At 34.5% G+C, this 72,089-nt stretch overlaps 1 protein-coding gene across 1 annotated transcript; it reads right to left on the bottom strand.

Annotated features, from left to right (window-relative positions):
• Positions 1-12,758: 12,758 nt before the first annotated feature.
• LOC121428996 (collagen alpha-1(I) chain-like) lies at positions 12,759-67,413 on the bottom strand. The gene is made up of 63 exons (XM_041625893.1): positions 67,316-67,413; positions 66,183-66,274; positions 62,803-63,410; positions 61,154-61,207; positions 60,092-60,145; positions 59,411-59,464; positions 58,174-58,227; positions 56,230-56,283; positions 56,013-56,066; positions 55,407-55,451; positions 54,277-54,330; positions 53,742-53,786; positions 53,258-53,311; positions 53,039-53,083; positions 52,130-52,183; positions 51,595-51,639; positions 51,097-51,150; positions 50,261-50,305; positions 48,077-48,130; positions 46,625-46,678; positions 46,094-46,147; positions 45,400-45,453; positions 44,739-44,792; positions 43,995-44,039; positions 43,534-43,587; positions 42,908-42,952; positions 42,395-42,448; positions 41,617-41,670; positions 40,996-41,049; positions 40,147-40,200; positions 39,140-39,193; positions 38,715-38,759; positions 38,197-38,241; positions 37,728-37,781; positions 37,146-37,199; positions 36,600-36,653; positions 35,531-35,584; positions 34,698-34,751; positions 33,882-33,935; positions 33,118-33,225; positions 30,548-30,655; positions 30,135-30,188; positions 28,903-28,956; positions 28,610-28,663; positions 28,338-28,391; positions 27,763-27,816; positions 26,941-27,048; positions 26,424-26,477; positions 26,130-26,183; positions 25,656-25,709; positions 25,294-25,347; positions 24,913-25,020; positions 24,321-24,374; positions 23,396-23,458; positions 22,320-22,391; positions 21,564-21,599; positions 20,838-20,864; positions 19,904-19,924; positions 19,314-19,394; positions 18,707-18,839; positions 18,136-18,245; positions 16,215-16,424; positions 12,759-15,343 (listed from the first exon to the last, which is right to left on the bottom strand). The coding sequence occupies exons 1-63, from the start codon at positions 67,411-67,413 to the stop codon at positions 15,188-15,190; spliced, it is 4,542 nt and encodes a 1,513-aa protein (XP_041481827.1). The 3' UTR covers positions 12,759-15,187.
• Between the last annotated feature and the right edge of the window lie 4,676 nt (positions 67,414-72,089).

The following is a 72,089-nucleotide window of genomic DNA, read 5'->3' as shown; positions in this document are numbered from 1 at the left end:
ATGCAGAAATAGTTTTATTACACCAGAGTTACAGATCGGATAGACAGTACTGGGTGTTCTCTCATCTGTTTTTCACTAACATCACATATGCATGACAATTTGTTTTAAATGTCATATTGATTGAGAAAAGGAATAATCAAAGTTGGTTTCCCCTTTAATCTTCGTTTACTTTACCCTCTTCGTACAACTCAAAGTGTGATCATTATGAATGACGAACCTTCAACTGAAACTACTCCAGAGTTCCTGGTAAATGTCACACCAACATCTTTCCAAGGAAACGGCAATGGTCCTGACAGATTGGTCTATATTTCCATATCGATTGGTGTGTCATTTCTCTCTGTCGCTGTATCCGTTCTGACAAATAGTTTCACCATTTACACTTTGAGCACGATGGATAGCCTACACGAGACCGAGAGTTTCTTGTACAAAGCACTTGCTATTGGTGATATCATCAGTGTGGTATGCCATATGGCTGTTGTTATCACCTTATCCCTCCAGGTTGCATGTATGAAATCATTCTATACGAGTCTCTTTATCGTGTATGTATCGGTTATGATTATTGTTATGATCAACGTGAATCGCTTTATAATGATCATGCGACCTTTTCGGCATCAGATGCTGGTGACTCAACGGAGGCTCTACTGCATCTTGTTCATTTGCATGCTGAGTACGTCTGTGCCTCTCGTTGTTGTTGATACCCTGGGTAACCCATCACCACTAAGAGCCATCGTCTGCAACGATTTTACACCGCAAGAAAACATACTGTCTGATTCGGCTTCGACTCTGATTTTGATCTCACCTATCTTGATTGGGTTAAGTGTTATTTTGATGACCAGCAGTGGAATTTTCTACAAGTCTAGGCAACAGGCAACAAAGATCGCACAAATGCGTCGAATCATCTGCCAGCAGCGTGCAGAGCAACCCGGATCGAACAATCCTCCAGAGAACGGCCAGGCGAGAGCTGTAGTTGGACTGAAAGGCCTTAGGACTGTTGGTGTATTAACCATTTCGTACTGCATCATATGGGTGCCTTTCATGATTTATATATCGGGAATTGGTAGAATCTCGAATCAATTTCATTGGTTTCAAGAAGTAGTTTTGGTTCTCCTCTTATGTAATTCAATTTGGAATCCTTTCATTCTGTCTATAGCTAATAAACCTTTTCGTATCGCATCTAAAAATGTTTTCTTGAAGATGAAAGGATCGTGTCGTCGGAATAATTCTCTTTAACAAGTTTGCCGAATGTACCAATTATCGCATTGGGAAATCTGTAAGGTATTTTGATTTGCGAAGCACTTAATATTATTTGCTACCTCCTTACATAGGAACCAATATTAGGTTGATTTGAAGAAATAAGTGAAAAAAATAAAGGAACTATATAATACATAAATAATCAGAATCAGAATAATATAAGAATGAACATAAAATTAAAGTTGAACAAAATATGATTAGCACTGGTAAAAAGTATGCAGAACAATTAAACTCAATGAACAGATTGGACATTACTTTGTTCAGCTTTGAACTGCTCTGTAGATTCAACATCTTGGATATTATACTGGATTATGTTTGTTATGTAAAAATGTTTCTTCTTATAACTGAATCACTCAAGGAAGTCATTTGAATTAGAATGTCATTTAGGTGATTTTTTTCATATTGGATTTTCTGTTTCTGTTTGTGGTAACTCCCGTAGGAACTCGGCAGGACAGCATTTTTGCTGGTAAACGCCAAGCTGGTATTTAACCAATTACCTATGAAATATTTTACATGTAGGTTAATCAGTCATAGCGGCTGACGTTATAGACGACAGATATCACTCTCTCGGGCCTTTTTATCAAAGTGGAGACAGTGGCAGAGTTGGGATTCGAACTCACAACCTTGCGATTATGAGTCCAATGCTCTAACCACTGGACCACATGACCCACTTGATCTACTTCAGATTCAGTCCCATGTGTTCAAAACCATGATGTATCTCTCCTGGACTTCATAGATATCCACACATCTTTGCTATTCATTTATAACCTACCAGGCATTTAACTTTATACCAGACTCAGAGAAACGATGACAGCACCTGTAACCAAATAACGACTGTTACTTCTACCTCTATGGCAATCAGCAGGATCCATATGTCAGGATGTAGTGCCAAGGAATTAACTTGGGTGCTCATATGCAGCGTTATGGTTTGACCTCATGGGAACTAGGGTGCCTGTAACTAGAGCTAAATCTATGGAGCCCAACTAACATCTCAAAGTTGCTCAATGCAAATAGACTTTTGCTAGATATAGATAAAACATTTTGTTGTGTATTTTTCACAATAAGAATTACAGGTCAAACATCCCTGATGGAATATATCTAAGTGTTAATTCAATATCTATTTCAAAATCAAATATTAGTTTTGTCTTTTCTTTGAGTATTATTGGTTTGTAATCTTCAGTTGGATGTACATAAATATTTCATATTGATACAAAGATAGTCTTGCAATCTCTTATTATTATGTATAAATTAAAGTTTAATGTGATATTGCCTGTATCATTAACTGCAAACAAATCTCTCATAGGCCATAATATTTGATTAGTTGTCTGGGGAAATTCCTTTCACGGTAAACTTGAAATGTATTAAACTTGCAAGAGCAGGCTTTACGCATATGTATAGGTGGTGAATATTATTTTACTCTGCTCCTTTATTTTCCGCTTAGAAACCTTTAATATTTTTCTATTCAATTATCATATCACATGTGTGGTTTCCAATTATTTTTTAAAAAGATTTATTACGGAATTATAGTGTTCATACACACATTTCATTCTTCAGCAATCCTCCTCTTATTCTGTTATTTTATCATGTTATTCACTCATGGCCCAGGTTTAATAAAGACTGAGTACGAGTTCACTGTGTATTAGCGTCAGAATACACTTGCACTGAATAGATAATATTAATATTGTCAATTAATCATCAAATTCATTCCAATTAGACTCCGATCGTAACTTATTTAATTGAAAATGAAAAATGAAAATCCATATTTGGTTTACTACAAAGTAGAAATGCTTTCTGCCTCAATGGGGACTTCAAAATGTCAAATTTTCCAAGAAATAGACAAACTTCGGAAAAAGGATGGGGTGACTTTGGCACCCCCCCCCCCCCCCCCCCCCCAATGAACCCTATAAAAGAATTACAATTCAAAATAAATTATAAAAAACAATGAGTTTGAAGATAGAAAATGGAATATGGTGCGGTTCAGATTATATTCCCAGTGAAAAAGAAATGCTAATTGATTCATGCAGCGTTGGATCTAAAACTAACGGCACTACAAGATTGTGGAAAATAGCCCATGTATTGTTTTTAAAAATATTGCCCAAAATCTTCTTTTTGTTATAAATAATGCATATTTAGTCCTTTATATAGAGCACCTCATGCTTAACAACACAAAATCATTTTATCGTCTCAATTTTTTCATATCTACTTGAGATCGAAGTGGATATTGGCCATGAGTGTATTCCTATTTTGAAGGCTTGATATCTAAATGTCACTTTTAAATATTACTGTAACGTTAGAGCTGTAACCCAGCAACATTTTGATAATACATGAATGGCGTATTTATGGCATATGCAAGCGGAGATATAGCAACTTATTTTTCACCCCCGATTTTCACCTTACCTTTAAAAGTTTTTTTTTCTTCATTTTTGGGGCTAGTTTACATCGGTCTTTAAATTCGTATGTAGAAAGAAAGTAATACCACAATTTGAGACGACATGTACGACCTAGCTACCAATGATCTAGAGCAGGGGTTCTAAAACTACGACCCGCGGAGCTTCTCAATCCGGCCCTCGAGACTCTGATGCTTTTTTAAATCACTGATGGGGTTTTTTAAAGTCAAAATATGAAACATTGCTCAATATGATTACATTGTGTATCAACGAAGACCTAACCGTAATAAAAGTAATGGCCGCAGTCAAATTAATTTGACTTTTAGGCAAAGTTTAGTGGAGTCTTTTCTGTCTGTTCGATCTACTTTCTTATTCGAGGACTAGCGCTGTTCTCACCATGTTTGGATCTACATACAGGTGCGAAAGTGCGTTTTCCGCGATGAACATTTAAAAGAACTAACTCATACCGAAGTACTTTGACAGGGGGCTCGGAATGGTTTTCAAAGTGGGGGGGGGGGGGAGCTTGCCACGCAAAAAAAATCACAATCATATGGTCGTTTTTACGTTTTTGTACATGGTTTTGGAAAAAAGCTTCCGCAGCCCCTGCTTGACCAGTGAACATTTGGCAATAACATATTTTGTGCCAAGGTTCAAGCAGCTTGTTGCTGATAGACTGTCGCGTTTCCCATATTGAAAGGGACTAGGAGACTGACATCCCTGTTAGAGACTTCAACAGACATGCTCTATTATTCATTCTACATGTACATGTACTTTGACTACAAAATATATTGATACTTCACGACATTATCTGTCTCCTCAATACCATATGTATAGGTACAATCTAGATTCCTTTTAACAAGGAACGCATACAAAATCAGAAAAGATTTCAAAATACAGCGAAAGTCAATATTAATTTTCTAATTTTGCCTGCGTTTCATGTGAAACTGTTCTAAATTTGTTGGATTAAATGCTCCCAAAATATGAGCCAGATTGCACAAGAGCGCATCTGGGACCCCGACCGCAAGGGTCTTGGCGCTTCGCGCACATTTTGTTTCTAAGTATATCCAATTCTCCCTGGCCCTTTCAGGTTTACTTGGAGTCTCATCTGGCCCTTTAAGGAAAAAGTTTGAGAACCCCGGATCAAGAGGGTCCATACTATCCCCATATGGTGTCAAACCTTTTCTTTTTCAAGTTTAGCGTAAACTTGTAAATGTTATGATAATATAGAAAATAAGTCAATAAAATCCCGTCGAAACTATTCCCTAACCTTTACTTCATCATTATTTTAAGTGAACGTACTTCTTGAATTTCATAATCAGATAATGGATATAATAACCTGGAAGTAAACTGTCTATTTCTATTATAATTTCTTTATTGAATTGCGTAATGCAGGCGAGACTATCAGGGACGTTCCACTTGTTTTCACCTAATTCATTCAATTCATATCAAATCAATGCCATTTGAAAGTTCTATATAAAAAAATCACAGCCGCTTTCCTTTCATTTGTCAATTTTAAAAAATAAAACGCTTTCTCCTTGAAAAGAGCTCCGTATGCATGGTAGAGGCAACCAATGTCGTTTTGTTCGGCCGAATTAAATGGAAGCTTAAAAGGGTTTCTATACTCAAGAGCTCATCAGCCCACTTTGATGTTGACACGATCTTTAGGTGTCTGCCCAAGCTTATGTTTGTTACCAGTCCGCTTACGTTTTAGTTTCCATCCTCGTTTACGTCCTTTTTTTCCTCATTCCCCCAATATTTTTGGTATTGGCATTGGTATTTATTTTCCATTTCACAACATAAAAAAGACAATACAAGGTAAATGTATGTACATAAAAATGAAAGGTATAGTAAAATGGCTGGATAAGCCCACTCAGCTTTAACAACGCTATTCTTCCATGGGGTCCAGCTAGAGCATGTCTAACGAATGATACTGTACGTGACAAAAAAGAAAAGCATGATTACAAATCCAGGCAAGATATAAACAAAAATAATGAAAAACAATAATGGAAAAAGAAAACTTTAAGATACCCCCACCCAACCCTACCCGCCTACACTATTCTTTACAGATCTGGGAGCCGTTTCATAAAGCTGTTCGTAAGTTAAGAGCGACTTTAAGAACGACTGGTGATTCTTTCTTACGCGCTAAACCATCACCTATGGTGTATATACCATTTACCAAAAGAAAGGATCACCAGTCGTTCTTAAAGTCGCTCTTATCTTACGAACCGCTTTATGAAACACCCACCAGGGCAAGACTGACTATCCTGATAGGATATTTATTTTTGAAAAAGTATATAGGCTACTTGATCTTTTACCTCACTTTATTTTCTTAATTATCCCCTCCCCTACCGCCGCTGTTTCTTTACCATAACATAACATAATTTCTTTTCTGCCAGATATATTCCTGCTTAACTTAACTTCTCCATCCTTTTCCAACATCACTATCTTGGCGCCCCTTCATTTTTCTTCTTGTTTGCCTTCTTTTCATCGCCGACCATCGCTTAGCTTTATTAGTCTCAATATTTAAGTCACATAAAGTCATGTTTTTGGTGAAACCATCCATTAGTATCTATGGTGATCCTTATAGCTAATTTACGCTGTAAAACTTCCCTAAATGCCTATCGATTTTTCGCTGCGAGGGTGCGTGTGTATTTTAGTTTTGTCAGACGTGTATCAATCAGAGGGAGATTGTTGCAAGCTTTATAATGTAGACTAAAAATTTGCCATTGCATTTCTTGACATTGTCCTATTTCTTGTGATTGCTGACGATCGCTGACTTTCGTAATTGCGAACCCTGTTTAGCTAGAGCAAGCTCCATTGTACTTCCTTTATATATTTTTCGCCAGAAGGAGGAGAGTGAGTACTTTTTTTTAAATTATAGCTCTTAGTGAAAAAAGATATGGAAATAAAAGCTGGTACGTCGTCGTTTATAAGATCTCGGCAACACTTCTTACTGGCATATTTGCAGGTACACTTGTACATAGCTGGATATTTAAGGTCTCTTCTTTATAATTGGTTGGCTGTCTTAACCATAAACTGCCATGTCTATATTCTCAAGCATAAAGCAACAAAAAATAATCACGGTTTCGTAAATAAATACTAGTGCAAAAAATGATAAAAAGCACCATGGCGACCACCACAGCTTATAGCGACGGTAATGACACAAACCAAGAAGCAACATGGAATCAGGAACTTAATGAACCGGTAATTACTGTGTTGTACATCAGTCTGATTTTTCTCTGTGTCGTCTTGAATACAACTGTTCTGATGGTCATCAGACAGCAACGAGATTTACAAGAATACATGCGACTTCTTTATCAGATTTTAGCAGTATCCAACATGGTTCTGGGCTGCGATTGGAGCATGTGGCTTATCTTTTGGTTCGTGCATAAAGAGTCGTGTACTAGCATAACCTTGGTTTTTGCTTATGCATTTTATGTCTCTTTCATGTCCGTCATGTGTTGTCTTTGTGGAATCAGTTTCAATCTTTATCTTCTTGTTACCAGACCTCTTCGATATTACACCATAGTAACTCGAACACGTTTCTATACCACTCTCGGTGTAATTTTCATCTTGATTATGATACTGTGCGCACCGTATCTACCTATCCCTGGGTCACCGTTCATCAAAGTCATGGTAAACCGTTGCTTGGACTCCATCCTCAGGGTACAAGATCAGTGGGTCTCCATAGCGCATACGATATTCTCGGTCTCGCCTGTACTTGCGACGGCAGTTTTCACGACGATTGTATATATGAAATTGCTCATCATTGCAAGACGCATGAGAGCTACAGCACCAATTCCTGCGAACAAGACTTGCCAAACAGCCCGCCAAACAGTTGAAAGAGATCAACGTACTATTGGTGCACACGCTGAAGATCAGCCGACGTCAGATCTTTATACTGGTGTCTTAAGAGATCAGAATCTTTCTCGAAAACATGACAGTCGTTTCAAGGGTTTGCTCACGATAGTCCTTCTTACAGGCTCATTTTGCGCAGTATGGGTACCTTACGTTATGATTTTCATGATACGTATGCGTGCATCCGTCTTAGGTGTTCTGGACAAGATGTCTCTAAGCACCACTTGGGTACAGCCCATCATTTACCTGGTGACAAATTCAGAAGCGAGGAAATTGTCTCTTAAGGCGTGGCGACATTGTTTAAGGGACAACCTCTGTGGTCTTGGGACTAATAGACCTCGTTGACGATTTGAGCAGTTTCAGGAAAGGAATCGTCGGCAATCCGACAGAATGTATGTTTTATCAGATCGACAGTAATTACTTTAGGAACTGTCCTCAACTAATCAAGATCAAGGAAGGTTGTCAGAGCTCGGCCATTTTGCAGAAAGAGTTACGTTTAAACGCTCGTCAAGAGTGAGTCCCGGATGCACGCGTTTGATGGGTTAAAAATCAAGTTGCGTTTGATTTTAAGAGTTGCTTTGATTGCTACTCTTTCTGCAACGGGCCCCTTGGCCCCTTAGCACAAAGGTTAGCAATCAATCGCTTATTTGAAAGGACAATTCTGATTGGTTCGCTTATTTGAAAGGACAATTCTGATTGGTTCGCTTATTTGAAAGGACAATTGTGATTGGTCCTGCGCCAGTCTACTGAGCAAAATGCCCATGCGACAATGATTTTGATATAGGCCTTTAATTAGCGATTTGAATTAGCTAACATTTGTATTAGAGGGTTCTGACATCGTTTTGACTCGTTTATCATAATAATATATGAACATTTTGAATTGTATATAATATTACAACCCCCCCCCCAAGAAAATGAATAAAAAAACCCGCCTCCCTCAAATGCTGTAAATTTTAATCAAACTAATGTTGAGATGAATAAATTGTGCAGATCATGGAGGTAAAAAAGGAAGGAGAACCATGCATTTCACTCATTTTATTTAAAGTCACGTTTGATGCCGCAATGAAAAATATGTCGGGCATGTGTTTCATTTGCGTTTTTTCTTGCATATTGTAGACAAAAGATTCTTACCTAACTGCAGACTTAATATCGGAGTTCCCAAGTGTATTGAGTTGTGTGTGATGGTGTGTGAGGGGGAGGGGATAATGAAGGATGATAATGAACAACAGCAATTAACTTAATTTTCATTATATAATCCTTTTAAAGGGGGGGGGGCGATCCAATAATAAACATCAATAACAAAATAATAATAATGATACTACTAATGATGATTTACACCCCCCCCCCGAGGAAAAAATCATCACCAAGAAAAATTGAGAAAAGTTAGGGAAACGGGTGACATATTATTTGCTAGATATACTGTAAAAGCCTATTGCGAAATTAGCTTCTCGAGTTTAGCTTGCAACATTTCAACAATTTATTGTTGTCCATGTTTACTTAGACCCCCTAAATTTTGAATCATTACTTCAGGTATCAATATAAATCAAACTTTTTATTCACCGGGCCTACAGCAAAGAAAGTCAATGAATCGATATATCATGATAGGAATGGTACATAAAAAAAGAAAATTAGAAGAAGACACGAGGTTTCGTCGAAAATTCGGAATATAGGTCGTACATTGGATACAAATTTTTGTTCGAACTTAAAGCATTAATATTCTATCGCGAAGATGTACTCTTTCAGGGCAGCGGAACCAGAACCGAAATTCCCCGTAGGAAAAAAATGCCCTTTGTTTGAAATGCAAAAATGAGTGGCGTATAACGAGCCAAAAAATTGAGCGGCTAGATATAGCGACTGATGTAAAATCTATATCAGTTGTGATCGAGCGAGCAAAAAAATACATTTTCATAACAAAAATAGATTTTGCTATAAAATTCAGAAAATAAATATCATATTTCATCCTTCTTTCTTTCCCTTTCTCTTGTTTTTTCCTTGGTGGTGATTTTTTGGGAGGAGATGGAGAAGAGCCCCCTTCATCTGTACGCCACTGAGCTCTATTCCACCCCGAACTCTTTAAAATGATTCAGAGTCAAATATATAACCATTTTACCTTTTTCTATTTCTGTAATCAACTAAGCATGTAAAATGTAATGCAAATCGTTTTTTACTTTGAACAAATCAAATGAAGGAAGGACATTTTTAGGGCGAATTTTAGTTACTTTTTTTCTAAGTTTTCTTTCCGACTGCTGACCTCTTATTGCCAGGCGCATAGCCAGGAGGCGTTAGGGGCGTTTGCCCCCAAACCCCCCCCCCCCAAAAAAAAAGAGGGCGAAAGGGAGAAAAAGAAATAGCGAAGTGAGAAAAGGAAAGATGGATGTAGCTTATTTATATTTTATTTATGAGTTTTTTCGTTTTACAATCACAAACATAATCACAATATTTACATATTATTGGTATAATCAATGGGGAAAGCACGGTTATTTCCTTTGTCGGGTATAGGTGGGTTTTGAATGACAAGTCGCCATGACAAGGTAATAAAAACAATAAAAATAACATGAAAAATAAGTACGTGGCAACGTAAACGAGACGTGCTTCTCTCTCCATATAAAATTTTTCTTCCGCGCTCAGCACGGTATAAATATCGAAAGTGCCTTCGACCCCCTTTTATTTCCCACACCTTTTTTCTACTCCGTTTTTCCCCTCCCGGCTATGGGACTTTTGTATTTCTTGCCAGGAATTTAAAGTATTTAGAGTATTTTTTTATGCATTGACACAAAATTTCCACTCTCCTGGTCAGAGCGGGTAAACACTTGCCATCACTCATTAGGCGGATCCAGGAGGGCCGAGGGGCCCCCTATTGGCGGAGCAATAACAAAAAAGGAAAGAAAGAAGAAAAAGGAAGAAAAGAAAGGAGGAAACGAAGAGGAGGAAGACGAGTGAATAAAATAAGGTGAGAGCAATGAGACGTGGAAAAAAATCTTTCATGTCACTGTATAAAATTTTAGCTCGCACTCGCATTGCCTGTTAGGTGATTCACATAATATCTTGTTCAACATGGAGCTTGAATATCAAGTTTGGAAGTCAGTATAAAAAAAAAACATATTTCTCCTCGGAAATCGTACTTCCCTTATTTTGTGTGATTTACAAATTGATTTTTAAAAAGTGCTCTGTAAAAATGTCAGTTTTATGTTCTGAATATTAACATTTCCTGCTCGCGTTGTGCGCTCGCGAATTTTGATATATCAGGTACCTATTATTTTCATGTATTCCATAAAGTTTTCAAAATATCTCTTTTCAGGTCTGATTGTCAAAGCGTATCAGCTAGCGCTGCCATGCATGCTTGCATTTTGATTGGCGAGTTATGTATGTCTCAATATTGATAATATAACAAACTACATAAAATCCCCTTTTCATGAAAGTTTATCAAAAAATTCGGCTCGCGATTTGCGCTCACATTAATGGTTAAACATATATCAACTGATTACTGATGCATCCTATTCATAATGATAAAAGTGCTTGAAATGTACAGTGTGCAGGACATATCATCAGATTCCGCGCCCTCATTATGCATTGATAAATAAGATATCAATTCATTAATTAAATTGTCCCTTTTGTTTAATTTCGCGCTTAGCAAGAGGAATAGGAAGATAATCATATTCAAATGTTAACATGTCCTAAGGATGTCCCGGTCATATGTCTCAAAGTAATAATAATGAAAATATACCAGCTCTTTATTAAAAGCGGTTTATAGCCACCTTAGAATTTTCCTTCAAAGTACTTCAAATATAAAGCTGAAATTGACTCATTTTTCAGATCAGAATATCGAACACGCGCGTGCATGTTCATTCAGATATCCAGTTTAAGATCACAATATCAAAAACTTTCTGCTCGCCCTTTGTGCTGGAATTGTTAATGTAGGAAGATCCCCTCTTTCTCATCCTTTTTATGATTTACAAAACATGAATAGTGTCCCGTTTTAGGTCTAAATCCAGATTTTTCCCGCTCGCATCAATTGTTTAAGCTATCCTGTTCACGATTACAAAAATTGATCAAAATTTTCCATATTTTATGTAGAAATGACAAACTTTTTCGCTCGCACTATTTGATTGTTGAAATATGTAACGTCTTCAGGGCTAACTGCAAGCAGTATTTAAAAGGTAGGCCCACCCTTTCGATCAGTAAATAACGTGTATCAAATATTCTGCTCGCGCTTCGCGTTCGTAGTAATTATTTAGTTGCAGGCACATCCTTTTCAGGATAAAAACTTTGCCCAGAATGTTCAAATTTTAGGAAAAAATACATATAATAAAAAATGCTCGCGCGTCGCATTATGAAATAAGGATTATGATATTATATATATGAATGTTGATTTATAGAATATAACTAAGAAGCGACGTATAGGACTACCCCTTCAAAGAAACAAACAAAATAATCATCTTCGAGTTTCAGGTCTCATGACCAAGGTCAAAGATCATTTAGGGTCAATAAACTTTGGCCATGTTGGGATATCTGTTGAATTGCCCTCAGAATAATTTGTTAATGAAGAGTGTTATTTGTAAATAGGTTCTCCATAATTGTTTCCAAACTCAGCACTACTGCTATATTAAATTGCATATACTGCAGGCGAGACTGCCAGAGGCGTTCCACTTGTTATAATGTGTAGTAATTGGTAGATAGTAGGTAAATGCTGTGATGAGCTGTAGCTATAAAATACGATTTTCAATCTAAAAAAAATGATTTTGCAGTACATGCGATTTAAATTTTTATCACCCCTTCCCCCACATTTTATTCCCGTACATCACTTACCTCTCCCTTAGGAGACACCCGGATTCCAGTCTGGGTTTCTTGAGCCTCTCTGCTTTATTTAAATGGGTTTAACATTTGATAAATAATAAAAGAACCAGAGATGTCTTGAAATGTACGATACGTTCAAGAAAATTACTTTTGTCCCCTCAATTAAACACAAAAATAAATCAAAACACGAACACGAATCTGTTTCTGAGAATCACTTAATTTGTTCTATTCATCAACAAATAAAACCGGAACAATTCATGACACATTGTAATACATACACTATCCTCCTTCTCGATGCCCAAAACCGACCAAATGAAGACATACTCTACCAGAAGAAAAAACCTGTCAGCTACTTCAGATGATCTAAGAAAAGATGCTTGGAACGTTCTTTCATTTATTATTCCCATGTGGAGTCATTTAAGATAAATGTTAGTTTTGAAAAAAAGTATTTTTTTTTGCACATGCCTGCCCCCTGCAACATATTAAACCACAAATTATACTACGCAAAAATAAATGTGTGTTGGAGAAGAGACAGTTTGTTATTTTCCATGGACGTATATCTACAATGAAATTTGTTTAATCATTTAACACGAAAATGCCCCCCAAAAGGGGCTTTTAGATGACAGCTCTACAGAAAATGTAATCAGAAAAAAGTAAATTTTAATTTCCAAGAAAAGATTAGTAATCATAAAATATTTTACACATGATTAGGGATCTAAAATGTTAACACAATTCTAAATATAAACAGAATTGGTATGTATAGTATATATGCAGCAATTTTCTGTCATTTTAATGAGGTAGAGAAATTCTTTTCCAAACTAGCTTTAAAGTTATCCCCACAACAAAATGGTCATATACTCTTTTCAATCAATTTGAATTGTTCAGGTCCACTTTAATTACATTATGACTTAGTTCTACACCCGACATACAGTTAACAAAAATACCACCCATACCTTTCATTTCTTCAAACGTGAAAGGTCGTCTAAAAAAAATATTTGATAAGGCCTTTGAATACTTTTAGAAGTAACCTTCTAAAGAATCAGGCTAGTTATTAAATGTTCCACACTTTAAGACACAAGTTTGTGTGGCAGGTTATATCTGTTAACTGTATATCAAATATCAACATAAATTTCAAAAGTGAAGAGGGATCTTATAGGCGTTTCTTTTTCAACTACATCAACTTCTTTAAAATATACACATTGAGGAGAATGAAGTTTTACCACGTTTTTCTTGCCATAATTTAAAACATTTACAACTGATACGTACAAAGTTAAAAGAATGTATACCCAAACTCTTCACTTACAATGAATAGTACAACAACTGCCTTTACAAAAAACAACAACAAAAAATCAGAAAAGATATTAAAATCTGTACATCATATAAAAAAGTCCAAAAAGCTACATGACTCTATACCTACTGTGTGAATCTACCTAGCATCATTCTATGGCTTAATAATCTAAGATATGCGCATATTTATCATTCACCTAAAAATAGTAATAAGTACCTAATAAGCACACTAAATAGTTACATGTAAAACTGTTTCAGCACGTACCCTGTGTCAATAATACAATAAACCATCAGATAGCTAAAACCAAGATATATCTACCAATTTTTTAACGTTCAAAATTGATTACTCAAAAAGCAGCTCTTATTTTGATAAAGTAAACGAGTTTGGATTTTACTACATTATCATTACGCCTTCAATTTGCTTTGTGAACGAATCTTCATCTCTTGTGCTCAAAATAGAAACAGAGACATAAATACGATTTTCATAATTTCAAAATGTACAAAATGCAAGCTTTTGGGGTGAGATTTTTATAGACCAACTGTGCTTTATAAAGTACATTGCGTAGAAATGCCAGCCATCGTCAATGTGATACGATCTATTTGATCATTGTCAATTCTAATCTAAAGTCTCTGGCAGAATATAATTCAATAATGAAAAAAAGAATTAAAAATCTACTAAGTTATATTCACAGCACAGTTTTCCTATACAGCAGTGAATTTAAAAAGCGTAGAGAAAAATACTTTACGCAATGATGGCCTGATCATCAGCACAAGTCTAAAACAACTATTAAAACACCATGTGACATTTACGAAAATATATATAGCACCACAATCACAATTACACATCACTTCTCAAACAAGAGCATCAATTCGACATCATATTGTACAATTTGACATGATGAAATAGCACCAAGAATTTTTTTTTACAACAGATAAAAAGGATTTCATAAATTAAATACAAAATCCCTAGGAAAAAATACTTGGCATGAGAAAGCATGCCACTGTAACTTACGATTGAGTTCAAACTTGAAATAATTTAAGAAAATGTTCCTCAAAGAATAGAAATAGGCCTACACAGAATAAGATAAGGAAAATTCTGAAAAATTGACCATTGAATTTCATATTTCGCTTTTTCCGCAACCAAAACATTAATGCTAGTAAGGAAATCTATAGAATGAATGTCCTCAAATCATTTTAAAAAAATCATCGCAAAACTGCAACTAAAATAATGACACACCATAAAAAAGCGATTGGGAATTTTAACATGCCACTAGAAAATAAAGCAACATTCAAGATTTTATTCAAGGCATGACCATATATCCTTTCTAATTGGAATGTTAAAAAGCACCAATTTTCATGCCATATCCATTTCACCATTCCTTATAATACCACAATTTTTTTCCAGCTTGTCTAATGATCTTAAAATACTGAAAGATATATATCACGTGATAAAAGGTAAACCTCACCCACGTGAACACCGACAAGTTCCAATTTCTTAAGTAGTTAGAGAAATATGCAAACATTTTGTTCTACTTTTTTCTTTCTTTGAAAAATGTAAATATTACAATTTTCTAGAAAAAAGGAAAACAATCGTTTCTACATAATCATATTCAGTCAAAACATGTGTGTCCGATTTCTATCTTAAAACCATGATTTTCCGATATCCTGTGAACATCTGGGTCAGTAATGATGTCAACAATGGGTAACTTATGGACGTCATGTACACGAAATACAAAACGAGTGGTCCGCCATTTTGAATCTTCACGCTGAAATTCAAAGTGATAAAAAGTAACAACTTATTAATTTGCATTATTTTGAACGCTGTAGCAGGAGGTTTCTAGTATATTTTTTGTAGTAATAGTAAAAACGTAACCAACATTCTTTGACCACTAAAGCTTGGAAAGTCTTCAGATCATTAAAAAAGTTGTCAGACTTTTGAAAGTTATTTTCTCTAAAACCAATATTTTCTCTAATAACCAATATAATTATCGGTTGGTAGTGCCTAAGACTTCTGCAATGGCTTAATGGAAAAGACATGTTAAACGATGCATTGGAAAAATAAATAAAAAAAAATATGTGAAAACAATGGTTGAAAAAAAAAGTGAAATGAAAATTGAAAGAAATAAAACTTTTATTTCTTTCAATTTTCATTTCACTTATTTTTTCAACCATTAAGCTTTATGATAAAGCTTAATTTTAGTAATAATATGGAATATACAGAGTACAAAAGAAACATTCTAAGATTGTAAATAGTGAATTCACATTTAAAATGTCATTGCAAGAATCAAGAGAGATGAGGAAAGATAAAGGGAAAAGAGTGAGTGAGAGAGAGAGTGAGGTGGAAAAAGTAAAAGTGCGTGATGGGGGGGGGGTGAAATATTGTGAGAATTATAACTAATTAAGTCTTTAGACAAATTTTACGAGAGCTTAGACTTGTATTTCCTGGTAGATTTAGTGATTCAAAGAAGCCTAATGTCATTTTTTTAATCCTAGGATTTTTCATTTTCAACCAGTCCTTTGGACTGAAGTTTTTGGACTTACAAATGAATCTTAGGAACAATGTTTTTGCTATATGCATGCTGCCAGCATTGAAACAAATTAAATGAAATAAAAGATAAAAATATTTCACAAACTCACCTGACAATTGTCTTCCAGAATCTCTGGTCTTTGGCCATCGTATGAGAAATAGGCTCCATTCCAACCACGGAAAGTCAAAGCGTTCTCGTAAGTGCCCCGTCTATTTCTCCAGACCGGTACGTTCCTGCAATGTATGGTAATTTCCTGGAATGCTGTAGAACTCAGGAGATGTAGGAAGTTGAGTTGAGGCTTGCTGATGTCATAATCCAACTGTAAAATAGAGACATCACAATGAAAGCTTTGTCAACATTCTGTTCTGTTAGATCCAAGTAATAAGTCTAGAATTTTAATACTGCAAAAGAAGGCTTTAGTTAGAGATAACAGTTTACCTAAAACAAAATAACCAATGTAATGTAGAACTTGATAACAAAACATACTTCATAACACATGGAAATCATATACATGTATAATTATAAAGAAAAGTATGTTAAAAATACCGATAGGCAGATATGGAGGAAAGGCTGAGTTCTGCAGGATATTTTTATAATCTTTGAAAGATGACGTAATGCCAAAGATTATCAATTGATCATAAGGCTGATTTTCTTGACTGGTCAAAAAAAATAATGTAATTGAATGTTGCAGTCAGCTCCACGATCAATAGCTGAACCGAATGTTATGGACCCCTGGGCCCTGTTTCATAAAGGACCTGCAACTGTTTTAAGTTTGCCATTATGGCAACTACAATGGTGTCAGGGCTCAGAAGCCAATCAAAATCAAGGTTACCATGGTAGTTGTCATTATGGCAAAGTTAAAACAGAATCGGGCATCCTGATGTAAGTTTCTCCATTAAGACAGGGTCACGTATCTTCAACCCTGGGCCCCGTAAGATAAAGCTTAGCGACTCAAGTTGATTTTTGAGATTGGTCCATACAATGATCTATGCAAACAATTGTAGAAATCGGCCCCATGGATATATCAATATGTTTTATGTTACGGGTCCCTGATGTAAGTTTCTCCTTCAAGACAGGGTCACGTATCTTCAAGCCTAGGCCCCATAAGGTAAATGCTTAGCTACTGATGGTGGAGTTAATTTTTTAGATTGGTCCATACAGTGATCTATGCAATCAATCGTAAAATCAGCACGAGAATCAATCCCTAAGCTTTATGTTGTGGGCATCTGATGCAAGTTTCTCCATTAAGACAGGGTTACCTATCTTCTAACCTGGGCCCCGTAAGATAAAGCTTAGTGATTGACTGATCTGGGGCTGATCTTGCTGATCCCACACAATAATGAATGCAATTTAATGTAGAAGTCTGCCCCATGATCAATCACAAAGTTTTATATAACAGGGCCAAGGTTTCTGACAATAAAATATCCATATTGCTATCACTCTCTCAGTGGTCAAGCCAGTTACGGAGTGTTGCAAGAAATTTTCAATCAATTGTGGACCTCTGAGGCCCAGTGGAGTAGTCTCCAGACTTTGAATCAGAGGGCTGTGGATTCAAATCCGAGCCATGGCATAGTTTTCTTCAGCAAAAAGTTTATCCACAATGTGCAGCACACAATCCATGCCAGGTAAATGGGTACATTGTAGGAATTAATACCTTTAAATGCATGAGAGGTGTACGTAATTACAGCTGCCAAGCTAAAGCAAAGCTAAATGCCCGTCATTTGAAGTGCATAGAGACATAATCAAAAGGTTATGTGCTGTACAAGAACTGATTATTATCATTACTATTATTATTACGATTATTGTTATAAGAAGTCAATATCAGGTCTCAAAAATACATTATTGCAAATTTGAAATTGATCGATGGACTGCTTCTTGTAATATCAAGTATAAATCGAATTGCTTTTATTCAAACTGATCTATTACGTGTAAACTTACAACTGAAATTTGCAATTTATTGCAAATATTTTCTTGCAGCACCCCCTTAGTATGCTGTTTCAAAGTAACATGAATATTATTGATCAACATACTGTACTTGTGTCACGTGATAATAGACATGTGTATCCGCCCGCAGCAAGTCCACAATAAACCTTTACAGCATCCGTACAGCAACCCAAATCAGGATCAATCCAATATTCACCTGTTGAATGAAACAAATCTTGAGGCATTACTTGAGAAGAAAGATTATATTTATTTATTTATCATTTATTTGACACTTCACACACATTCATTTTGAAAAAAAAATATCAATGTCATAACTTAAAATTACATCGAATATCATACAAATGCAATATTCGGTAGCAGTCTGCCAAATGCATCAGTTGTCAGCCAGAGAAGTGGAGAGCAATCTCGATCATTGTAACCTGATGGCCCTTTCAGCCCAATTTTGTGACAGATACATATTTAGAAAATAGTATGACATTTCATCCTTTACCTTTTACTTTTCTTAACTTTTCTTGGAACTTTTGGGGGTGTCATAGCCCCCCACCCCATCCTCCCCACCCCACCTATCTGCCAGCAATTTAGTGTATAATACTGATTCCCTACAAATCCAAACAAAATATTCTCCTTCCAAGATTCATATGTATGGCAGTGTCTTACCATCATCCATGTCTGGTTGGCAATCCAATAAATCTCGACATGTCCTAACAGGCAGATCTTGGGTACCTAACGGGTGCTTCATACCCTCAATATACCGGTATAAATACTTCATCATATAAAATACATCAACGTCCTGCAAATATAAACATTAAATACATCATTAGTGATTTTAATAACAAAATCTTCAATTTTTCAGTTATAATTACATTGCTGTCTTTCTTGTTTTCACTCTACCACAAATCTGATCAATTGTGAAGATGCAATATCATAATTTAAAAACAAAAAAGTGTTCAAATCTTGAGATGTCTATTATACCCTTCTACATGTATTTTCCTTTTCTACAAATACTATTCACCACTGAACTGTCATATGTTCGGAGAGAGAACGAGAGAGAGAGAGGAGGGGACTGTTTTTACAACTTTGAAGTAGAATGAGATAGATTAATCTCTGATACAATACACTCATTGGTAGGCATGCCCTGCAACAATCCATGGTGATCCACTAAAAAATCTTATCATACACAGCGAATTTGAAATAATACCGAAAGAAAGTGTATGTCACTCTGAATTTATGGAATTAAATTGAGAAACCTAGCATTCACACTCACCCCTATGTGTTTTGGTCTTGGTAATACAAAGAAGTAGTGTAATAGAGAGGCTAGAGCATCAGCATCATTTACGAATTCACCCTGAATTGGGGAAAGAAAGAACGAGACATTTATCATTTATCAACTAAAAGTACTTTTTTCAGTTGTATAAAATAATTTTACTGTCATATAATATTAACAGTAAATTAATACACCATGGTCACGTGTATATATAATAATGAACAAAATAAATAAAGAAAAGCTGAAGAATATTCCACTCATTAGAAAGTGAAAGTTAAGTGGTATATGAAAGTGCTGTTGTTGTGATATATATATATATCACAGCATTTTCAAAACAATCAGTGAAGAAGTAAATAATCAGAATACAAAGTATAGAAGAGATAAAGAAAATAAAGAAATGAAAATGAAAGATATATGTTTAAGGAGTTTCTAAAAGGAATAACTGTCACATGTCATTCACTTCAATCTTTTATTGTATCAGAGTATTAAAAGAAGGATAAGAAGTTCATGGACGTAGAAATGGCTACAATTTAATATCAAAAGAGAACACAATATAAACCATTATATATATATATATCATATCAACTTACCGCATAGCTACCAGGAGGACCCTGTTTTGAAATGTGGAAAAAATGAAACTAGAATTACAAACAATATATATTGGAATCAAAGTTCCTTTCAATAAACAAATCTTGTAATATTGTTTCTTCTAATACTGTGGCTGTATGACAAGCCGTTGTAACATTTAATCCTATTTCTTGATATCAAGAATTCATTTCTTGATTCAAATTCTTGATATCAAATACGAATTTTTGATGTCAAGAAATATGATTAAATGTTAAAACGGCTTGCCATACGGTTGCTGCATACTGTTGCTGCTACTACTACTTACCACTACTACTACGACGACAACGAATACTTCTACTACTACTAATTAATATTTTACTACTTAATATTTCACTTCTTATATTACTACTGTTACTACAAAAATAACTAATGTTCTACTGCAACTACTGCTTCCTTAGATATAGGCGTGCCATGGCAGTTCAAACAACTAATATTTTAGTAGTAATACTACTACTACTACATCTATTAGTGTTACTACTTTTCCTTGTACCATTAGCACTGCTGTCAATTCGTTATTTACATTATTTACGTATTCGAGAGATCAGCGTCCAACAAGCCAAGCTTCTCAGCTGGTCTCTTTTTTTCATTTCACCCCTTACTTTTTTTTAACATACACACGAATACTCATACTTCAAGAATGTTTAGTTTTATAAAATGATGATAAGTATCGTATTTTGTTCGTATAATTTACATTACCCAATTTTTGCAAATGTAAGGTCATTACTTTTGTTTATTTTTGTTTGTAATTGTATTTATGTATTTTTGATTTGTATGTGAAAAATGGAAAGAAAAGAAATGAAATAAATCAATAAATTCATACTCATATCAGCAATAATTATATACTAGTATAGTAATACTACTAATAACGCTATTTTAATTGATATGATTTTTTCTTACCGGTGGGCCAGGATATCCGGTATCACCCTAAAGAGAGAAAGAGAAAAAGTCTAATTCAGGTGTGATGCAATACATACCAAGGATGAACGAGAGATAGGTGATGAGAAGAGGCATAAAGAAGGAATATCAAAAGCATAAATCAGAATAAATAGAAAGACAGGAGAATGGACTATTAAGGGTAAAGAAGAATATAATTTGATTTTTCCTATCATAACAAAAGCCAAGCAAGCATCTGAAAATAACTATCAGATCAAAGAAATATATCCAGCAGCGAACCCGACATATGCCTACGAGGCTCAAGTGTTTAAAGCAATTGGGGAATCATGGAATTCTTGCCTCTTGTAAGTCAGGTAGTTTTGACATTATGTAATTAATACACAGTGTATTAATATAAGTACCTGAATAACAAATACAACTGAAAAATCACTGCCCCTGAGTGGGTTGGGTTGGCTTGATTGTAAAGGCCAAAAAACATGGAATTTCATTTTGTATTCTTTATATTGAAAACATTGATATTTAATGATTACCAGAGTGATTGATTGTCAATTTTGTAAAAACAAATTAATTATGTACCCAATTGTTTTTTAAGGGGATAGTGCCATAAGGGGTATTATTGAAAATGAATTTTGAGATCATGTGCACTATATCATATTTTATAACACTATCAATAGCATCTTTTCAGCATTATTATGAGTGGTTAGTATTATAAACGCAATAATGACATACCAGTATGCCCTTTGGTCCTATATCTCCTCTCGGACCCTGTGTAAATACAAATTAAAAAGCATTGTCAATCATTTAATATGGAGGTTTGTTAAAAAATCAAAGACATTGTAATGTCATGGCTTGAAGGGCTTAAACCTGGAAGATGTGGGCCTTGAGAAATCGGGCATTTGTAGTACACTCTGCATCAGACTGTCTGATCTCAGATTTCAAGGTCGAGTCAGCACAAGGCATGATTACATGTAGGTTGTCTTTACAGGTTTTATAAATAAAATCATAGATATATATCAGCTACTTTTAATATACCCTTTCTCATTGATTGAAGTATTTTTTAATAAAAATCAAAACATCGAGGCGTTTCTTTGAATAAACAAGACATGTATTCAATTGCTAATTTATCAAATATTCTGGAGTAATTACTTGAAATGCAATACCTGTTAATATAAAAATGTCCCCATCTATTGCCTCATTTAAATGAAAGTATAAAATGCATCTCATGAAGGTATCTTAAGCACTGTATAATTTACCCATCACAATTCAGACATAAATGTACCCCCTTTCTCTCTCTCTATATTATGTATGTTTCAATATGGTATTGGAGCCCAGCCTTTGAAAGGCCAATGGCCTTTGCTAGCTCCCCCATATTCTTAGTATTTATATTCATATATTTTCTTTTTGTAAATATCTGACTGTTTTTGAATGTTTTTTACCAGAAATGGAAATAAAAGAAATGAAATAAATGAAATGAAATAGACTTACCTGAATACCAAACTGACCAAGAATACCTTCTAGGCCTGGGAATCCAGCCGGGCCCCTTTCACCAGCAGGACCCTGTAAACAAACATCATAATGTCTCATTTTAAACAAAATACAAATCAAGAAAATAGAATTGAGTCAATACAAATCTATACGATAAACAAGAGGGTACAATTGCAACAGTTAGAAATAAAAAATCTATACATGCATTCAATAACCCAAAAAGTGCATATTGATAAAAGAAACTTGTGAATTATATCTTCTGTAAATGGAGAGGCCCACTAAAAGTCAATCTAGTACTTCATGGGACACTCAAATAGTAATTATAGAACAAAATAATTTTCATGTAAACAAAAAACCTATCATTATGTGAAGTTAAAGGGGGTGTACTACCCATTCTTGCATCAAACAGAAAATATTATACAGCAAAGTTGAACCAAATTTTACATAATGTATGACAAATATAGTTGTAATAATGGAAAGCTTCGAAATATGAACATTGTTACATCATATTCAGGACTCAACACCTTTGAGAATATAATTTTTATACAATTTTTAAAACTTATTCCTTCTCAAATTTACATGATGTCCATCCATTGAAATAAGAGTAACCCATTAAACCCAACAAAGCTATCGAAATAAGAAATGTTTTTTAAACTTAAGGATCCAAAGTCCATCTGTATAGTCCTCATATCAACACATGGCCAGCGGTACAGGGGGAGGGGGAATACAGTAACGGGTTGATCCAAGATATTCCAAAGGGGGGGGGGGGCACATTTTTCCAAGGAAAAATAATCAAAGGGTTTTTAACAAAAATTTAGCAGTTTTCATCCTGAACAAATTTAACAAACAAAGAAAAACAGGTCTTCACATTCGAAGGGGGGGGGCACACTTCTGTTTCAACAGCATTTTTACATAGCAAATTATCCTTCTCAAAGGAGGGTGCATGAGCCAGCTGTGCCCCCCCCTCCCCCATTGGATCCGCCAGTGGGTTGATCATCCCAGTGTATTGAAGAACAATGAGAAAAAAAGTGGGGAAAAAAGAAAAGAGGGAAGAGTATCAAAAAGAGAAATCTTACCGCATCTCCAACACGTCCTTTCAGTCCCCTGAAACCAAAGTCACCAATGTCACCAGGATATCCCTTCAATAAGCAAGATAGTAAGAATCTTGTCAAGAAAACTGCACACAATGTTTAATATCAGTAACAGTGACAAGTGTCACATCTATATTAGAGATGAACATGATAGTAATGGCAAACATTGAAGATGAAATATGATTATCAAGCTTTCAGTTCACTAATGTCACAGCAAATATGGAGAAGCAGATCACACAATTCAGTATTGTTCTATTCTTTACTTGTACCCCTCTTTGCTGATGGTGAAGTATCAATTCATGTTCCCATTTTTCATACTTGCTGTCACATGTCCTTTGATCAAATCATATAAAATCACCACTACTTACTATATAATCAGCTATTTCCACACGAGCTGCCAATAAACCCAAAGCAGGATTAAAAAATGAGATGTTCCAAAGATTAATTGTTTTTACAAGCATGATATTTCATCTATCACTTCAGAACCAAGTCCATTGTAAAATGATATTATTGTTATGGCTCATGGATAAGTCCCCCTTTTTGTCCTGATATTAACATACAATGTGTATTGTTATGTACCTCCCACAAGTCTTTACGTATTTAATTGGTAACTGTATTTAATTGTACCAATTTAATTTTTCATTGTCAATAATCAAACTTTCATGGTTGCGATGAGTTAATGAATAAATAAATAAATAAAGCCTCTTAACTTTTCAAGATAGGTGTAAAAATCCTACCAAAGAACTTGCATCCTTTGGCAAGGCATTTATCTACTTTTCCACTCTTCACCCAGGTGCATTAAATGGGTGGGAAGGAATTCCTTGAATGTCTGATCAAGGTAGCAGTGCTAAAGCCAATGCTTAGAAACATAAGCAGTTTGTTGCATATTTTTGGAAAATTGTCAACTTACCGGAACACCTTTGAAGCCCTGGAGTCCTGCGATTCCTGGCTCACCATTATTACCCTGTAAAAATAAAACAAGAACAAAATAAATTCAAAACATTTGTTTTACCAATTAGTTATGCTGTGCACGTGTGTAACAGCTGTTAGAATGTATGGGTTATTGTATAATGAAAGGACGGTTTTGTAAGAATGGTAAGTGAACATGTTCATATCTAATGCAGATGGCTTAGGAGGCTAGGGGTTAGGAGAAAAAGATAAAGGAGAACGTGTTTACAAATGTCTTTACCCCCAAATAGGTATTTTTCTTTCCCAATAAGGCTGGGCAGACTAGAACATTTGCAAGCCAAAGTTTTCTCTTTTTCTATGTGATTGATAACCTAAATTGGATTTGAATGAGTACTGGAAACATGTGTAATATCATTTTGAGATATGCATAGTACAAACTACACAAATGGTTCTGTGATTAGTATCAGGGCAAGATACAAATCATCTTCAAGGAATATGCTGCTTTAATTTTTTACTAACTCTAAACTGAATTCTAAATGGACGAAATTCCACTTCTTAATTGTATCACATATTAATATTTGAATGTGTTTTACCTGATCACCAATGTTTCCTAGTGGTCCCTTAGGTCCTGATGGACCTACTGCACCCTGTTTGCCGCTGGTTCCTGTTAATCCTATTTGTCCAGTAAAACCACGTGGACCCTACAATTGAATTGACAAGACAACTGTTTTTACATGATTATCAATGAATTCTTCATGACACAAGACAGTTCAGCAAAAATATTTGATAAAACTAAGTATCTTCATTCTGAAAAGAGAAATATGCACCAAGTCAACATTCTGTCAATTTTTTTTTACATTTTGTATATTAATCAATTATGGTATCCTGAATTTTTGCAAATTTTGGAAAATGCAAGTTATTAAAAATTCCAATCGAAGTAATATTCCTTCATAAAAAACATCACCACTACTTACTGAATTTCCTGTTTCACCTATTTCTCCTGGTGGTCCACGGGGTCCTCTCTCACCCTACGATGATAATAAAATATCAAAATCATCATAATAATATCTAAAACAATACACTGTTCACAATATAATTTTTAATGACTAACTGATTTTAGTTCCAGTTGCAGTATGAATTTCAACTTTTCATGTCGCCTGAAAAGGGAACATTTATTTATTGTTTCATTTTCACATTCTACAACTGCAAAACATTATAAAAGAATGAGAGACATTTCACAAATATGTGAGAGTGGTGACATATTTTGAATTCACATTATACATCTCGTAATTCCATTCATAATGCCCATTTTATAAATATATGACATTATGCTTACATTTCGTCCGGCGTATCCTTGGCTTCCTTTCGCACCTTCTAAACCAGGTGTACCCTGTTAAAATCATATAAAATAAAAAAAAAGAAAGAATTCTGATTCTTACAATTTAATATGAGAATTTGAAGTTCGGAAAACTTATCATAATTGTCCATAATGCTGTATCAAACTGCAATTAAACAGGATATCAAAACGAGCAGACAATACGATCTACAGAAAACTTTGATACATATTATTTTGTTTTATGACAGATTTCCCAAAGTAAAATATAATTCGGACAATTCACGTTCAAATTTAATTATCAGAGTTGATCGCTTAAACCTATTAAATAAGTGTAAAGATGGGAGGATGCAACACTTGGAGAAACAGAATGAGATCAAAATAATTATAAAATAGCTATTACATTTTTAGAAGTACAGCAGTGGTAGAACTCGTTATGGGACAAGAGAAATCTTATGACAAAAAATCAATGCATACCTTTTCTCCTTTCGTTGCGTCCATACCAGGCATGCCTTGTGGACCAGGACTGCCCTATAATGGAGTAAAATTCGACAATATATATCTAAGAATGTCACATTATTCATATGATATCAGCTATATTTATATTATTTAATTATTCTATAATTTTCACTAACTTTTCAAAAGCAGATAAGTGTGATAAGTTGTCTATGAAGTTGGTTACTTAAACTGTGAGCTATCGAAGATCAAAATGCAATAAGACTAACTTTAAATATTTTAAGCTTAGATTACAGAAACAATTTCATATCTTACTGCATCTCCTCGCCATCCATTAGAGCCTTGATGTCCTTTGGTTCCCTGTTTTCCCTGTCAATAGAAATTCAATTCATTGCAGTAAAGTCTGTAATAATCGTTAAAAACTTTAACTATGTCATCATTGCTGGAATCAACCATGAAATGCTAAATGTTCAGAACCTTTTCTATGAATTCATAATTCAGCTGTTAATATGAAATACCACAATATAAGTTCAATTTCTGAAGAGTTTATTTTACAAAAGAAGTTAGAGAGCACCAGCAAAAAACATGATTAGATGGTTATTTTTACATTTTTGTAAACATTTAGAAAAAAACAGGGGAGTCCCCCCCCTCGGTCCAGGGAAATTGGTTCAAGTAATTAATCTATTTATATAAAATCACACTTAAATTATGAGTAACGGTTGGTATAAAATGCATCAACAGATTATTAACCTCATATTAATCAATGAGATTGCACATTAGATATTTAAGCATGACAGTTTTATTGGGACATGAACACCCTCTTTGTTCTTACCCTAGGTCCTGGTATACCATCCTCCCCGCGGGTACCTGGTTCACCCACCGGTCCCTGTGGTCCTTGCTGTCCAAGTGGTCCTTTAGGTCCAGGTAGCCCAAGATGGCCCTGCAAGTTGCATGAATGATAAATTGTTACCTAAGTAGGGAAAATTGTTACTGCTGTATGACAGATTACATAGTATTGATATAATGCTGAAGTTAACAAAATTCTAATTATAAATAAAGAGTACACATTCTCATACGAAAGACTTGAATTTAAAATAAACCTTTAGGTACAATGGGCCTTATTAATATTACAATCTCCCCAAGACCACCCATTTGCATTGAATTGAGATCACAGGTCCCTTTTTTTAGAAACCATTTCCACATTTGAATGCAGTAAACATGTGCACATTCTATACAAAATTGCCCTTTTTTAAAAACTCTATGGTCATGTATGCCTTCATGATAAAACTACCACTGCCATCGCAACCACCATCATTCTCATCATCACCATCACCATCATCATTATTCTCCTCCTCATCATCATCCTCCTCCTCCTCATCATCATCATTATCACCATCATTATAGTCACTGTCTTTGTCATCATCCCCACCATCAATGATAATTTAATTGTAACAACATCGAGTCTTTAAATCTCAACTAAAGACCCCTTTTTTCCAACAAATTAGTCAATAATGGGTAACATATTGGGGAGCCGGTGCATTCGAATGTTTTTTACAGATAAATGGCACTATACAAATGCTGTTCATCATCATCACAATCACGTATACGACAAATGAATCAGACACCTTTACACCCATTAATTGATGATTCTTACCAGTTTACCTGGAAGCCCAATAGGTCCCTGAGGGCCCGATAACCCATCTTCACCCTAGGATGTGAGCGAAAAAAAAATCATCATGTCATTATTTGCAGAGATATTTATCACAACCAGCATCTATGTTTCATTTGATTTTTTAGAATAAAATTCTGTGAAAAGTTCATTGATCAGCAGATTATGAATGATAGACACTGTGGCTTGTCAGAACTAATTTGTGAAAGACGTGTTTAATTTTGTATTAATCCTCAGTCGGAAGGGGAGCTGAAATATAAGAAACAAAAAACATAGAACTGCCAATAGTCTATAATCTCCATTTGTGACTGTCATCGTTTCAAACTTTATATCCGGTCAAATATTCTGCCCATCTAATTTTGACAGAAAAGTTTCAAAACTCTTCTCTGGCTCATGATTGCATGACCCTCTCCATTCATATAAGGTATCAAAATAAATAGGAGACAAAAAAGACCTAACAATACTGCAAATAAAATATCATGAAACAAATGTGTATGCAGGAAAACCAGAACAAAAATCACTTTTTTCCATGATACACAATGTGTTTTCAATCAACTCACATTTTCTCCATTATCTCCAGCGGAACCTGGCTCGCCGGGGCCGCCTGCTGGGCCCTGTAAAATGAACAAAATCATAACATTATTTTCAAACCTTCGGAACAATTAAAAAATAAATATGATCCTCTGCCAACAATCAATTATCTGAAATTTGCTGTGTCTGGCATTCTAAGGTTACATTCATTATAACGTAATAATAACATGTTATAGTGATATACATGTATGAAAATCAAAAATACATAACAAGCAAAAATAATTTTAAAAATCACTCATACCTGAGCACCAATGTATCCACTTGTTCCAGCAGAACCACCTTCACCCATCGCTCCCTAAAAATAAAAATCATAAAATCACAAATATTTCATAACAAATGAAAAACACAAGATCACAAATATTTCTAAGTTTCATATTTTGGCCTTCATCTTGAATAAGGCTGGTAAAAGTAAACAGTGAAGTTGCATGGAGAATCAACCAAAACCAACTAATTCCCTTTCTCATGTACTAAATGAGCAGTTGTGAGAATTTTTAGGACAAAATTCGAAAGAAAATAGTGAAAAATATGACATACCGTTGGCCCTTGTTGTCCTTCTTCACCTTTGATTCCTTGTTTCCCTTGAAAGCCCTGTAACATCAAATTTATAACAAAAGAGGAGGCATGGGTATGGTTATAAAACTAAAATCTATCATATTTCTATGAAAATCATCAAAATGATGGCAAAAACACGGATGATGATTTTATAAAGATATTATCAATAATAATGTTGATAATAATCAAATACAACTTCTACTACAATTCCCACTTCTATTACTCCTAAATTGTTTACTACTTCGGCTACTACTACTACCACTACTACTACTACTACTACTACTACTTATAATGAAATGAAATCATGACAATAATAGTGATGATAGTGATAATAATAATAAAAATAATGTTGAACAACAACAATATGTTAGTTTATAATAATACATATTCTCTTCAAAGCAAACATACATGGTGGTTTTTGTGTGGTTCATTACGCTAATGGAATTGATGGTGGCAGCGGTGGGATGAATTATCGATATCACAATAATGCATATGATTATTAGGATAATTGTCTATGCCGTCTTTCTTTCCATCATTAATGTAAATGCACATTTCATTATTTATGACATGGTGCCCTCGCGGGGTGCCTTTAAACACTTTCAGATTTTGACATTATTTCCACCCTAGTGTCACTGATCACTTAAGAATTCTAAGATTTTAAAGATTTTTAGGAAGCTTTGGAAGAACCAATCTGGCCAAAGAAGAATCATTTATAAGCTGTGGGGGCAATGATAGTAATGTGCTAAGTGTTAATTATAGGCCTGACTATTATCCCTTCCATTTTATCTTAAGGCAAACACAACTTTCACGTCATTGTTAATACTTGTAATGTGTTGGCTCAGTTGGTAGAGCGTCCGTCTCACAACCGGGAGGTCGGGGGTTCAAACCCCGGCCGCGTCAGATCAAAAGACATTAAAAGATGGGAGTTGCTGCTACCCTGTTTGGCGTTCAACTATTGAAGGGATAGAGCCTCGTCGATCTGGCGCTGCACAGCGGTTGCCGGGCCCACGATCAATTGGGCAAAGCAAATTTTCAGAGTATTTCATTTCATGTCTATTTCGAACAATAAATTATGGATTTATTTATTTACATCATTAAGCCAAATGGTACATAAAAGATAAGAGAAATATTTTGCTTAACATTCAAATTCAGGGGAGTAAGGCGAGATAGATAGCAAGGGGAAACATGATTTGTGTCAGCATTATTTTCCTTACCGCAGTTCCTGTTTCCCCGGGTGTGCCTTGGATTCCGGGTGGGCCACGTTCCCCCTGTCGTGATAAAATGAATAATATTTATCTGCACATGATCATCATATCATTAGGAAAATATACTATCAGGAAGTGATGAAAAGTTATTATGTTGCTCATCAAATCACAATAAGATTTGTCTTTTCAGATATTCAGCAGATTCAATATCAGAATTCGTATTAGAATTTTAAAAACCAATAAATATTTCATATAGAATTGTCACTCATCAATAATGAACGTAGCTTTATTATATTTCAATCAGTCCTTGAGGACCTAAAAACATAAAGTAATTTTAACTTAGCTTCAAGCTCATTTAAATCCTTGGAGAGACTATTTTAAGTCAATAGCAACATCATCAAAATATTAATTAGAAATCTTACTGCAGGACCGCTGTCTCCCCTTTCTCCATTGATTCCTGGCCGACCAGTTGGACCATGGTTCCCTCGGTTTCCGGGATCACCTTTCCGCCCTCTCTCGCCCGGTGCTCCCTAAGATGAATAAGAATTACATTCTAAAGCCCAATATTATTCATAAAATTAGAACTAATAAACTCTCCAACCTCATGCAGAATAGAACTTCAGCAGACTCCCTTTTTTTTAATTTGCATTACTTGAATTTGTTAGCATTCTGCATTTCACTTTCTGTTACTTTTTAGTGTATCTTTTGTAAATATGTACATCTGTACTTTGGTTACTACAATTTTTTGTTTGCTTGTTCTATGTTTTAAATGATGGCTAATGTAAGTTTTTAATATCCTGGTGGCCTATGGTCCACAAGCTAAGCTTTTTAGTAGGTCACCACGTTTCATTTCCATCTATTCTCATGGGTGTTACTTACATGTATATAATATAAAAAGTAGTGCATGTATTATGTATATTATCCTGCAATATTTACTTTTTGTTCTTTGCTATTTGCTTGTATCACATTGATTTACTGTTGTTGTTGTTTGTTATCGGATTTGAAACGAAATAAAGATTCATTCATTCATTCATGTAGTGTTTGAATCTCCTTTTTGATAAATTTGTTCAGACAAACTGTTTTATCACAGCAAAGTGTTGTTCTAGAGTTGAAAATGGGATATTTGGAGATGATAGTGAAATCTTCTGACAATATCTCAGATAATGTTTATGGAAATTGTTTTATTCTAAAATTTACTTCACTAGAATTATGTTCAGCTACATAGAAAGAGGAAAGACAGAAATATGAAGGTTTTATTTGAGTGTTATTTACCATTCATCAAAATATATGTAACTGATTAGTAGTGTCACTCATGAAACAATTTTATGGTCCCTTTCCCGAACACTGCATTTAATTACAACAAAATAATCTCGCAATTCCTGTCACTCCCACCAGTGGCGTACCGTGGGTCATGGCATTGGGGGGGCACCAGCAAAAATTTTGAGTCAATAGTGAGCGTGCGAATCGCGCCCAGTTGCCAGGTATACTGACGTAATAAAGTCACTTTAAGGACAGTGCCATTAAACGGATATGTATTTCATTGGTCAAATATTGCGAGCGCAAAGCGCGAGCTTAAAATTTTTGATATTCAGACCTAAAAAGGGACACTATAATTAATCTTTTGTAATCATGATACATACCTGTCTCACTAAATAATGCAAGCGTGGAGCGCGAGATGAAATTTTTGTAAATAATGACCCCAAACAGGAAGATTTTAAGGACTATATTTTAGGAATCCATTAAGAGTATACACATCTCACCATAGTCATCTAATGCGAGTGCCAATAAGCACTTGCTGATTTTGTTAGAATTACATCTAAACATGCACATAATGCACTTGTTATCATGATTAACATACCCATCTCACTAATCAAATCTTGCGAGCGCGAAGTGCGAAATTCAGACCCGAAGAGGGGCATTGTTTGTAGGAATTCACGAAGACCATACGTAGTTCACTTACTATATGATGCGAGTGCGAAGCGCGAGCTGAAAATTTTTTATATTCAGATCAGAAAAATTGACATTTTAAGGACTGATTCTAGGAATTCATGGAGAGCAGACATATTTCACCAATCAACTACTGCGAAGGAAATGTTTTATATTAAGACCTTAAAATGGGGCAATCACTTTGAGTAGTCATGAAAAAGAAGCATACTATTGCACATAAAACAATAATAACTCGAAGTGCGAGGAAATATATTTGGCAGTATGTTGTATATTGACTTGAAAACGGGAGAATTTAGTATAACAGGGTTATATATCTCGTTAAACAGACAATGCGAGCACCAGGAACAATGAAGACATAGGCCCTGAGCAAATTATGTTTCGTAAAGTTATGAAAAATATGTTTCTTATGTAATATAACATAACATAATTACGATATAATATGATATTATAATGAACAATAATATCTTTTTTCCACTACGTTTATCTTCCTTTCTCCCTCTTTTTCTCGTTTTCCCCGTTTTTTTTTTTTTTTTTTTTGATCAGCCGATGGGGGGGCACGTGCCCCCCCATGCCCCCCCGTAGTTACGCCACTGACTCCCACAATATTATATAATTTGAAGCAAATAATGATTTATCTCTTGCCTGAATGAAGTTCGGCATAGACCTAGTAATAGCCTATTGGTCTGTTCAAAAATGTTAAAGTTTTTGTTAAACTTGCTCTCATATTTTGCATCAATCATCTTCATACTTGATAGATATCATCCTTGGGTTAACACCACACATGTGTTCTGGAGGATGATAAGGTCAAAGGTCATCGAGGGGTCAAAAGATCATATTGCATCTTTTATTGATCGCAAAATCAGGCAAGACTCGTGGCTACTGAACCACCATATTTTTCAAATGCCCTTTTCAGAATTCATCTTTTCATCACACGGCATACCTTTCTCGCATGGAGGTCAAAGTAGCTCATATTTAAAAAAAGCAAATCATTTGAATAAATAGTCTCAGCAACTGAAAGTAAAATGAATCCTGTAATCCTGCTTACCTTACCACCTGGATAACCGTTATGTCCAGGTCTACCGGGCCTTCCTGATTCTCCCTTGAATCCTGGGAGACCTTTCTGACCTGTCACACCATAGCTTCCTATCGGTCCCTGTCAAAAGGTATATTAATTAATACAGCCATGCATTAATCAATCAATGCAGTGCAAAATCATGGATCACAGCTAGCTACGTTTCTTACAGGTAATTGTCTGGGTTTCTTTCAAATATCTTGCAAAGAAAAGCTGATCGATTCACAAAAATGACAATTCAAAATGTATTGAAAGATTATCACATCTTATAAATCAACAATCCAAATAATCCTGATATTATTCGAGTCTAATCTCATCATGCATAAACTTTCATTACATGTTGTTTGTGAAATAAATTATGAAATTGTTTAGTTGGTCTAATGATTAAGAGGGCTTGTAAAATTAATGCCAGAAAAATTCACCAATGTAAATCAACAAAATATAAGAAATATGTTCATCCGAAAATATCATTAAAATATATAAGCAATTATAGCACCAATGAATGCACATTGCATAAAATAAAAAAAATACCACAAGTCTACCCTACAATGTGATCATTTTAAAACCGATCAGGAACTTACCATGTTCATCAAAGAACTGCAAATCACATTTTATGGTCATAATAACAAAATAAAAAGTAATAATCATGTTTCTTGATGATGGATGAACAAATAAATTCCATGAATGAGGGCTTTTACATACTGAACAGAAAACTATGCTACACACCGATCACTTACAGTATCACCGGAGTCTCCTCTTTCTCCTTGTAAACCTTGGATACCAGGTAATCCCTGTTAGAAAACAATCAATCCAAGTTCTAAAACTAAAATGTATCAAATAGCAGCAGTGATTGAATTCCAGGTAATCCCTGTCAGAAAACAATCAATCTAAGTTCTAAAACTAAAATGTATCAAATAGCAGCAGTGATTGAATTCCAGGTAATCCCTGTTAGAAAACAATCAATCCAAATTCTAAAACTAAAATGTATCAAATAGCAGCAGTGATTGAATTCCAGGTAATCCCTGTTAGAAAACAATCAATCCAAGTTCTAAAGCTAAAATGTATCAAATAGCAGCAGAGATTGAATTCCAGGTAATCCTTCTTAGAAAACAATCAATCCAAGTTCTAAACTAACAGTTGTGATTGTTTAGATATAAACCATAAATATGAGGTGTTTTACATTCAGAACTGTATTACAGAGTAACCATTGATATAACAACATGATAATTATAGTTTTAATTGTGAGAAAGACAGGATTTTGATTTCTTGAATCCTGCTATTCTTAAGTCACACTGCAGCTCCAGATAATAAAACTATTGCTAGAACAGATAATCAAATAAAATAATCAAATAAACTTGTTTCTAATAAAGAAAAAAATATAATACAACTGTTAAAATCCCTCTAACAAGAAATTAGAAGTAGTTAACAGATTTTCTCGAGACATGGATAAGGGGACAGCTTTGTGCACTTGGAGAACATAATTATCATTACATCATAACTGTCATTGATACTAATCGAGTAGAGTTTAGATTTTCTATGATTCTGTAAGATACCTTATTTCCTTTTGATCCTTGTTTTCCCATGCCTCCTTGTTGGCCTCTTGTACCCTAATGTCAAGCAGAAGAATATACATTAGAATTTGCACCTCAACACTGTTATTATGTATACAGTACACTTTGTGATAAATATTTAGAAAATTATATAATAGATGTAATGTTAGGCATCAATTCACTATGTAATAAGAAAATACATATGACAACTAATGTATCATTTCAAAAGTCTGCTTTCAATGAAATTATTATTATTGTGTTGTTTGTATACTAATATTTTCAAAGCTCAAAGAAAAAATATGTATCAAAACATCATAACATTGATGACCAAGATATGAAATCACACAGAATTTACAAATTAAAAAAAAACAAGATTACAAAGATTTGATTCAAGCACAATTACGTCTCACTGTAACTAAATTTTACAAAAATGTAGGCCTATTTCAATATTGTCTCCAACTGTAGTGTAGTAACCAGAAAATAAGTGAAACAAAACAGAACAGAGATAAAATTATCAATTCATAAGCTTTGTTTCTTTTAAAAGGCTAATCCAAAGGCTTGAATGCCAGTAGGCCAATGTAGGGCCACTAAAAATAACACCCAGGTTGCTGATTTTATCATTTAGATGGAAAAATAGACCTTCTTTCTATATCGCAAGTAATCAGGGGGCGTTGCATGAAAGGACTTGCCGGGCATTTTATCCGACAAGTCCCATTTTATCCGACAGTTACCATAGGAACACTGCCTCTCAGCCAATCAAAATCATGGAAAGATGTCAGATCTGACAACTTGTCGGATGAAAGTATTGATGAAAAGCTCCCCAGAAACAAACTTACCCTATCCCCTCTATCACCATCTCGTCCGTTTGATCCACCTGCTCCTCTTTCACCCTGAATACAAAGATATAAACAAAGGGCTTCATGACATTTTCTCTGGCAACAATTGCTCTGATGGAAAATCTGCTCGTTAAACCCAACACAAGGCCTTATCTCCAAAACTAGATAAACCCTAATCCTTATCTCTACATTATTCTAAACAAAACTCTAACTTGACGCCTTCTGAGTAATTAAGGCGGGAGCAATTGTTGCAGGAGCATATTATGTTGTGTCACCACACAAAACATAACTATTATCATGGGTAATATAAACACAAGAAAACAAGGAGGGCATGCGGATTTACTTTTTTAGACAAAGATTAAGTGTTAGACTTGAGTGTGGATGACCTTTTACGCCCATGTTCCTAATTTGCCCACCATGTCATCTAGTGTCAATTCAACAAAAGTGATGTTTCAAGCTAGTCCAAGCATGGTCCAAGCAAGTAAACTATGCCAATTAAATGTTTTCAGCTCCCTTTGGAATCAGATTCCCTAATTCCATTTGTAACACAAAATTTTGTTACTTCAGATAGTGGATATTGGACCATGAACCAATGAAGATATTTTTCTTAAATGAAGATTGAGTGGGGCAAATAAGTGTCTAATCTGAGCTCAAAGAGAGCCTGGACTCATTCTACAATAACTCTTAACATGTCACATATTTGTTAATATTTAATATAATATGAAAACGCCTTGAATGAATGACTGGAAATTAATCAACAAAACCAATACAAAGAGTATCGTTGTTTTGAAAAGCCTGTACTAGAAGCATTAAAAAGAAAATGATTGTGATTGAATAGATAGTATGTATAATTGCACGAAAATTTGTCTGTAGCATGCTAAGGGTTAAATATTTCCAACATGCTAGTGATGGTGATTTAATTCTTTACAGATATTCATCTTTTCCATATAATGGTGTTTATGTCAAATTTATGATAATGTGATATAAGTAACTTGAGAATTAACAATGAATATGCATTTAAATTGTTGCTGTTTTCCAAAGACATTGGCAGCAATATACTTCTCCATACCTTTTCACCTTTTGTTCCTTGTGGACCGATATCACCTGGTATCCCTGGAAGTCCCTATTAAAGATTAACAGCATAATGATCAAGTTAGAAATTAATGCAATTTATACTGAAACATTAACAAAGTCATACAATGATGTACTTAGAATCTCATAAATCAAATTCACATTAAAAAAATTGTCCAATTATAGAATTTTAAACCTCACTGTGTAAGACCATGACAACAGAAATTCTTTGAAAAGTTTTGCTCATCTAAAGGAAGAATCAGATGAGAAAAAGGGTCATTAATGAATACATTTCCTTGGCCATTAAGTTTATATCATATTGCCTGCCCTTCCATACACAAGCTGGATATTAATTTTATAATACATTTATAATCAGCTACAGGCCAGGTTTTTTTCTAAGTGGCTACGGACAGTCATCTATAATCCTATAATTACTGTACTTAACTGAAAATATAACATATCTATAACAATCACGAGTCAGGAGTAGAGTCATAACGGAGTATTTAATAAATCCAGCAATATTCTACTTCATTATACTTCTTACCATCAATCCTATTTTTCCTTGAATTCCTGGTTGGCCTAGTGGCCCATCAAGACCCTGGTACAGGAGAAAAAAGGAGATATCAAGTCATTCCAATCAGCATCTTCAAATTAAATTCCTATAATTTCTAATAAGAAATTATTTTTTTAAATTCTATCAAATCAACTGATTTAGACATTCCTGACTTGGCATCTTCATCATCAAAAACATCAAATTGTTCCATTATGTTTATAAAAAAAAGCATAATGCTGGCACCCGGGTCCGTATTTCAGAAGAAAATTGGCTAATAAAGATAAAGTAATTTTCTTCTGACATGTGCTTGAGCTCACAAAGCTTTTGACAAATGCATTAATGAGAATTCAAGTCCAGATAATGTAATATCCATAATGACAAACGCTATGTGTGATAATTATCACATGATACATAAAAGCTGATTCTAATTTGGATATATATAAAACTTAACATGGATTAGGGTTAGAGTTTTCTAGAAATAAGTGCCATATTGAAGAAAAAAAAATATCTGGATGTATTCCTCAACACTGGAATTGGCCTTATGGGCTAACTGGGTAAATAAACACCACTCACCTGAGATCCTGCAGGTCCTGGCTCACCGAGTGGCCCATCGTTTCCACGCTTTCCCTGACATAGCAACAACAATTTATTCATTCAAACAGTAATGAAATGAATAAGTGAGACATTTCCGATAATATCAGTCACAGCGAATGAAAAGTCATGTCTTGGATCATGACCATGAAGATCCAATTTGTTTAATTATTTGGTCTGCTTAGAAAGAATCTAATCAACATTCCTAACCTTGCAATAAATGTAGTACTGTCAAATTTTATATTTAGATCTAGGTCTAAATTACAGCATTAATGCAAATTCATTGTTGCATTGTTGCTATCATATATCTATCACCAAAAAGCCAGTTGCAAAAAAACGCATACCTTAAGGGGGGAAAATGACTTGGGACAATATCGTCACTTGGATACTTTTCAACTTATCCCAAATATTCCCACCTTATTATTCTAATAAAGAATATATCTTAACTTACAATTGATCCTTTCTCTCCTCTTGTCCCTTTCTGTCCGCGTGTGCCCTATAAAATGAAAATAAATGATTCTCTTTTTATAGGCAAAATAACTGCTTAAAAGTGAGATAAGCAAATGAAATACATAGATCAATAATAGTGAATATAACAACTAATTGATTACTATCGATATAAAAACAAGCTTATTATTAAACATCTTTAAACAGAATAAAACGAGAATTGTTGCGTAAAAAATAAAAAATCTCACTATATCACTGTTCCAAGCTTAACATAATGTGATATAATTATGACAAGATCACACATCCTGGTAAGACTGTCAAAGAGTAAGATCATAATGTGGTATTCTAATACTAAGAAGGAAACGTGTTACATTATACGATTAAAATGATGTTTTCTATAAATTAACTGCGACCAGAGTAATATTTTTATTTATGTTATCAACATTATGAATCTCAAAGCAATAATTAAATAAATGCTTATTTCCATACACAAACGAAATACAAGGGATAACAAATACATACCTGTTCACCCATAGGTCCTAAGAGTCCCGGTTCACCCATCGAACCCTGTAACCAAATTATTAGAAATAAATTTAGCCTATGATAATGTCCTTGGACCACCTCTCGCATTAAATTCTCATAACAAAGTGGAGAACAACACAGAATAAATAATTCTGTAACATTTCTTAAGTGAGCAATAAACCGATGTCAACAAATAGTGGCAGACATGGTCGTTTTCAAATTTTGGCACATGTTTCTTGAAACATTTTCTTAGCTTGGTTTCAAAGAAAGCTAAGAAAAAAAGTGATTTACCTGTTTTTATATAGATTGACACAAACAATATCACAACTGATAGGGATGTCATTAATTATGACATATTGTGGTAATCATTATTTGGATTCCATTAATAATAACAGCAATTTATACCAAAATTATGTAATATATACCTTTCTTCCTGGTTGTCCAGTTGGTCCACTGTCACCTCTATGCCCTTGGATACCCTTTAAAGCAAAATAGATTGATATACAATGTTATCATATTACTAACATAATGTGACACGGGCCAGTGTTGTTTAATGAATATGGAACATTTTACAAGATTGTCTGAATTTAATTCCTATAATGTAATCAGGTTTTTCATCATGTTTTCATCAACATTATCATCACTATCATCATCGCAATTTGTTTTCATGCAATGAGAGATGCATCTGCAAATACTGCATGGTCAACCCAGGGGTGGCAATACTGTACGACACATAGTAATAAATAAAAATGAAGGGGACAAATTATGGCCTAAGAAGAAAACTTTCTTAATAGCCGTGAGCGTGGAAAAATACTGGACCTATTTTTTTTTTAATGAGAATCTTATTTTGTGACAGATTCCAACATTATATAAAAAATGTCATAGTTAACCTTTTCTTTTCTTTTCTTTTCATTTATTTATTTTTTTTCTTTTTATTTCTATCTATTTCTCGGGCATGATTTTTATTTCATCATATTGTTTAAATAAAAGGGCAACTGTCCCTCAAGCAGGCATTATATCCTACAATAAAAAAAATTATTTGAAGTCTTGGTAACAAATAACAATGTGTGATTTTTTTTCTTGTATAACGCATATCACAATTATGAATAATGTCTCTATGCACTTGCAAAGGACTTAGATATTATTACTTCAGCTGTAGCTTGGCAGCCAAAATTACTAAGATTACAGCGCACACGCATTTCAAGGAATAAATTCCTGCCAGGTACCCATTCACCTCACCTGGGTTGAGTGCAGCACAATGTGGATAACTTTCTTGCCAAAGGAAATTATGCCATGGCTGGGATTCGAACCCACGACCCCCTGTTTCAAAGTCCGGAGACTATTCCACTGGGCCACAATGCTCTACAAACTGTCCTCATGCCCGTCAACTGTACACCTTTGTCCTAATGTTAAAATATCTGAAGAAACTCACCACTGGACCTGGATCCCCGCTTTGTCCTGGTCTTCCTTTCTGTCCTTGGTGACCCTGAAACAAGAATAACTTATTCTATTTATCTCCCAAAAATAATTACATTACAAATACTTATTCTACCAAGGAATATGTGGTACTTGTTCCATAACAATTAGAATAATAGCAGAGGATGTGCATGTATGTTATGTAGATTATAATACCAATCATATTGTTTTATTCACCCATGGTAGCCACTCGGCACTTTGCTATAAATGAAGTGCTCTCCCAGCAGGCCCTGCATATCACTATATGTTAACATTACACCTATTCATTCTAAAATGACAAGCGCCTGACTGCAAAGCAGAGTGCCTAATTTAAAAATATTTTGTATGACTCGGTCTGGGATCATATCCACGACCTCCCGTTCATTAACAAGTGCTCTACCAGTTGCTTAACTGTGTAATATAGTGTGTAAACTAACTTTTGTAAAGAGATTGAAAACCAAATTATCCCACTGCTGCTACTGCTTAAAATGAACATCAATCAGCCATAATCATTAAAGGGTTAATACAGACTTCATTTGAAATAATATTTTGGATATTCCTATTCCACATGATTTATGATTGTACAGAAGACAATTTGAAAACAGCTCCTAAGAACTAATCTATTAAAAATATACCTCAAAGTGATTTTAGTAACACATTTTTTCTTTCTTTATATTCTGAAGCGCATATACACATATAGTTATATTATGTGATGACTACTATGTGAAAACTACTATTATTAACATTATATAAGAGAAATTTATTTATTTATTTCTCTAAGTGTATTCAGAGAAAGTTTAAGAATAATACTAAGATGATTTATTACCATTGGTCCCATTGGTCCTGGTTGACCCGGTGGGCCTGGAGCGCCATCAAATCCCTGAAACGAATCATTGGATATCAGTAAAAATTAATATTATGTCCGGGTATGTATGTACCCATGGCTTGGAATAAACTTGATCTCCACAATTGCTTCAGTAGCTTGCATTGATTTGTTAAATTGGTGAAAGCTGGAAATTCTAATATTACAAAACAGGCTACACATTCATTTATTACATCATTTCATAACAAATTTCCTTCACGATTGACTGAATACTTTCAAAGTCACGATGCTGGTTATTAAGAAAGTTAATATATACCTTTTACCTCTTAGATGGAAAATATAAAGAAAAAATTGATATGCATCAAAATTTGTTCTTTATTGTTGGCTCCTGCGAACTGAATATGAGTCGAAACAGTGGCATAATGTCAAAAAAACAAATTTAAGGCACAACATAAATAAAAATAAGTAATATAATAAGTAGCGAATGAGCCAATCTAATTTCATGACCTATTTTGACATAATATTAAACAAATAACATCCTATTTCCCTCTTTTCCTTTATCTTGTTTTCTCTAAGTCCCCTCATCCCATCTGTCTACCAATAAGTGGAATCTTTGTAACTAACCTGATGTCCTTTCAGTCCTGGTGGGCCGTTTCTGCCTGGTTTACCACTGTCTCCCTGAAAATACAAAGAAAATGAATAATAACATAGGTTATGTATAACGCACATATCCACCTTGTAAGGACCCAAAGATGCTGAAGGTACTCCAATATTACCCCAGTAATGGTAAACTAGTCTACCGATTACTGGGGTAATAGCTTTTGAGGAATAACTTACTGCCGGTACCCATTTACCTCACCTGGGTTAAACGCAGCACAATGTGGTCAAATTTCTTGCTGAAGGAAAACATGCTATGGCTGGAAATTGAACCCAAGTTCCTCATATTGAAAGACAAATCTTAAGCACTATAATGTAATGCCCCTATCATTCCTACACCATCCCTACAAAATCTTAGTAATGACAATCCACATCATATTAAAACAAATATTGGAAAATACTTTGAAAATGGAGACATATAGGGATAACAAGTATACTTTCAAAGAAAAATGTTTCTCTTCCATATATAAAGAATATTGAAATAAACCAATATCTCATTGTTATAAATCATGAGAATATTATTTTATAAATGAAATGGTGAAGTCCATTTGGAGAAGAAACAGGATAGCAAATAAAGCCAAACAAATAAAAGGTTATGAATATTTATTAAATCATAGATGCGTGAGAATTACATAACAGCAAACAAGAATACAAGGGAAAACCTAAATTACTACAGACCAAAAATATCATCTATTTTAGTAGAACCAGTTTTCAACTCTCTTTAATAGTATCTAAACGAACTTACGGCAGGGCCGACCGGACCAGTAGTTCCAACTCTCCCTGGCGGACCAACAGCACCCTGAATGCGAAAGAAAAAGGACTATATTGTAATGTCTGACTGCAATACATATTATTTTCATATTCACATCGTTTCTGGCAATCGATTCTCTTTTTTTGCTTGGTAAGAAATTTTGACAGAAAAAAAAGACCAGTTTTCCATTTAGATGTGGTATACTTCGTCACCGCTTTGGGGCCCTCTGTGCCTTCCTTAACTCCATGTTCCCCTAAATTCACGTTTTTATATATCAGTCCTTTGCACTGACATAAATTCTAACCTTCTCACGTTAAAAAGTTGTATTACTCCATCCCCATAGAAATAAATGATAAAATAAAACAATGTAATATGAAATAATATTTGTCGTGTTGTCATAACTCTTCTGGTCTCTACTTGTGTGTTTTTGTTTGAAAAGTTCCAAAGAGCCTCACATAATAGTGCAAAAAGGGATTCTATAAAGCTTAGACATTAACAACTTCTTACCTTTACTCCGGGTAATCCAGGAATTCCTTGCTCTCCTTTTCTTCCCTTTATAACAAATAGGTGACATATCATATTAAAAAAAAATGAAAATAATAAATTGCATCATTGATGACAAAATTAGGAAAAGAAAGCATCCGTGATAATTATTTCAGATATAATCTTGACAAACATAACTACCCTTCACTATAATTTCAAAGGAGCTCCTGGATCTCAAAGAATTTGTAAAGGGTGCGGTGAGTACATATGACTGAGGAATTCCAGGTGAAAATGATTAATAAACTTTGAACAAAATTGAGGGAGGATATCCCATTCTCCATTAATGATTCAATTATTGTGATACAAATACAGGACTCTCTGTAAAATATACAGATTCATTTATCCTATTTGACCTGGGTAGTATAAGTATACATTAATTTATATTTAATATTTTCATTGCGCAATGAATTTGACAATGTTTACCATATGACATGGGTGATCATTGATTTTATTTGTCAAGAATATCACAGGTCTAAGATACAAGTGACAAAAATACCTTTAAAGGATAACCCATGAAAGCTGAGTGGCTTATTTCCAATGGGTTCCTATAAGTGTTATATGGAAATAAAGGAAGGATATAGATATTTTACCTGGTCGCCTTCCATTCCTTTCTTTCCTCGTCTACCATCCTTGCCTTTTGGACCCTGCAAAATAAATACAAGTTTAGATCAAGATAGGGAGCATAGCAATGTATTTCATGAAATAGTTTCCTCAAATGATTAATACCGGTAGATTATTTGATAGCTCTATGTAATGAAATTTGTTCATTTTCATATGAAAGTTAGTTGAATTCAAATATGAAAATCATCCTTCGTGCTTGAAGAAAAAAAAGGATTGAATCAGAAAGAAAAAATAGTAGTTAATAATCTTCTTTTCATTATATTTTATTTCATTCTATTTCATCTATTTGAAAAGAAAAAATCTCTGGCAATCATATGAAGTTGCATTCATAAATACAGAGGAAAAATAGCACATTCTTGAAGTGAAGTGCAAAATACAGTGTAAAAACAATAATCTTAAGTAATGTTCATTAAACCCATCAAGCATTTACCTGACTTCCTCTATGACCTTGGCCACCAGGTCGTCCTTGATCTCCCTAGATAGAATAATACATAAAAATCAAGAAAAATACACATAATAATCCCAAATAATTAAAATAAATGATTTAAATTCAACTTCAAGTACACATTGATTTTTTCTCCAAATGTGACCTTTCAACATTGAATGATTACATAGGTTTGTTGAGAATATAACAAAGAAAGAGGATGTAATATTCATAAATAATGACATAATAAGTATACCATTCATGTATGCTAGTGTATTACTATATGAGGGTGATTGTAGCTCAAACATTTGCAAAACAATTAACATTGTTAAAGTTCATTTATATTTTGAATTTGAAGCAATTATTTGAGAATTTCGTATAAAGAGGGTCACTGCATTCATGGATGATGAATACTGTCCGAATTCCCCGTTTTGAGGTAGTAGCAACGTCACAAACCTTGTTTTGTATAAATTACATCCATACCATATTGTCATTCAAAAGGTAAGGAATAATTAAAGAATACATTGTGGAAGAGCACATGCATAGACATATCTGGTTACAAAACAAAAACAAAAATGATAGAAACAAATCTAATTGAAACATTTAAAACTTTTAGCCCAGGTGGAGGCCAGTACCTCAGGAACATTTTGATCACACAATGGATTTTTGAGGGAATTAGGTCGCTTTTTCGATGTTTTGTCTGTTCACAATACAGCAGTGCTTCTGATGGAGATTAAAATCTGGACTTACCGTTTGCCCTTTTGGTCCCATTTCACCCCTTGGTCCATTTGAACCACGAGGACCCTACATAGGAAGAACAGAAGACAATGCTATGATGGTTACATTGTTTGTTAATAGACTCTCCATTAGGACAGGGATTCTAATCCAAAGCAATTTGAGAACAGAATTGGCATTTATCATTCTACACACTGGTGAACAGTTGTTGATTGGATACAAAGAAAATTGGATTAAAGAAGATAACTAGTGCATAAAAGTAACTCCTTGACAACTAAAATCAGCATTCACTTCTATAAATTGATCAGTATGCCTTTGGTAATCATCCTGTTAATTTTAATGAAACATGGCTAACTTGTGTATCAAGTCATCTCTGCTACGTGATATGCTATAAAGTAGCATAAGGGGAAAAAAGTTAAAGGGCCAAACTTTTAGTTACGGAGCATCATTTTAAAGAACTTTGCAGGGGTGCAAGCAGACCATCAAATAATAGTGATTAAATTGAACATTAACTTTGGAATGAGTTGGATGTGGAAAAACGGACAAAATAATTGTAAAAGATGGAAATCATCATGTAATTGAATATAATACCTGTATGATATATTTTAGGGGAAAATACCAAGAAGTAGAGTGCAGGAGATTAGAGTCATTTTGGATTTCAAAGAAATTCATATACCTTTGATCCTGGTGGACCAGGGGGACCCTTCACACCGGCTTCTCCGATAAGTCCCTGAAAGACAAAATAATCATATTGGAGTTTAGAGAAGATAATAATAATAATAATAATAGCGGCATATTTACCCAGGGTAGCCACTACAGTTCCGAAAACTGTTCTCCCAGCGGGCCCTGTTATTATTACCCCGGCTTTAGCACGGCTACCTTGATCTGGCGCTCGAGCATTCGAGGAATTTCTTCCTACCGGGTACCCATTCACCTCACCTGGGTCGAGTGCAGCACAATGTGGATAAATTTCTTGCTGAAGAAAATTACGCCATGGCTGGGATTCGAACCCACGACCCTCTGTTTCAGAGTCCGAAGACTAATCCACTGGGCCAAACCGCTCCACATGAAGAGAAAACATATTAGTATATACCTGCATCATGGTTTGATGTCTAGGACTCCATTCACATAGATTGGCCTCATAGGAAAGTTTATAAATTACTGAATTACAATATTCTGAGATCCTGCAGTATGACTGGCAATTACAATCAGTATTCATAGATTTATCTGTATCAATCGACTATACCTAAAATATTGAGCTTCGTAATACAGTGTGATAATATTTGAATTCCATAAACGTTTATCAGAGAAGAGGGTGCAACAATTAAACTTGATTTTGACATGTTCAACTTGGTCTCTGGTCTACTTACCCTTGGCCCATGATCACCCTTTCGTCCTGGTGTTCCATCATCACCATCTTCTCCCTAGAATGTGATAATAAAGACATTATCTGACTGATTGTGGAAAGAATTGAAAACTACCGACACAAGATAGATTTGGGGCATTTTCTTGTTATGATATGAATGTACAGGACCATTTTGTATTAAACAGAATGGGGAGATGTTAGAATTCACAATGTACCTTGACAGTGAATGTGTATCTTTGCATCATGACAGATCTTAACGATGCTATCCAATAAAGTTATTATGAGAGAAAAAATGCCAATAGTAATGTATGATTATAAGTATAATATCATCTAAAATTGTGATGTGCCTCTTTAAATATATCAATACAGAATAAATATCTTATTCTTCAAAAACTCCCTTGAAATTACAAGCTTTGAGTTTGGTTTTAAACAAATTATGGGAGACTTTTCCAGATTTTGGTCAGCCAATTCATCTTTACTTGATCTGGTGATAATGATGAAGGCAGTGAAAGATGATGTTGATATGGAAACTTACGGCTACTCCATCATCTCCAGTTTCTCCAACAGCTCCAGGCCTTCCAAGGTCACCCTAAGGTAAAAATACAAAAATTAAATCATGATTACTATGCTTAGACCTAGAGGGGACTGCACTATAAAGATGTTCACTGCTCGTAAGTTACTCAAGACTTCACGAAAGACTGGAAAATGGCAAGCCATGAAATTGTCATAGTCATTTCACATCATTTTACCAAAATACAAGTTGAATATGCTATTATTCATACCATTACCATTCACTATTCATGCAACTTATTATTTGCTAGATTTATGGTAAGATGTGATAGTAGATATACTATCAAGAGAAGTCTTTGGGCTCGCAAAGACCTCATATATCAGTAGTATGTGAAGTTGTGTGTAAGGTCATGTGTAGCTTTACAACCAGTTTTTTAAATGCCTAATGAATCAATGAAATAAGTAAGCTTACATGTACTTAACATTTTTTTACAAACTTATGTTTAACATATTTCACATTATCACACTCATCAATGAATACACTTTACAAACGTGATGCATCTCTGTACTTCTCTGTTACTTGATCATTACATTTTTCTGAATTTCAAGAAATTTGTTATTGAAGTCGGAACATGGATATGGTGTCCAAAACAAACCGCAGGGGTCTGGAAGATTCTCCTCCCCTTTAAGTTATCCTAAACTGTACCAACATCCCAAAGTTCCTTAATTTGAAACAGACTACATCACGTAAGAATACTCCAATGCTGAACGAACGTCCTACTTAAACATGAACTTCTAACCCTCCATTTCACAGCCACAGACATTCCTCAAAATTGAATAGGCAATGTATGAGACAAAGAGTTAACATTAGCTGAGAATGGTGGGAGGGAACAACTCAATTTGGATGAAATCTGAAACCATCATGCTGTATATTCATCAATTTATAACCACCGGGTGCTCCTCGTGATCCACATGTGTTTGGGCTGGAGTAGAAACCACAAAGTTTTTAAACTCTTACAGACTTTCCAATTTATGGTGTCCTTATTACACTCAGCAGGAGCCTTTCTTAGAATTCCTCACAGGAAACTACCGTCTCGCCCTACAAGAAGCAATGGTCTGACACCTATAGGTACTGCCTACTAGAGGAAAAGTAACCAATTGCTTGTTGTATTCTCATAATTTGTAAATTATCCACTTACTGGGTTAATTCTAGGCTGAAAGAGAGGTATATTAAATAAATTAGATTTTCCAGGACAGTTCAAGGTCATAATAATCGATCTGTTTATCTAGCTGGCCTTTAAATCTGGCACACGATTGAAATTGGTAAAAGGGAAGCTAAAATTATAAGGGGAGCCAAAATATATCTTGGGCATTAGATTTGCTTGCTACTGTGTTCTGATAAAGTTCATTTCACATAACTAAATGTATAGTACCACTATTTATTAATAGCCATATAAATCATCATTAGAATACCTACCGGTGGTCCACGATCTCCTTTGTCCCCCTGGGATCCCCTTCTGCCACGACTGCCCTGACAAAGATCACCAAAAACCAACAAGACGTTAGGTTATTCCTTCGAGAACACTTGAGTAGCAAAGAGACATATATGAAACACAACTTCTACGACACAGTTTATTAGCAACAAGTGGAATGCCTCGGGCCGTCTCACCTGCATCACGCGTTTCAACATAGCAGCAGTGCTGACTTTGAAAACTACTATAACTCGCACAAGATGTTCAGTGATACTTGGTTACTCTTATTTCCACGTTTTATGAACTACACCAAAACACTTACAGAGATAGGATGGTAATTAAACAAATACCCCCAATGTGGCCAAAATTCATTGACCTCACATGACCTTTGACCTTGATCGTGTGACCTGAAAACTTGCATAGGATATTCAGTGATACTTGATTACTCTTATGTCCAAGTTTCATGAATCAGATCCAAAAACTTTTAAAGTTTTGATTGTAATTCAACAGATACCCCCAAATCGACCAAAGTTCATTGACCCTAAATGACCTTGGTCATGTGACGTGAAACTCATGCAGGATGTTTGGTGATACTTGATTAACCTTATGTCCAAGTTTAGTGAACTAGGTCTATATATTTTCTAAGTTATGATGACATTTCAAAAACTTAACCTCAGGTTAAGATTTTGATGTTGATTCCCCCAACATGGTCTAAGTTCATTGACCCTAAATGACCTTTGACCTTGTTCATGTGACATGAAACTCTACTTGGATGTTCAGTAATACTTGATTGACCTTATGGCCAAGTTTCATCAACTGGGTCCGTATACTTTATAAGTTATGATGTCATTTCAAAAACTTAACCTTAGGTTAAGATTTGATGTTGACGCCGCCGGAAAAGCGGCGCCTATAGTCTCACTCTGCTATGCAGGTGAGACAAAAATTGCAATACCCTTGCGCAGAACAGCTAATCTTTGTTTTGCACATGCGCATAATGATATAGCCAGATAAATGCTAGGAGCTTGAAAATATCCCTATCTTCATGTTAAAGTTCGGCGGGGTATTATTCACAAAGAGGGGACATGACAACTGTAACCTAACAAATGACCATTCGTCTTTTAATATTGCTGTATATTGATTTAGATATTTTCTTTGCAGCAAAAATATGATTTAATACATGAAAAAGATTTTTTTTTCATAAATGCGCACATACAAACGAATACTAAAACACTTGGTTCATTTCTTTAGAATACATGTATAAAAGACGTGTCTGCTATTCTAAGCTAAAGACGCCACTTATTATTATGTCCTAATCACTTCTACACAAAAAAAGTTTCTTGAATTATTTACCTATTGACCAGAGCAATTATTGACTTTGTCTCTACAGCAAGTATATACAAAGAGTCTTAGATTACATAAGATGATATATCAAAATTAATCTTGTCGCTTGAGTTGAAAATATTAATATTTTTTCTACAATCTATCTACAAAAAGTGTAAAGAAGCAAATGATAATACTAAATATTATAAATCAAACATTCTGGAAGTATGTTTCTCATTAAACAGTGATTTATTTTGCGGTCTGTGATCTCCACATGATGTTATTTCCCCTTGGCATAAGGTGTAAATGGATCCGCAATATTTGCCATGACGAGAATTTGCATGAGGTGCCAGCTTGGTCAGTTTCACACTTGTATTCCTAATAAGCAAGTATAGTGTTATTATGAATGTCACCAAGATGGACTAAAATAAAGATTGATGCTGTGTAGGGCAAGCTTGAATGGTGTTCATTACGCGATGATCAGAATTCTTCCTAGCAAGTTATGGCTAATTATTCTATACCATTCATCAAATTGAAGACAAATAACAAGTGCAACAGTTATAATGATTGAGATAGAATATAATAATTATATATTTTATACATTAACTGTCAACTTTTTTATTATAAACACACATCTTGGCATTCTTTTTCAAATAATAATGTTAATAAAAGTACACACTTTTGATAATTCAAACATTACAAAAATATGGGAAGAGATCTATATTGCTCTTTTCTAAGGAAAAAAGCTTGAATAAATAAAAAGGTATATATAAAATAAATTTAGAATAAAAAACATGACAATGTATTATCAGCAAAATATAATTTAACAATAAGAGTGGTGTTTAACAATGCATTAAATCACGTGTCACCTTTTCACCTTTTGACCCCTGTAGTCCATAGTCACCGGGTTGTCCCTGATCAGATTGAAAACAGAAAAAAAACATTAAAGACATTCTGATTCACAATTTACATATATATCAGTTTTTATATCATACAACAATATATAATAAGTATGAAATTCACATAAAACATGCAACACCATGATATATTCATACAATGAAACAAGTTGAAGGATATTTTGAATACTTTGTTTAGATATATCAAATTAATTTCACTCCACTTTGCTACATCAATAGTATAGCATATTGTTTTGTTATTTTATATGAAATAAAAAAATAATCTAAATATCAAAGTGGATAAACAGATGTGAGGAGAAACTTTTATGTGACAAAATCTGATTGAAAAGAAATTAACATTGAAATTATCGTTATACATAACATACACATCTGATTATGCACCAAATAGCTAAATATATCACGAAAAACACAAATAAAGATTGATCAAAATTGAGAATTTAGATCTAAATTTGGGATCAATTTGAATCAATGACAATCCTCATAAGACAGGTGTCAAAAACATTGGCTCATTTGATTTTCCATTACCAGTGTAGCTTGCCCACTTATTTTGGATCAATTTTTTCTTGCCTCACTCATTAATTACTCATATCAAGAAAATCATTATCAATATAATCAATATTTACACCACAAGACAGATTCCCTGTACCAACTAGCAACTTTACTGTAGATATTTAATTCAAATTTTAGTTAGACAACATATTGACCCACTTCTTTTTTTAAAGAGGGAACCTCACCCCATACAGGCCCATTATTTACAAAAGACATTTTATTTGGATGACTGATATTACCTTGGGTCCTTGCTGGCCCATTGGACCTCTCTCTCCCTTATGACCCGGGGCACCCTGTAATAAAGACAAAAATAATGACGTACTGAAAAACCAAGGCATCATAAACCTGTTCTTTAAACAACTAAAACAAAATAATAGCTTACTCCAAATAGCACTAATTTTCTAATTCAAATATGCTGGTTAATGTGAATACTGAAATCGCAACTAATGTAACCTCATGATTCAAACTGGAAATATTGAATATAATCAATCAATAGATGAGTCTTCAGTAATCTGAACCATTTTTTTATTCTAAGGAGGTTTAAGGAATGATAAAAATGGCCTAACGAATTGTAGCAACATAACCATTCTCTCAAGCCAGCAATAGTTATAGCATGTACTTCGTTATTCATCTTACTTATATATTGTATTAGAAAATTCAACGGTCGAAGGGCTTTATGCAAATAAAAATATCTAAATAATATCACATCATTTAGTTAATTAATAATGCATACTTACATCTTCACCTTGTGTTCCTACAATTCCCGGAAGACCGTTCATTCCCTGTAAATAGTCAAATGATCAAAGCTTGCATCATTGACAATGCCTAGTGACAAAATATTCTTTACTTTTAGGTTAAGAGCATTAAGCTGGGCTTGATGATCTCAACAACATCGAGGCTGTGCGTGTTCCTAACCAACACTGATGCAGATCAAGCCAGGAAGTGGCCAGACCATGCCATGGTTTTTCAGTCTCAATTTCTAATTTGACATAAAGTCATGATAGCTAGATATTTAAGCAAGGTTTTCCAGGATCTCTGCTATCAAACTATCAACCCCTCGGTACAAGAAAAAAAATATCCGAACCAAAACAAATCCAAAGTAATGATTTTAATAATTAATATTCAGGCAGAGTGAAAAGGGATGAACCTTTTGAAAATGATGACAAAATACCACATTGAATTATTTTACTGTGGTAGGTAATATTTTTCATGAAATCACAAATGATACAAAAATGTATCATAAAATATAAAATTAATTCAAATAATATTTACCGGCTGGCCATCAAGTCCGAGTTTACCTGGCGATCCTCGACTTCCAGGATAACCCTGGAAAGAGTAATGATTTGCATGTTTAAAGGTAAATGCTAGTTTTGGTAGCGATATCAAAATGAGTTCGTACAGAATCCAATGAAATGACCACAAAAGTGTCTGTTTGTATCAATAAAACACATGTGCCAAAGGATTCTGGAAGAAATTGTGTAATTGCTGACAAATCAGCAAATAAGCACAGGATTCGGGTAGGGCGTCGGGCCCGACGCTCTAAGCAATAATTATACATTGTCCCATGTGCGCTTATCTGTGTTGGGGATCTTCGGTGTGAACATTTTTCAACATAGATTTCAAGATTCACAAAGTTCAGTTAATGTAACTGTACCAGATCTAGGTCCTCGATGATATACTGACAATTAAGCCTTGTTTTACAGACTTTCTCATGAAATCAGTGTTTACTGCAACTACTGGCATTTCTCTTTAATGTCATAGAACAATATTATAAACCCCTTGATATTTGCCGTAAAATGTTTTGGTAACATGATTAGAGGTTAGAGGAAATGATATTCACCTTTCTTTCAAGGAGTGAACAGTCCAGCTTATTTGTCGTGATTTCTTTTTTTTTCACAGACATTTACAGGTATATGATACATCATCGATGACGAATAAAGTTAATAAACAAGTGATTATTTAGGTTTTTAAAAAAATTAACAGTACATTCTTTGCAAATCAAAACCCTCGAAATGATACAATGATTTGAAATTACAACACTGGTATAGGTGAGGTGAAATATATGGAAGTCTTTTCAAAACCATTGCCTGTGACCTACATGCTAGTATATGTTCATAGAAAAGCAAACAATTCATTCAATATATCAATCTACCTCTGGACCAATTTCATTAAAATACATACCTGAAAGCCTCGTTGTCCAGGTAAACCCGGTGGTCCCATCAATCCCTGAAGGAAAATAATGATTTAGCAGATAATATTCTAAAATTATACTGATATATTTAGAAACAAATAAATATGATGATTATAAGCTTCAAACAAACACACAATATTGTAAAACTGGTTTGAATAACTGAAAAATTCACTACAGATCAAATAGATTGAGTGGCATTGTATTCTTACATCACTTCCAATGTCACCAGGTGGCCCAAGTGGTCCAGCCGATCCCTTGTCTCCCTGTAAAAAAATTATGAACAAGATTTATTAAGTCATGAGGGAAAGTGTACAACAGTATGCTTTACATGAAGTAGGAAGTAATCTTATTTCAAATGGTCAAGATTGTGGAAAATTTGAGAGATAATTTACATCAATTAACTTCTACATAATTATTGGACATTATTTAGTCAACAGATTCGATTGGATATTGATTTATCATATAAGGAAGGACTTCCAACTAAACTCATAGTGCAAAAGTCAGTTTCAATGATTACATCCCACTGCTGCCACCATAACTGACTTTGATTGGTCTTGATAGGAATGAGAGATTAGGTCTTGCATTTTGTAGTATATATTATCTTACAAAAAGGCAATAAAATCCTTATACAGTCTAATATCAACTGAAAACAAGGTCATTGATATGTTATTTGGGCCATTAAAAATATCTTACCGGTGGTCCTCTAGGTCCTACGGATCCTTTGACTCCCGGAATACCCTGAATTAAAATAAAAACATGTTAGAAATTAATAAAAATTCAAATTAAAAGATACAAGAAACCTGATTTATAATTAATTTATTTGAAGTTATTACTTATTTTGATGTTTTGCTTTAGTTTTTCACGTTTTGGGATATTTTTTTCTATTTTTCAACTTTTTATAGTTCAATCATATTTTTCAACTATCATTTTTATGAATCTAATTGAAAGATAAAAGACACCTGATTTATAATCGATTTATTCTACTTATCTTGAATTTAATTTATTTTTTTTCAATTATTTATTTACCTTTAACATTTTACCATTAAAAGATGGACAGTTTTTTTTTATTGTTACCACACAATTCAAATGTTGAGCAAGTTTACTATGGTACTTGTTATGATGTGCATGTTTTGTGCATGTTATAGTCAGGACCGTTTTAAAAGGAGCATTTAAATATATGAAATCGATCAAGTTAAATCTACTAAGTATTGGAGCGAGTTTTTTTTACCTGTATTCCTTCAACACCTTGGGGTCCAGGTGGTCCTGTTTGACCTCTTAATCCCTTGATATAATCAAATCACATAAATAATAATTACATATTTAGTAGTAAATATCAATGACTTCAAGGATTCACATTACATCCCCGCCCCCACTCAGCTCGTTCCCTCCTTTGAAAGCACCCCCATCGAAGGTCTGCCAAAACTTCTAAACCCCCCTTTCGGGGGCTTTTCGCAGGCTTTTTCTGCCTTGGAGACCCCCCTAAATCCGGAAAACTGCTTAATGTACCCCCCTCCCCTATCTCAGGTGAGCTATCATTCCAACAAAAGGTCCGTACTTTACTTTTCAAAATGATATAATCCTGAATGAGCTTTCAAAACTAGCAGGAATTTCAGAAATTCGATCCCGGGATTAGATCAATTTTCAATGTTATTTAAGATATTTTATAACCCCCTTTTAAATTTCTCAAGAGTCAAAAGAGAGAAAATAAAAAAACACCCCCTTTTACAAATACACCCCCTTTTCTACAATTCGCGGGCCGGACTTGTCCCACGAAAAAGTACCCCTTTACCGGACAATTTGGGAACACGCATGCGGTAATTCCGACCCCAGAGTGGGGGGGGTTACATCCAACTTATTTCTCGTAAAATAAGCTAATATGAACATTCTCAGGAGTAACAAAATCAACACATTGGCGATTTGGGTATTTAAGACAGGAACATTGGTATGTATTATATGTGTGATTGATTTTGTAAATCTTATTTTAATCATTTTTGTTTATAATGTGTCGGAACATCAATATTACGTTATACTCAGCACGAGATTTCTGGCATTCTATTTACTTTACAAAGGCGTAACTATTTAATAAATATGTAGCTATCAAAATGCTTGAAACTATTTTGGGGGGAATGTTCGCCTACTTGAAATAGTAGCACATGAAGAGAATCATCCATGAATATTCAAACCATAATAATTTATTACAATTACATCTGAAATATATTAAATCATTTTGAACATGAACTTATTCATAAGATGATACCCTAAAATTAATAAGCGTTGCAAAACACTGTTATTTCCGCACTGTTTTTTAAGAAAAACTAGTAATTTGATTAATTTAATTGCATTTTTTTCAATACTTACCGGACCACCCTTTTCCCCTCGACCACCTTTTGGCCCGATGTTACCCTGAATGATAAACATAGTAAATTGAGAAAATTGAAGATTACGTATTAATGGAGGCAAGAATAGAAATAATAGAAATATTCATGTGCAATCTTCTATATCTATACTTGTCATGGAAGCATTATAGAACATAAGAAATGACAATAAAAAATAGATTTAAAAACAAAATAAATAAAATCTATGTAAATTCAGAAGAGACATGGAAACCGAAAGACTATAATCAAGATAAATGACTGAACAGATATTCAAAGTTCCTGACACTTCTCTCCAAATGCGTAAACAATGTTAAAGGAGCATCCGTCTTGAGGGAGGTGAAAAGCTCAATTGGTAGAGAAACACGTTGTCTTCCGGTAAACCCGGATTCGAAATGAGAAATGAAGTTGATGGGCTCCTGGTCCTTAGTAAGCCAATTATTCCTCACGTTTCTTGAAAAGAATTTTAAGCCATAGGTCCTCTGGTTGCTTACTGACAAGCAATCATCCTTTCTTCACAATCAAATTATTTTTTTTCAACCAACCTTATGTGGGTGGATGAACTTCAAGAATGTTGTTTATGATAACTTACCTTTTCCCCTGGTGGACCAGGCAGACCAGGTGGGCCGGGGAGACCTGCATGACCCTAGAAAGAAAATTAGATGTATACATTTGCAAATAAAATAAAATAAATAAGATGGCGGTGGATCATAATCTATAATCACTCAAACGGCCCAGGAAAGTAAAATAATTCTTAATTGACTTCTAGATGTTCGCCCATAAAGAAAAAAGATAGAAGGAAAACTCACTTTGGGTCCTTCTTTTGGGCTGTAGCCATGTATTCCTGGATGTCCCCTCTCACCCTGTACAAAAGAGGAATAAAGAAAGTAATGCATTAGCAATAGCCAGACATCACGATGAAATGAATTCAATATCTTTTTTTTAGCAATATATAATAGAATTCTAAAATCTAACATCATTTTTTAACAATAGACAGAATAGAAATCGATGGCCATTTCAGTTTAAAATGGAGCTGACAGAAGAAGAATAGTGTGAGTCAATAATAACATGTTTACTGAATTGTATATTCCCTGTGTGTGTCATTTCCTTATTTATACAGTATATATACATAATAACTCCGCCAACATTGATTAATGTAACATCAATCATTGATCTCTATTCCAAAAAGTTGCCAAAGCTGTACGTGTAATTGATCACATTATTTCTTTATTCATCAATATATATATCCCCTCCTATCATCCCATCTATATATTCATCCATATAATCAGTCACATTTCTATCCATCTTATTATTCATCGATCATCATATCTATCTATTATATCTATCAATATATTGTTGATTTTTGTTCTCTCCCTTATCATTTAAGACTCTAATGAATTTTAATCTGTATCAGAGACAAGTTATATTTTCTTTATTACCATTTTATATTTTTCATTCTCAATGATCATTGTACATTTGTATAATTCTATGATAATACTTGTTTCAAATGATTGTAGAATTATCTTTACGAGACTTATAATGTTATCGTATATTTGATTTGAGAGAAGTCAATACGAACATGTCTTAAAAAATCCATCTATGTAATGTATCTATGTATCCATCTATTTATATATTCATCTCTCGATTTATCTAAATATCTGTATTCTAATATCTGTAAATGTGCCAACATCCCTCTCTGAGTCTCAATTGCTCAGAATCGATGCATAAGAAGAAATATCTAACACCTCCTATATCCCATAATAATATGACACATCCACTTGATAGTAAATCTGTTTAAATGACACACTGGATAGGATATTGACCACAATCCCAGAGCAGTTGCCCCTTTATCAATTATTGAATTACATTCACACACATGCAGCAGACAGACATTCTAAGATATGGAAGTAAACTTCGATATAAATTTGGATAAAAAGGAGATAAACAAACTTCACATTCGGACACAATTAACTTTGCTCGCAGTGATCCAATCAAAGCGAATTTCCTGTATGTGTGTCGAGGACAGAGCTACAAATCAAATCAATTTTTAACACCCTAAAGGAAACATACTCAGTTCTCAAGAATTTTTTTTTTCTAAAATTTTGTTCCAACCATGTGTAGAAGCGGAATCACATGCATACCATCTAAACATTACACTTATTTTACTACTTATTCTTTAATGTGATATGTAATCTATCAGCAGTCAATCATGAATTAAGAAAAACTATCTGAATAAGTATCTCAGTGAAGAAAAAAACATTTATATGAGAACTTTAAAGTAGAACTTCACATATTATCAGTCCATTGGGTCTTTTTTTACCTCAAAGATTAAGAGTAAGTATAATTATCAAACTGATTTTTATCGTGAATAAAAACTATGTTAGATTCCTTGCATGAAACTAATGAAACTGTGGTTTTATTGATTTGTTTATTAAACTGAAAAGTGCAATTCTATAAAATATGTACGTCCGACCCCCTATGTGTGGGACCTTCACGAAATTTTCTGTCTCTGATTCTTGTTCATATGACAGTCTGTAATGCTCTCAAATGACCATGACTTGGTCATTTTATGAAGTGAATCTTGAAAATAAATGGTGGTCGAACGTTCAAAAAAGGTTGGTTATTTTATGTGATTGTCCCAAAGATAAACTCATTTGACTTATCGCTATACTCAGTGCCGTTTTGAGCTCATCATGAAATGGAATGAATATGATATTACTATTAAGAATAATAATTGACAGGGAATATCTTACCTTTATGCCTGGAAATCCCTGAGGACCAATGTTACCATTCTGACCAGGTAGACCCTGAATAGGAGGTATAGTGAATTCAGTCAGCCTATTGTAATGTACTTACCTTGTCATTTAATATTTTATTGCATAAAGATGTAAAATCTTACAGAGAAAAAAACATATATTTATTTGTAAGTTATAAAAAGCATGAAAATATAGTATGAAATATCTATTAATGATCCCAGTTCATTGTAGTTATGATAGCTTCTTTCAGTAGAGCAAACATAACCAGATAATTTGGGGGTTTGCCTAAAGGAGATTTCAGTTCGTTTCTGTTAATTTTCATTCATCTCGGATACTTTTTGTTGAAATTCCAAGATAGAAATTACATACAAGATGGACTAATTATATCCAACAGTTTTCAATCCCTCAGTGCTGGAAAGAACACAGTGTGTTCACATAGTGGACTGTGTGAAGACATTATTCACACTGTTTAAAAGCTGAAATTCACCAGTGTAAAGATATATTGTTACATTGTAGAAAGCTCAGCAGTGTGACTGTTCACAACGTGTTCACATGGCCAACAGTGTGAATATGTGACTAACACTGTTGACATGCTCACATTTATAGGTGTGAAGGTGATTTCACATTGTATTCCACACTATAAACACACACTGGCCTGTATTCTGAAGTCAGGTTAAACTTAAACTCAGGTTTAAAGTTGTGGTTTAAGTATGGCTAGCCAATTGTTACATAGTCACTAACAGTAGAGATATCATACTTCAGCTCATTCGGCTCTCAAATCATTCATAATTGTGTAGGAAGTATAAATAGATGATTGTCTTAACCATCGAGGAATCAGGAAAGAGCGCAGTAAACATAAGAAACATACAACTTAATAAAAATTGTGATACTTTTGGCTTCCCATACTTAAACTACAACTTTAAACATGAGTTTAAGTTAAACCTGACTTCAGAATACGGGCCACTGTGACACATATTGTGGGACACCATGTTCTTTCCAGTAGGGACAGTTCACTCAATTCGGTCACCAGATGGTCTTGGGTCGTTTTTGTATTCATATGAACCCCAAATTTTTCTATCACAGAATCCTGTCATCTGTAATTTGGGGAAAAATATAAATATATTTCAAACAAGCTTCTCCTCTGAGTAGAACTCTGTCATCAAAAAGATTCATTCAAAGATTCATTCATTCGTCATTCAATAAATAAACACTTTGTATACGAACTGATACATACCACTTCGCCCCTATACCCCCTTCTTCCTGGCTCCCCTTCAGGTCCTGGTGCACCCTTGGTATAAAACATACGTTCAAAGTAAAACATTGATTCAACAATATTCAGTATTTGTAATATGGTTAGATTATGTAGACCTTATGCATCTGACGTCATCATCTCATAGCGCCCTCCCACAGAGGATATTGGAGTACACGAAAGCTCAAGAGCATGATATGCAAATCGACACTAAAGAGATTTTAATCTAAGTCAAAAATCATTTCCAATGATAATAACCCTGAGGTGTTTTTTTAATGAACCAAAGACCTACGATTCTAAAATTATCTATTTATTACTCTACAATATATGAGTGATTTTATTGAAATGTCTTATACTTAGTCATTTACATTTGGACAGAGATACATGTGTGGTATATATTTTCTTAGAGTAATTCACCATTTCTTTTTAAATCTGAAACACAAAATCTGATAATATCACAAGAAAATCTATAGCAGGTCTAGACACATGCATAGCATAGAAAGGAAATATTCAATAACCTTCATACTCATCACCAAAATCTGTGAGTTAGAATATATTGAGTCTCCTATCTACGAAGATAGGGGAATGTATCATTGTAAGTGAATGCGACGGCCCCTAAAATGCAAATGAAATCTTTAATTGAGAACGGAAACCAAGGCTACTTACCTGTCTCCCCTTTTCACCCGGAGGACCCCTGTTGCCCCAGAAGCCCATGCTACCCTGTACAGAGAAGAGAAAGATAAAAAGACGATAAGATATCTGAGAGGAAATGTTTGATTAGGCACCGTTAGGATGGGATGGACATTTCAGGTTCCATACTATCTGGTGAAAAGCGAAACTCCAGTCTAAAAAAAAAGTTGAATGTTTAGGATTTTTTTAAAGCGAAGGAAATTGGTATCAATACAAACTTTCTTCACGATATTAAAGTATGTTCGATTCTTCTTCACATGAATATCTTCTAGTCATGTATCACACGAACTTCATGTCCTCCATACAAGAATAAAAACATAAACATTCTGGACTGGCAACGTGGGGCCAGTAACATATAAATATATATAAATGACTGAGTTACCGGGCAAGTATCCAAGTATAATTTATACACTATAAAAGGACGGAGAAAAGTGAGCTAATTTGCATGAATGAGGACATGTTACAGATATTACGAGACAGAATTTGATTTCCTAAGATGAAGCGATAATGTTACACATATATGTACTTAGGTAAGAAAATCTATATATATCTCAAAGATCTTAAACGTGGTCCCATTACTTTTCTTTTAATAATTCTATATCTTTGTTAAAATAACTGCAATGCGACATAATTTTTCATGAGCTAAAGGAAAATGCCGTCGTTTCACTCTTTATTCTCGAAGTAAATTTAATCAAATAAAAGAACTACATCCAAAGGATGGGAGGGTAACTCTATCATTAGAATGAAACTGCTGAAATGCATATCATAAATTCTAATAAAACCAGACAAGTCAGTAAACAGAAGGACTGATTGTTTAGATGACACTCCACCCTGTCCACATATGTTAGGCAACAAACATAATTAAAAATGTTACTGAAACATTCTTGCAAATAGTACAATATAGTGCATTAAGAGAGAAGTCAACTTTTGCAATAATCTCTCCAGAGTGTAGACGCCAAAGTTCATTACTTCGAATAGGAAAGATTGTTGTCATTCATCTGTCAGTGTAACTAGGGTTGGAGTCTAAGCAAAACTTACCATTGGCCCTCTCCTCCCCGGATGACCTCTTGGACCCGGGTCGCCGCGAATCATCTAAATGATGTGCAATGTCATGAAAATAGATTATTACACAAAATGATAATGTCAAATAATCTCTACTGCTAGTAAGTACTGATACATCACATCAGACCTTGGACTGTAGTCGGGTAATAATTTCAGTTGATGGTATAAAACAGTAGATAATTTACTATGAAATAAAGATAAGTAATTTGAGCACTGCATGTTGTTTGGCCGATACAGCATCACGAGCAATCCTAGTTTGAGGGCCAAACTATTTTCATTTAGCGCACCTTTTCATTTTCATTTAGAGCACCTTTAAAGATATTATTAAACACACCGTTTCTGATTCGTCGGAAATTTGTCATAATAAAGTCCTATCAGTACTGCAAAAATGTACTATACAGATTCTACATGATCCATTAGCATGTTTTATACATTGCTTACCTTACACTAAAACGTTTCAATACCTTGTTTCCATCGTCACGATTTGCGCCATGATTCAGACGGCGTGCTTAGTTGTGGAGCAATTGTAATGATCTTATCAGATCGTATCAAACCATATCAGATCAGTCGTGGCAATCAGAATTCGTAAATGATCGCAGGACAGTTGGAACGAGGTATAAGAAATTGAACTTATGTGTCCTTACCCCCCCCCCTACCAACCAAACCAACCTCAGTGTTGCCAACATATTTACTCTTCTATTAAATCTCTTAAAAGACTTCATTATGACGTTTCCCAAGATGCTTTGCCGTTGCACCTTCTATTCCCTTCTCTCGCCTCCACGTCATGTGTGGGGGTAACAATATCGTGTAAATTCATGATAATTTGTTGAAAACGAACAACTTGACCAGTGTCACATCCCTCACATTGTAAGTCATTTCAGGCATATAGCATGGATATTCGTAAGCCGACATTTCATGTCAGCTATGACTTTTAGCGTGGATATCAAGGAAAACGAGTACTTGGGTAGCAACAAATATCTTACTCCATGTAGGCATGGAGAGACCTGCATGGAGGCACATCTATGATATAGGGAACTAACAGTTCCCTACTCCATGGCTACAAAAAAAAGGTTGAATACTAAATAGCGCTCAGTCGTGAGGCATACAGTCAAATCAAAAGGGTTAAAGAATAAGAAAGTATAACTGATCAGTTCTTGTTTTTCTTAAAGAGAGACAGAGGAAGAAAGATTAAGATCCACAATTATTGTTGTTTCTGTTCTTGAACTATGCAGTAGTGTGCAGAAAAGTCGTAAGTTACAATTCCACTAATATATTTCTGATGTGATAAAGGGATGCTCTAATAATGAGAGCTAATCAAGCAATTGACCATGTCGACACACTGTAAAAACTGCGGTGTTAAAACTGACACCAATTTTTGTTAATAGAGGACCACACCCTGAGGTGTTAAAATAACACCCTAGAGATTAAACATAACACCAAAGAGTGTAAATGTATCAACCATAGGTGTTGTAATAGCACCTATAACACCACCAATTTAACACCGGTGTAAAATAACTGGTGTGGTCCTCTATGTACACCGGTTAACACCACAGTTTTTGCTGTGCAGTTACTAGTAAAGAGAGTCTGTAAAGACAACGTTTTGAAGGTGATGACACCTAACTCACCCATGTTCTGGCGAATCCCTCCTCATCTGCGTATGGGAATACACTATAGTATTTGAAGAACTCGCCTAGAGGTGAATCCATGGCCTCCCTGGTGAACCCTAACCGCCTCCACGCCGCCTCAGTGAGTGCAATCAACGTCTCTGGGCTATCCTTTGGAATGGATAGCCTCTGTGATTCAGTGTTGGAGTCATTCTCAGTAACTAACCCACTACCATTTCTTAAAGTCCTGCCTTTATCTACACCCTGAGTATGTGATACATTACTGCTAGCTGCATACTGTTTTAACCCGCCTGAAGACGGTGCTTGAGTTCGTATATCATAGCTTTCGTCCTCCTCAACTACAATTTCTGTTACCGTTTCAGTAAATGTGAGTTCTGTGGTGAATTCCACTTCGACTGTGGGTAACTCTTCCCAATATGACTCTGTTGTATTGGCATAAGATGTACTTGATATTGATGAACGTGTAGATGGTGAAGGGGATATGGTAGTAAAAGCTTCCCCCCTTGTGGACGATGACGCCGTCGACGGCGATGATGATGATGAACTTTCTGTGACTTCAGGCACCGCCGTAAATGTTTCATAATTGTGGGGGTTGTCTGCTGCTTCATCTGAAAAGAAGAGAAAATGTTATAACTTGACTCGAAATGGACACAGACTCGGACAAAAATTGGTTGTCATTCTCTTCTGACATATTCGGCTAATGATCAAAATTTTGAAATTGGAAAGAAAATAACTTTGGCGTCAAGAGAGTTTGGGGGTAATAGGACCTATAGATTCGAAACAAAATAAGTTCAGATTTGGGAAAACGAACAAGACAAGTTATATTTCCATAAATATTAACAGAAAATGAAATAAATAGGATAAATTGTCACTCGTGGCTCCTACAACGCATTTGCGACCAAAGCAGAATGACTCGTATAGATTCCAGACGATGTTTGACCTAATTCACAAGATATGATTCAGAAATATAATGAAAAAGGAGTGTTTGTCTGCGTCGGACGAATGCATCATACCCATCCCTCGCTTTGTAAGGAAAGTTTTGATTTCGCGATGAAAATAAATCTAGCGGGTATGATTATGGGGCGAAAAGAGAATCTCCCTAGGCGAATAGATTTACTGGGGCGTGATTGGCAATTTGTTTCACCCCTCGCGGCTTTGCTGATTGACTAGCCTACCACTCATTAGTTTAAAGGGTGACTTTGTTGGTGAGGTTTCATCGAGATAATTTGGGCGAAAATAGGTTCGTTTCCCCTTCGAATTTAGTGAAAATTGAGTAATTGGCTTCTTTTAATCTTGTGTGAGAAGCTGCTGTATGTTTACATATTTCATATGGTACATGTAATGACAACAAATGACAAATATATCCAATATAAAAAAATAATACGTTCTTAGATATATCTTCTTCAAGCCTCTATGATTCATTGATTTTTTTTAAATACATGAGTATAACCAGTGAAATATGATCACAACACAAACACACACACACAAATCGAAATTTTCGTCATTTCGCCTCCACCCGCTTGGAAAAACAATTTTGCATTGATTAAGTTATAAAGGACTTTGTGAGCATGATATTTTATGATTGACAGAAAAATTGTCACATAAAATCTGACACTCGAAACGATATCAGATATACTATTAATCAAAAATTGATTATGGATAATATAAACGCCTCCTTAAAAACAACAGAGTAATCCACACTTTGTCAGGAAAAACAATCGTTAGAAGAGAGCTAGTTCAGTAACCTTTAAAGCTCAGAATTGAATGATTGGGAACGCAGGTAAAACAAAATGAGAGGTAACTTTCGGATGTACATGTCAGTTAACACATTCGTCAGCCTGGTTGAATTTAATTTTGAACTGTTTGGTCGCAAGGTCAATTTTACTCTCCATCGAGTGAGGTTTCTCCATACAGATTGCATTGTAGGAAAGTCGCGATGCATTAACACAAATGCCCAAAATTGTTCATGTTGACTGCTGTTTCTATCATGATCTAAACATGGACATGTATATAGCTCCATGGCCCAAACAGCTAACTTCAAGGAATTCTAATGACTCAATTTTTCTCGCTTTCGAAATAATCATTTACTACAACTTTTGCAAGGGTAAAAGGATAATTAAGAGAAATTTGGTCTTGAAACCCATTCAAGTATGATAGCTGAACTATGGGGCCGATTTCATAAATAGAGGAAATTATGGAAACTTTGCTTTCATATGAACATGTATGGAAACAGGATTCAACTGCCAATCAAAATCAAGGTTTACATTACTACGATAGTGACGTTACAATTGTTTGTTTTATAAAATAGAAAGTTGATTACCTACATCGACCAAACAAATATGACAAAGAAAATTAAAATTAAATTAAGATATTGTTTTATTGCTTGTAGTGCATTTTTTTTTTAGTAAGGTGGCCAAATATATATAATGTATTTTTATGCTAAAGGATCACATTTTCTTTCTTCTATTCTTCATTATTTATCCATCATTGTTCTTTATCATCGTCTTTTTTAATTATTATTATCAAATTAAATGATCTATTTTTGTTTACAACACGTATGCCCCTCACAAAAAGATTAAAGGTATTGTTTAACTTTGTGAGCAGCTGATTTACAAAATTCTCAAACCATGATGAAACATGTGTACAAGTGTATGTATTAGAACTAATAAACCCTGAAAACAACCATTATTGAGAATGAAAAGCTAAAACTACAAGGCAAACCCCGATTTTGTAAATAGGCGTCTTATAGACACATAAATAGTACACATAAGTGTATGGGATGAAATTAAGATGGTGTTTCCGGTCACTTTATATTTCAATTTTTGAAGCACTAAATGATTATTTTCGAACACAATTTTTTCTGGGCTTCATTTTTGTAACATATAACAGACACAGGTGACAAGTGTGACCTTCTAGCTCAGATTTTTAAAAAGTCAAACCAATGATAACCAATTACTTTAACCTCAATTATTGTAGTTGAATTATTTATGCAATGAAACAAATGAAACTAAACTTTAAAGTATTTAATTCATTAACAAGCATGTAAGTTGTCTTACACAGCGCAGTACAATACACTTCAGTGAATAGATTCATGTCACGAGGTCAGTTTCTAATTCTTTGTCTTATAACTACATCAATCATTGTAGTAGTTGTGGTAGTTATGGTTATTATTTATACAATGAAACAAATAACACTCCACTTTGAAGTATTCCATTACTAGTACATGTATTAACAAGCATATAAGGAGTCTTGCACAGCACGGTACAATACACTTTAGTGAAAAGATTCATGTCACGTTTCTAACTCTTTGTCTTATAAATTAGTATTCTAAATGGTTGATATTCGCCAACAAATGAAGGCAACAAAGATGTTATACTCACATTTTGATGTATTAGTGGGATATATTGCAGAAAGGTGAACTTGTCTTATAAGTACTAGAAGGAAAAATAAGCCACATGTCAACCACGGAAACCTGTGCAAGAAAGGTAAGGAAATAAAGAACGATCAGCCACAATGTTCATTTACATTTTTGTTTACTAAATGCATAGCTTGGTTAGCTATGGACATAATTATTTCTATTGAAATTGATTTCAGTTGTTTCGTGCATTCAAAGTTGACAGGTTAAGCAAGCAAAGACCGCGTCCACCCACAATAGTAGATTCGGGTTTTTAAAACAAACAAACCTAAACCAAAACACTGATTATTTCATGAGAATCGGAAGAAAAGAAGAATGTGATATCAAAAAGTTTCAATTTTATTGAAAATGAGGTACTATGTATAGCACATCAAGTGGAGTAAGGAAATTAAAGGGAGCCGATCAAATGATATCCTCCTGTCTTATTCCATATCAGTGTTAATTATTTCACACATGAAACTTTCATATAAGAATTGTATACATATTCAAACAGGTATAAAACATTTGTCAATCTTGTTCGCATCCTTTAACCCACTATGCATTGATATATTTATGATACCTTAGCGAAGGGAGATCCGAAACTCGAATTCCAGACACATAAATCGTCTCTCGTACAATTTCATAACATGATTTCCATGTAATTTGATCGATTAAGAACACACACTGGAAGTGCATACAACTCACTTGAGCGAAGCGATCGCGTTAAAAAAATTGATATTTCCAATACGAAATTATAACATCGTGATAGATTTTGACAAACTTTTTAGAAAATGATATTATATTTCACGTTTCACCCTTATTTCTTTCATTTTCTTTCCATCTTAGCCCCCCCCCCCCCCCCTTTGTACGCCAGTAAGAGAAAGTTCGCAGATCTGACAAAATAATACTCCACTTCGCATACATCTCTAGCGTAACAATAACAAAAGGTAGAATCCTGGTCGTATCCTAATTACAACAGACACATTTTCCCTTCTCGCCATTCGTGCCTAGGGACAAATTCACCATCATATCTTTAATAGAAAAATGAGAAATTGATTTTGAACTTTCTTGGTTTGCAATGACCTCACCACCGCCAGGCTTTGCCCCTGGGCTATTTACTTCCCATTACTTTCAATATTTTCAAGCGATTTCCCCAGGGTGACGTAAAGTGATGACGGAAGGGGTCGCGGTATGTTTGGACAAATCACAGAGTTCATGTTTACAGAGGTGATTTCCATGTGGTACCCGGTATCCCCTAAAGACCCAAGACTCTTCACCAACTGTGTCTACAATGCTCTTCATTGCTCATCAGCTTTGGTTTGAACAATTTAACCCTAATTTAATGATAAGGCCTATACGGATGACTGTGTTTTGTGACAACCATGTCCAATATGATGTCAACTGTATTGAATTTATACACCCGTATGTTCATATCTCATTAAGATACTTAAAGGTCAAGTCCACCTCAGAAAAATGTTGATTTGAATCAATAGAGAAAAATCAGAAAAGCACAATGCTAAAAATTTCATCAAAATCGGATGTAAAATAAAGAAGTTATGACATTTCAAAGTTTCGCTTATTTTCAACAAAATAGTTTAATAAACGAGCCAGTTACATCCAAATGAGAGAGTCGATGATGTCACTCACTCACTCACTATTTCTTTTGCTTTTTATTGTTTGAATTATACAATATTTCAATTTTTACGAATTTGACGATTAGGACCTCCTTGCCTGAAGCACGAAATGTTAGAATAATGGAATTCCACGTGTTCAGGGAGGAATGAAACTTCATTTCACATGGCAATGACGAGAAAATAACAATATTTCATATTTCATATGATAAAATACAAAAGAAATAGTGAGTGAGTGATGTCATCAACTCTCTCATTTGGATGTAACTGGCTCGTTCATATTACTATTTTGTTGAAAATAAGCGAAAATTTAAAATGCCATAACTTTCTTATTTTACATCCGATTTTGATGAAATTTTCAGTGTTATGCTTGTTGAATTTTTCTCTTTTTATTCAAATCAAGTTTTGTTTGGGTGGACTTGTCCTTTAAGTAAAAAGTGTACCAATGATTTTTTTTTTAACGTTTATTTTTATCAATTATGAATATGATGATGGCAAGATCCAGGCAATATTTCCTGAATTTCTCAAAATTGTATGAAAAGTGCATGTATGTCTGGGCCGTATCATCATTATTATGCCTTTAGGTCTACATAATTATGTGGGTGTGGGCGTGCGCTCACGAGTGTGCGCTAGGGTGAATGTGTGTGATCGAGGATGTGTGGGTGTGGTTGTGCGTGCATGTTTGTGAAATTACAAGCGTCAAAAGCGCCGTTTTCACAAGGTTCACGAACGTTTGCGAAGGTTTTGCTAGGACGCGAATGCCAAGAATTGCCAGATCCAACATTCGTATTCTAAAAGTGCGCAAACGTGCATGTTTGGGTTTGCAGGAATCGCCTTTCATTTGCATGTAAAAAATTTTAAAAAGAGAGGCTTCTTCCGACCGAAAAGCGACTGCATTATCGTTATTACTACCATGTGGCGGTATCGTGGCCAATTGGTCCAAGGCGTCTGACTGAACATGGAAAGTTCGGAGTTGATCCCCGGCTGCTGCACCTATATAATGCCCGTGAGTAATGCATTAAATTAACGATGCTAATTAATTATGCATTCAAATAAATGGAAATGCTATACGCATTCTTGGTAACTAGGTGTGCGATATTTACAAAAAACACCATTATTAGCATTGTCTTTATTGTTATTGTAGCGTTATTAATTTTGTCAATCTGATCAATAATATTTTACTATTTACCACTAGTCGCATCATGTTGTTATCAATATCATTATCACTATCAGCATTTACACCATATGTGATTAACACCATTCAACGATTACAAACACCGAGCACTACAATTACTGCATGTAATACTTGTTAAACAATGCAATGATTTAATATAAGATAATCAGATAACGAATAGATAATTATATCTGTAATCTACTCGTATTGGATATAATATACAATTAGAGTAGCTAAACCTTCTTCACCAATGATATGTGAAAGCACAATGAACTTAAAGTGACAGTACATTAACATATGAAAAGTAACAACTGTGGGGTCAAAATGGTCAGTAACCTCTCATTTGACCTGATGTAAGGTCATCACAGACCTAGGTACTTTCACCTGGTACTTTCAGAAAGACAATGTACCACTCCCCACACTGTTCCTTGCTAATCAGTACTAATGAGCCTCTTACTTTTAACACTAAACCCAACTTTGCAGTCCCAGGGCCACTTCGCCTAAATATAATTTTCGCAACTTATCGCCCATGTAGCGAAACTATTATCGAGTCGCTATAATGAGAGGGTTAAGGTCAATTGGTTACTGGGAGTTCAACCCCATGGCCAAATCTGGGAGCATTGTCCAGGGAGTTTCACAAACCACAGTGGTGTTGGAGCTGCTCACATCGCGAAGATTACATATATCTGTCAAAGGTCTCTGCCGATTGCTCTGGCACACGTCAAATCAATTCCAACACAGCTCCTGTCCATGTTGCGTGTGCCCTTTTCGGTTTTTTTTTTCTCTGGCGTGGCAGTAATACCATTCATAATTCAATTTATCTGTTTTCCCTGCGGCCACGTGCCTTACAAGCAGGGAACACGATATCTCTCTAGAAGATTATCTTCATCTTGTTGGATTAACTTTACGATACAGGTTATGTATGATGGTAATATGGACATATTGAATATTCAATTGATATCCACCTATGAAAATTAAAGTTGTCCTTCTGCGCACGTTTATAAAAGGCTTGTACATCCATGATCGACACATTCATTGTGCTACTTCGTTCTGTGTGTTACCGTTTAAATAGACTGGATTTTTTTAAAGGTCATGTCCACCCAAGAAAAAAAGGTTGATTTGAAAAAAATAGAGAAAAATCAAACAAGCACAACTCTGAAAATATCACCAAAATCAGTTTTATAATAAGAAAATTATGACCTTTTAAATTTTGCTTAATTTTCACAGAACAGTTGTATGCACTATTCAGTGGTATGTAAATGAGAGAGTAGATGATGTATTTATTTTCCTTCACTCATTATTATTTTTGTTTTTTCATTGTTTGAATTATACAACATTTCAATTTGAAATGATTTGACAATAAGGACCATCTTGACTGAACCACATAATGTTAAAACAATGGTGACTTCACATATTCAGTGAGGAATAAAACCATTTTTTCACAGGACAATGATGAGAGAATTAGAATATGTAGAAAATTGGAATTAGTGAGTGGGTGACGTCATCAGACGACTCATTTGTATACTGACCAGTATGTGCATATAGCTGTTGTGTGACACCATAACGTTCTTATTTTACATCCGATTTTCATGACATTTTCAGTGTTATACTTATTGGATTTTTCTCATTTTATTCAAATCAAAATTTGTCTGGGGTGGACTTGTCCTTAAAGATTGAAAACTTTGACATCGATTAGCACATATTTGGTGACATTTTAATATTGTTGAGGATTGGGTGTTAGAAGGGACACCAATGGATCAACAGCCACATAATTTCTCCATTATCGCGTCCATTGACACCCCTCTCTTCGATCCTATTCCTTTCTAATCATCTACGATGTCTTTTACTCGTCTTCCTCGTCTAAACAGATCCAATATTAAAGCAAGCCCGATATTTGATATCACATCGAGTATGATCTCTTTGTCAGAATTGTTCAGAGAGCAACATATAAATGAATAAAAATAACCAGAAATATTAGAAAATATTCAGGCTGGTTAAAAAGTGGCATAAATTACTTTTCCCTAAGATATCTGTTTTTGCCTTAGATTTTCTCCTGGCTTGGAATACAATGATATAAACAAAATATCGTAACATCAACGATCAATTTCCTTCTTTAAAATCGGAAGTGAAGAATTTTAATGTCGTTTCAAAGTTGTGCAGTTTATTGGTTGAAACAGTCATATGCATGGCATTATGAATAATCCCAAATTCTTCTTTTTTATTTCATGAATAAATCCTAAATATTAACACTCCTCATATTTCATGACGACATGAATATATGTTATCTTACGAGATAATAAAGCATGTCAACCTCGCTATTTCAATTCAAAGTTTTATTTTTGGTTCTTGTTCAAGTTTACTCTATTAATTAATGAAAATAATTTTTTATTCAGCTTTGAGTGGCGCTTTAATCCATCAACCCCCTTCTCAGAACATAATTCGATGAAATTATTACATGCAATTTTGTTTAAATAACCTCGGTAGAGATTATAAGGAGGTGCGAATTATTATTGAAAATAGAGTATCTTTCTAGAGTTCCAATCTTATAATTTAAGGGTGGCCATTGTTGTTTAACCCGATGATAATTTGTGAGAACATATTAGTTTAACCCCCAGTGCTCCGTAACACAACGGTTTGCAATCAATCATTAAATACCAATGACTAATCAGGATCATCGTTACATACGCTCTCTCTTTAAAATATTTGCAATTCATCGCAAACCTTTGTGTCACGGATCCAAGAAATCTTAAACACACTTTTCCGGTAATGAAACTGTGTCTAAGTCCAATGAAATACAGCGACATCAAATTGTGACGTCAGATGAACCAAAATATAATTCGACAGGATAAAGACTTGCTATGATAACAAATACACTATTTTTATGACAAGTTTATTATCGGTCAATCATATTGTTGGATTTCAGTAGCTTTTATCTGTTGTACTTGTTGTCAACTTGTTATTATAACGAATTTTATGAAATGGGCCCAAGATCCAAGGTTTAGAGGGAGGTATCAAGGCAGAGAACTGTAATACAACCATCATTGTAAATACAAGGAAGTTTTCAGTCTAGACGATATACCCATGCCCC

This window comes from Lytechinus variegatus, chromosome 15 (assembly GCF_018143015.1).
Source record: "Lytechinus variegatus isolate NC3 chromosome 15, Lvar_3.0, whole genome shotgun sequence".
NCBI lineage: Eukaryota > Metazoa > Echinodermata > Echinoidea > Temnopleuroida > Toxopneustidae > Lytechinus > Lytechinus variegatus.
This window is presented reverse-complemented; position numbering and strand designations above follow the sequence as displayed.

Coding starts and splice junctions, on each gene's coding strand:
- LOC121428996 (XM_041625893.1), bottom strand. CDS start 67,413: ATGAACTCTGTGATTTGTCCAAACATACCGCGACCCCTTCCGTCATCA. Junction 52,184..53,038: donor CTGGACAACGAGGCTTTCAG/GTATGTATTTTA, acceptor TACTCTTTCCAG/GGTTATCCTGGAAGTCGAGG. Junction 28,664..28,902: donor AAGGACAACAAGGGCCAACG/GTATGTCATATT, acceptor TTTTATTTTTAG/GGAGCGATGGGTGAAGGTGG.